Source organism: Chenopodium album, chromosome 19, assembly GCF_948465745.1.
Source record: "Chenopodium album chromosome 19, dcCheAlbu1.1, whole genome shotgun sequence".
Classification (NCBI taxonomy): Eukaryota; Viridiplantae; Streptophyta; class Magnoliopsida; order Caryophyllales; family Amaranthaceae; genus Chenopodium; species Chenopodium album.
In genome coordinates, this window is record NC_137852.1 from 25,144,398 (window position 1) to 25,216,486 (window position 72,089).

A 72,089-nucleotide genomic window follows, 5' to 3' on the forward strand; every position below is an offset into this window, starting at 1 on the left:
TGTTGAAAGTGTTTGACTTTCATTTGACACAATTAGCTTTGTTGAATGCATTTGACATTCTTTTTAATCAAGAAGCTTTATTTGAATGTGTTTGACTTTCATTTGACTCAATTAGCTTTGTTGAATGTGTTTGACTTTCATTTGACTTAATTAGCATTGTGGAATGCAATTGACTTTCATTTGATTCAGAAAGCTTTGATTGAATGTATTTGACTTTCATTTGATTCTAAACGCTTTGTTGAAAGTGTTTGACTTTCATTTGACTCAATTAGCTTTGTTGAATGCATTTGACTTTCATTTGAATCAAGAAGCTTTATTTGAATGTGTTTGACTTTCATTTGACTTAATTGGCTTTGTTGAATGCATTTCACTTTCATTTGATTCAAAAAGCTTTGTTTGAATGTATTTGACTTTCTTTTGACTCAATTAGCTTTGTTGAATGTGTTTGACTTTCATTTGACTTAATTAGCATTGTGGAATGCAATTGACTTTCATTTGATTCAGAAAGCTTTGATTGAATGTATTTGACTTTCATTTGATTCTACACGCTTTGTTGAAAATGTTTGACTTTCATTTGACTCAATTAGGTTTATTGAATTCATTTGATTTTCATTTGATTTAAAAAGCTTTGTTAGAATGTGTTTGAATTTCATTTGATTCTAAAAGCTTTGTTGAAAGTGTTTGACATTCATTTGACTCAATTAGCTTTGTTGAATGCATTTGACTTTCATTTGACTCAATTAGCTTTGTGTGAATGTGTTTGACTTTCATTTGACTCAATTAGCTTTGTTGAAGGTGTTTGACTTTCATTAGACTCAATTAGCTTTGTTGAATGCATTTTACTTTCATTTGATTTAAAAAGCTTTGTTTGAATGTGTTTGACTTTATTTTGACTCAATTAGCTTTGTTGAATGTGTTTGACTTTCATTTGATTCAAAAAGCTTTGTTTGAATGTGTTTGACTTTCATTTGACTCAAATAGCTTTGTTGAATGCATTTGACTTTCATTTGATTCAAAAAGCTTTGTTTGAATGTGTTTGACTTTCATTTGACTCAATTAGCTTTGTTGAATGCATTTGATTTTCATTTTAATCAAAAAGCTTTATTTGAATGTGTTTGACTTTCATTTGACTCAATTAGCTTTGTTGAATGCATTTGACTTTCATTTGATTCAAAAAGCTTTGTTTGAATGTGTTTGACTTTCATTTGATTCTAAAAGCTTTGTTGAAAGTGTTTGACGTTCATTTGACACAATTAGCTTTGTTGAATGCATTTGACTTTCATTTAAATCAAGAAGCTTTATTTGAATGTGTTTGACTTTCATTTGACTCAATTGGCTTTGTTGAATGCATTTGACTTTCATTTGATTCAAAAAGCTTTGTTTGAATGTGTTTGACTTTCATTTGACTCAATAAGCTTCGTTGAATGTGTTTGACTTTCATTTGACTCAATTAGCATTGTGGAATGCAATTGACTTTCATTTGATTCAAAAAGCTTTGTTTGAATGTATTTGACTTTTAATTGATTCTAAAAGCTTTGATGAAAGTGTTTGACTTTCATTTGACTCAATTAGCTTTGTTGAATTCATTTGATTTTCATTTGATTCAAAAAGCTTTGTTTGAATGTGTTTGACTTTCATTTGATTCAAAAAGCTTTGTTTGAATGTGTTTGACTTTCTTTTGACTCAATTAGCTTTGTTGAATGTGTTTGACTTTCATTTGACTCAATTCGCATTGTGGAATGCAATTGACTTTAATTTGATTCAAAAAGCTTTGATTGAATGTATTTGACTTTCATTTGATTCAAAACGCTTTGTTGAATGTGTTTGACTTTCATTTGACTCAATTAGCTTTGTTGAATGCATTTGACTTTCATTTGATTCAAAAAGCTTTGTTTGAATGTGTTTGACTTTCATTTGATTCTAAAAGATTTATTGAAAGTGTTTGACTTTCATTTGACACAATTAGCTTTGTTGAATGCATTTGACATTCTTTTTAATCAAGAAGCTTTATTTGAATGTGTTTGACTTTCATTTGACTCAATTGGCTTTGTTGAATGCATTTGACTTTCATTTGATTCAAAAAGCTTTGTTTGAATGTGTTTGACTTTCATTTGACTCAATTAGCTTCGTTGAATGTGTTTGACTTTCATTTGACTCCATTAACATTGTGGAATGCAATTGACTTTGATTTGATTCAAAAAGCTTTGTTTGAATGTGTTTGACTTTCATTTGATTCTAAAAGCTTTGTTTGAATGTGTTTGACTTTCATTTGATTCTAAAAGCTTTGTTGAAAGTGTTTGACTTTCATTTGACTCAATTAGCTTTGTTGAATGCATTTGACTTTCATTTGATTCAAAAAGCTTTGTTTGAATGTGTTTGACTTTCATTTGACTCAATTAGCTTTGTTGAATGCATTTGACTTTCATTTTAATCAAAAAGCTTTATTTGAATGTGTTTGACTTTCATTTGACTCTATTGGCTTTGTTGAATGCATTTAACTTTCATTTGATTCAAAAAGCTTTGTTTGAATGTGTTTGACTTTCATTTGACTCAATTAGCTTCGTTGAATGTGTTTGACTTTCATTTGACTCAATTAGCATTGTGGAATGCAATTGACTTTCATTTGATTCAAAAAGCTTTGTTTGAATGTATTTGACTTTCAATTGATTCTAAAAGCTTTGATGAAAGTGTTTGACTTTCATTTGACTCAATTAGCTTTGTTGAATTCATTTGATTTTCATTTGATTCAAAAAGCTTTGTTTGAATGTGTTTGACTTTCATTTGATTCAAAAAGCTTTGTTTGAATGTGTTTGACTTTCTTTTGACTCAATTAGCTTTGTTGAATGTGTTTGACTTTCATTTGACTCAATTCGCATTGTGGAATGCAATTGACTTTAATTTGATTCAAAAAGCTTTGATTGAATGTATTTGACTTCCATTTCATTCAAAACGCTTTGTTAAATGTGTTTGACTTTCATTTGACTCAATTAGCTTTGTTTGAATGTGTTTGACTTTCATTTGATTCTAAAAGCTTTGTTGAAAGTGTTTGACTTTCATTTGACACAATTAGCTTTGTTGAATGCATTTGACATTCTTTTTAATCAAGAAGCTTTATTTGAATGTGTTTGACTTTCATTTGACTCAATTGGCTTTGTTGAATGCATTTGACTTTCATTTGATTCAAAAAGCTTTGTTTGAATGTGTTTGACTTTCATTTGACTCAATTAGCTTCGTTGAATGTGTTTGACTTTCATTTGACTCCATTAGCATTGTGGAATGCAATTGACTTTGATTTGATTCAAAAAGCTTTGTTTGAATGTGTTTTACTTTCATTTGATTCTAAAAGCTTTGTTTGAATGTGTTTGACTTTCATTTGATTCTAAAAGCTTTGTTGAAAGTGTTTGACTTTCATTTGACTCAATTAGCTTTGTTGAATGCATTTGACTTTCATTTGAATCAAAAAGCTTTGTTTGAATGTGTTTGACTTTCATTTGACTCAATTAGCTTTGTTGAAAGTGTTTGACTTTCATTTGACTCAATTAGCTTTGTTGAATGCATTTTACTTTCATTTGATTCAAAAAGCTTTGTTTGATTGTGTTTGACTTTCTTTTGAGTCAATTAGCTTTGTTGAATGTGTTTGACTTTCATTTAACTCAATTAGCATTGTGGAATGCAATTGACTTTCATTTGATTCAAAAAGCTTTGATTGAATGTATTTGACTTTCATTTGATTCAAAACGCTTTGTTGAATGTGTTTGACTTTCATTTGACTCAATTAGCTTTGTTGAATGCATTTGACTTTCATTTGATTCTAAAAGCTTTGTTGAAAGTGTTTGACTTTCATTTGACACAATTAGCTTGGTTGAATGCATTTGACCTTCATTTTAATCAAGAAGCTTTATTTGAATGTATTTGACTTTCATTTGACTCAATTGGCTTTGTTGAATGCATTTGACTTTCATTTGATTCAAAAAGCTTTGTTTGAATGTGTTTGACTTTCATTTGATTCAATTAGCTTCGTTAAATGTGTTTGACTTTCATTTGACTCAATTAGCATTGTGGAATGCAATTGACTTCGATTTGATTCGAAAAGCTTTGATTGAATGTATTGACTTTCATTTTATTGTAAAAGCTTTGATGAAAGTGTTTGACTTTCATTTGACTCAATTAGCTTTGTTGAATTCATTTGATTTTCGTTTGATTCAAAAAGCTTTGTTTGAATGTATTTGACTTTCAATTGATTCTAAAAGCTTTGATGAAAGTGTTTTACTTTCATTTGACTCAATTAGCTTTGTTGAATTCATTTGATTTTCATTTGATTCAAAAAGCTTTGTTTGAATGTGTTTGACTTTCTTTTGACTCAATTAGCTTTGTTGAATGTGTTTGACTTTCATTTGACTCAATTCGCATTGTGGAATGCAATTGACTTTAAGTTGATTCAAAAAGCTTTGATTGAATGTATTTGACTTTCATTTGATTCAAAATGCTTTGTTGAATGTGTTTGACTTTCATTTGACTCAATTAGCTTTGTTGAATGCATTTGACTTTCATTTGATTCAAAAAGCTTTGTTTGAATGTGTTTGACTTTCATTTGATTCTAAAAGCTTTGTTGAAAGTGTTTGACTTTCATTTGACTCAATTAGCTTTGTTGAATGCATTTGACACAATTAGCTTTGTTGAATGCATTTGACATTCTTTTTAATCAAGAAGCTTTATTTGAATGTGTTTGACTTTCATTTGACTCAATTAGCTTTGTTGAATGTGTTTGACTTTCATTTGACTTAATTAGCATTGTGGAATGCAATTGACTTTCATTTGATTCAGAAAGCTATGATTGAATGTATTTGACTTTCATTTGATTCTAAACGCTTTGTTGAAAGTGTTTGACTTTCATTTGACTCAATTAGCTTTGTTGAATGCATTTGACTTTCATTTGAATCAAGAAGCTTTATTTGAATGTGTTTGACTTTCATTTGACTTAATTGGCTTTGTTGAATGTATTTGACTTTCATTTGATTCAAAAAGCTTTGTTTGAATGTATTTGACTTTCTTTTGACTCAATTAGCTTTGTTGAATGTGTTTGACTTTCATTTGACTTAATTAGCATTGTGGAATGCAATTGACTTTCATTTGATTCAGAAAGCTTTGATTGAATGTATTTGACTTTCATTTGATTCTACACGCTTTGTTGAAAATGTTTGACTTTCATTTGACTCAATTAGGTTTATTGAATTCATTTGATTTTCATTTGATTTAAAAAGCTTTGTTAGAATGTGTTTGAATTTCATTTGATTCTAAAAGCTTTGTTGAAAGTGTTTGACATTCATTTGACTCAATTAGCTTTGTTGAATGCATTTGACTTTCATTTGACTCAATTAGCTTTGTTTGAATGTGTTTGACTTTCATTTGACTCAATTAGCTTTGTTGAAAGTGTTTGACTTTCATTAGACTCAATTAGCTTTGTTGAATGCATTTTACTTTCATTTGATTCAAAAAGCTTTGTTTGAATGTGTTTGACTTTATTTTGACTCAATTAGCTTTGTTGAATGTGTTTGACTTTCATTTGACTCAATTAGCATTATGGAATGCAATTGACTTTCATTTGATTCTAAACTCTTTGTTGAAAGTGTTTGACTTTCATTTGACTCAATTAGCTTTGTTGAATGCATTTGACTTTCATTTGATTCAAAAAGCTTTGTTTGAATGTGTTTGACTTTCATTTGACTCAATTAGCTTTGTTGAATGCATTTGATTTTCATTTTAATCAAAAAGCTTTATTTGAATGTGTTTGACTTTCATTTGACTCAATTAGCTTTGTTGAATGCATTTGACTTTCATTTGGTTCAAAAAGCTTTGTTTGAATGTGTTTGACTTTCATTTGATTCTAAAAGCTTTGTTGAAAGTGTTTGACGTTCATTTGACACAATTAGCTTTGTTGAATGCATTTGACTTTCATTTAAATCAAGAAGCTTTATTTGAATGTGTTTGACTTTCATTTGACTCAATTGGCTTTGTTGAATGCATTTGACTTTCATTTGATTCAAAAAGCTTTGTTTGAATGTGTTTGACTTTCATTTGACTCAATAAGCTTCGTTGAATGTGTTTGACTTTCATTTGACTCAATTAGCATTGTGGAATGCAATTGACTTTCATTTGATTCAAAAAGCTTTGTTTGAATGTATTTGACTTTTAATTGATTCTAAAAGCTTTGATGAAAGTGTTTGACTTTCATTTGACTCAATTAGCTTTGTTGAATTCATTTGATTTTCATTTGATTCAAAAAGCTTTGTTTGAATGTGTTTGACTTTCATTTGATTCAAAAAGCTTTGTTTGAATGTGTTTGACTTTCTTTTGACTCAATTAGCTTTGTTGAATGTGTTTGACTTTCATTTGACTCAATTCGCATTGTGGAATGCAATTGACTTTAATTTGATTCAAAAAGCTTTGATTGAATGTATTTGACTTTCATTTGATTCAAAACGCTTTGTTGAATGTGTTTGACTTTCATTTGACTCAATTAGCTTTGTTGAATGCATTTGACTTTCATTTGATTCAAAAAGCTTTGTTTGAATGTGTTTGACTTTCATTTGATTCTAAAAGCTTTGTTGAAAGTGTTTGACTTTCATTTGACACAATTAGCTTTGTTGAATGCATTTGACATTCTTTTTAATCAAGAAGCTTTATTTGAATGTGTTTGACTTTCATTTGACTCAATTGGCTTTGTTGAATGCATTTGACTTTCATTTGATTCAAAAAGCTTTGTTTGAATGTGTTTGACTTTCATTTGACTCAATTAGCTTCGTTGAATGTGTTTGACTTTCATTTGAGTCCATTAACATTCTGGAATGCAATTGACTTTGATTTGATTCAAAAAGCTTTGTTTGAATGTGTTTTACTTTCATTTGATTCTAAAAGCTTTGTTTGAATGTGTTTGACTTTCTTTTGATTCTAAAAGCTTTGTTGAAAGTGTTTGACTTTCATTTGACTCAATTAGCTTTGTTGAATGCATTTGACTTTCATTTGAATCAAAAAGCTTTGTTTGAATGTGTTTGACTTTCATTTGACTCAATTAGCTTTGTTGAAAGTGTTTGACTTTCATTTGACTCAATTAGCTTTGTTGAATGCATTTTACTTTCATTTGATTCAAAAAGCTTTGATTGAATGTATTTGACTTTCATTTGATTCAAAACGCTTTGTTGAATGTGTTTGACTTTCATTTGACTCAATTAGCTTTGTTGAATGCATTTGACTTTCATTTGATTCTAAAAGCTTTGTTGAAAGTGTTTGACTTTCATTTGACACAATTAGCTTGGTTGAATGCATTTGACCTTCATTTTAATCAAGAAGCTTTATTTGAATGTATTTGACTTTCATTTGACTCAATTGGCTTTGTTGAATGCATTTGACTTTCATTTGATTCAAAAAGCTTTGTTTGAATGTGTTTGACTTTCATTTGATTCAATTAGCTTCGTTAAATGTGTTTGACTTTCATTTGACTCAATTAGCATTGTGGAATGCAATTGACTTCGATTTGATTCAAAAAGCTTTGATTGAATGTATTAACTTTCATTTTATTCTAAAAGCTTTGATGAAAGTGTTTGACTTTCATTTGACTCAATTAGCTTTGTTGAATGCATTTGACTTTCATTTGATTCAAAAAGCTTTGTTTGAATGTGTTTTACTTTCATTTGATTCTAAAAGCTTTGTTTGAATGTGTTTGACTTTCATTTGATTCTAAAAGCTTTGATAAAAGTGTTTGACTTTCATTTGACTCAATTAGCTTTGTTGAATTCATTTGATTTTCATTTGATTCAAAAAGCTTTGTTTGAATGTGTTTGACTTTCTTTTGACTCAATTAGCTTTGTTGAATGTGTTTGACTTTCATTTGACTCAATTCGCATTGTGGAATGCAATTGACTTTAATTTGATTCAAAAAGCTTTGATTGAATGTATTTGACTTTCATTTGATTCAAAACGCTTTGTTGAATGTGTTTGGCTATCATTTGACTCAATTAGCTTTGTTGAATGCATTTGACTTTCATTTGATTCAAAAAGCTTTGTTTGAATGTGTTTGACTTTCATTTGATTCTAAAAGCTTTGTTGAAAGTGTTTGACTTTCATTTGACACAATTAGCTTTGTTGAATGCATTTGACATTCTTTTTAATCAAGAAGCTTTATTTGAATGTGTTTGACTTTCATTTGACTCAATTGGCTTTGTTGAATGCATTTGACTTTCATTTGATTCAAAAAGCTTTGTTTGAATGTGTTTGACTTTCATTTGACTCAATTAGCTTCGTTGAATGTGTTTGACTTTCATTTGACTCAATTAGCATTGTGGAATGCAATTGACTTCGATTTGATTCAAAAAGCTTTGTTTGAATGTATTTGACTTTCAATTGATTCTAAAAGCTTTGATGAAAGTGCTTGACTTTAATTTGACTCAATAAGCTTTGTTGAATTCATTTGATTTTCATTTGTTTCAAAAAGCTTTGTTTGAATGTGTTTGACTTTCATTTGATTCTAAAAGCTTTGTTGAAAGTGTTTGACTTTCATTTGACTCAATTAGCTTTGTTGAATGCATTTGACTTTCATTTGAATCAAAAAGCTTTGTTTGAATGTGTTTGACTTTCATTTAACTCAATTAGCTTTGTTGAAAGTGTTTGACTTTCATTTGACTCAATTAGCTTTGTTGAATGCATTTTACTTTCATTTGATTCAAAAAGCTTTGTTTGATTGTTTTTGACTTTCTTTTGAGTCAATTAGCTTTGTTGAATGTGTTTGACTTTCATTTGACTCAATTAGCATTGTGGAATGCAATTGACTTTCATTTGATTCAAAAAGCTTTGATTGAATGTATTTGACTTTCATTTGATTCAAAACGCTTTGTTGAATGTGTTTGACTTTCATTTGACTCAATTAGCTTTGTTGAATGCATTTGACTTTCATTTGATTCTAAAAGCTTTGTTGAAAGTGTTTGACTTTCATTTGACACAATTAGCTTGGTTAAATGCATTTGACCTTCATTTTAATCAAGAAGCTTTATTTGAATGTATTTGACTTTCATTTGACTCAATTGGCTTTGTTGAATGCATTTGACTTTCATTTGATTCAAAAAGCTTTGTTTGAATGTGTTTGACTTTCATTTGATTCAATTAGCTTCGTTAAATGTGTTTGACTTTCATTTGACTCAATTAGCATTATGGAATGCAATTGACTTCGATTTGACTCAAAAAGCTTTGTTTGAATGTGTTTTACTTTCATTTGATTTTAAAAGCTTTGATGAAAGTGTTTGACTTTCATTTGACTCAATTAACTTTGTTGAATTCATTTCATTTTCGTTAGATTCTAAAAGCTTTGTTTGAATGTATTTGACTTTCATTTGATTCTAAAAGCTTTGTTGAAATTGTTTGACTTTCATTTGACTCAATTAGCTTTGTTGAATGCATTTGACTTTCATTTGAATCAAAAAGCTTTGTTTGAATGTCCGAATTTCATTTGACTCAATTAGCTTTGTTGAAAGTGTTTGACTTGCATTTGACTCAATTAGCTTTGTTGAAAGTGTTTGACTTTCATTTGACTCAATTAGCTTTGTTGAAAGTGTTTGACTTTCGTTTGACTCAATTGGCTTTGTTGAATGCATTTGACTTTCATTTGATTCAAAAAGCTTTGTTTGAATGTGTTTGACTTTCTTTTGACTCAATTAGCTTTGTTGAATGAGTTTGACTTTCATTTGACTTAATTAGCATTGTGGAATGCAATTGACTTTCATTTGATTCAGAAAGCTTTGATTGAATGTATTTGACTTTCATTTGATTCTAAACATTTGTTGAAAGTGTTTGACTTTCATTTGACTCAATTAGCTTTGTTGAATGCATTTGACTTTCATTTGAATCAAGAAGCTTTATTTGAATGTGTTTGACTTTCATTTGACTCAATTGGCTTTGTTAAATGCATTTGACTTTCATTTGATTCAAAAAGCTTTGTTTGAATGTATTCGACTTTCTTTTGACTCAATTAGCTTTGTTGAATGTGTTTGACTTTCATTTGACTTAATTAGCATTGTGGAATGCAATTGACTTTCATTTGATTCAGAAAGCTTTGATAGAATGTATTTGACTTTCATTTGATTCTACACGCTTTGTTGAAAATGTTTGACTTTCATTTGACTCAATTAGCTTTGTTGAATTCATTTGATTTTCATTTGATTCTAAAAGCTTTGTTAGAATGTGTTTGAATTTCATTTGATTCTAAAAGCTTTGTTGAAAGTGTTTGACATTCATTTGACTCAACTAGCTTTGTTGAATGCATTTGACTTTCATTTGACTCAATTAGCTTTGTTTGAATGTGTTTGACTTTCATTTGACTCAATTAGCTTTGTTGAAAGTGTTTGACTTTCATTAGACTCAATTAGCTTTGTTGAATGCATTTTACTTTCATTTGATTCAAAAAGCTTTGTTTGAATGTGTTTGACTTTATTTTGACTCAATTAGCTTTGTTGAATGTGTTTGACTTTCATTTGACTCAATTAGCATTATGGAATGCAATTGACTTTCATTTGATTCTAAACTCTTTGTTGAAAGTGTTTGACTTTCATTTGACTCAATCAGCTTTGTTGAATGCATTTGACTTTCATTTGATTCAAAAAGCTTTGTTTGAATGTGTTTGACTTTCATTTGACTCAATTAGCTTTGTTGAATGCATTTCACTTTCATTTGAATCAAGAAGCTTTATTTGAATGTGTTTGACTTTCATTTGACTCAATTGGCTTTGTTGAATGCATTTGACTTTCATTTGACTCAAAAAGCTTTGTTTGAATGTGTTTGGCTTTCATTTGACTCAATTAGCTTCGTTGAATGTGTTTGACTTTCATTTGACTCAATTAGCATTGTGGAATGCAATTGACTTCGATTTGATTCAAAAAGCTTTGTTTGAATGTATTTGACTTTCATTTTATTCTAAAAGCTTTGATGAAAGGGTTTGACTTTCATTTGACTCAATTAGCTTTGTTGAATTCATTTGATTTTCGTTTGATTCTAAAAGCTTTGTTGAAAGTTTTTGACTTTCATTTGATTCAATTGGATTTGTTGAATGCATTTGACTTTCATTTGATTCAAAAAGCTTTGTTTGAATGTGTTTGACTTTCATTTGACTCAATTAGCTTTGCTGAAAGTGTATGACTTTCATTTGACTCAATTAGCTTTGTTGAATTCATTTGATTTTCGTTTGATTCTAAAAGCTTTGTTGAAAGTTTTTGACTTTCATTTGATTCAATTGGATTTGTTGAATGCATTTGACTTTCTTTTGATTCAAAAAGCTTTGTTTGAATGTGTTTGACTTTCATTTGACTCAATTAGCTTTGTTGAAAGTGTTTGACTTTCATTTGACTCAATTGGCTTTGTTGAATGCATTTGACTTTCATTTAATTCAAAAAGCTTTGTTTGAATGTGTTTGACTTTCTTTTAACTCAATTAGCTTTGTTGAATGAGTTTGACTTTCATTTGACTCAATTAGCATTGTGGAATGCAATTAACTTTCATTTGATTCAAAAAGCTTTGATTGAATGTATTTGACTTTCATTTGATTCTAAATGCTTTGTTGAAAGTGTTTGACTTTCATTTGACTCAATTAGCTTTGTTGAATGCATTTGACTTTCATTTGATTCAAAAAGCTTTGTTTGAATGTGTTTGACTTTCATTTGACTCAATTAGCTTTGTTGAAAGTTTTTGACTTTCATTTGACTCAATTAGCTTTGTTGAATGCATTTGACTTTCATTTGAATCAAGAAGCTTCATTTGAATGTGTTTGACTTTCATTTGACTCAATTGGCTTTGTTGAATGCATTTGACTTTCATTTGATTCAAAAAGCTTAGTTTGAAGGTGTTTGACTTTCATTTGACTCAATTAGCTTCGTTGAATGTGTTTGACTTTCATTTGACTCAATTAGCATTGTGTAATGCAATTGACTTCCATTTGATTCAAAAAGCTTTGTTTGAATGTATTTGACTTTCATTTGATTCTAAAAGCTTTGATGAAAGTGTTTGACTTTCATTTGACTCAATTAGCTTTGTTGAATTCATTTGGTTTTCGTTTGATTCAAAAAGCTTTGTTTGAATGTGATTGTCTTTTATTTGATTCTAAAAGCTTTGTTGAAATTGTTTAACTTTCATTTGACTTAATTAGCTTTGCTAAATGCATTTGACTTTCATTTGAATCAAAAAGCTTTGTTTGAATGTGTTTGACTTTCATTTGACTCAATTAGCTTTGCTGAAAGTGTTTGACTTTCATTTGACTCAATTAGCTTTGTTGAATGCATTTGACTTTCATTTGATTCAAAAAGCTTTGTTTGAATGTGTTTGACTTTCTTTTGACTCTATTAGCTTTGTTGAATGTGTTTGACTTTCATTTTACTTAATTAGCATTGTGGAATGCAATTGACTTTCATTTGATTCAAAAAGCTTTGATTGAATGTATTTGACTTTCATTTAATTCTAAACGCTTTGTTGAAAGTGTTTGACTTTCATTTCACTCAATTAGCTTTGTTGAATGCATTTGACTTTCATTAGATTAAAAAAGCTTTGTGTGAATTTGTTTGACTTTCGTTTTACTCAATTAGCTTTGTTGAAAGTGTTTGACTTTCATTTGACTCAATTAGCTTTGTTGAATGCATTTGACTTTCATTTGATTCAAAAAGCTTTGTTTGAATGTGTTTGACTTTCTTTTGACTCAATTAGCTTTGTTGAATGTGTTTGAATTTCATTTGACTTAATTAGCATTGTGGAATGCAATTTACTTTCATTTGATTCAGAAAGCTTTGATTGAATGTATTTGACTTTCATTTGATTCTAAACACTTTGTTGAAAGTGTTTGACTTTCATTTGACTCAATTAGCTTTGTTGAATGCATTTGACTTTCATTGAATCAAGAAGCTATGTTTGAATGTGTTTGACCTTCATTTGACTCAATTGGCTTTGTTGAATGAATTTGACTTTCATTTGATTCAAAAAGCTTTGTTTGAATGTGTTTGACTTTCATTTGACTCAAATGGCTTCGTTGAATGTGTTTGACTTTCATTTGACTCGATTAGCATTGTGGAATGCAATTGACTTTAATTTGATTCAAAAAGCTTTGTTTGAATGTATTTGACTTTCATTTGATTCTAAAAGCTTTGATGAAAGTGTTTGACTTTCATTTGACTCAATTAGCATTGTTGAATGCATTTAACTTTCATTTGAATAAAGAAGCTTTATTGAATGTGTTTGACTTTCATTTGACACAATTGGCTTTGTTGAATGCATTTGACTTTCATTTGATTCAAAAAGCTTTGTTTGAATGTGTTTGACTTTCTTTTAACTCAATTAGCTTTGTTGAATGTGTTTGACTTTCATTTGACTCAATTAGCATTGTGGAATGCAATTGACTTTCATTTGATTCAAAAAGCTTTGATTGAATGTATTTGACTTTAATTTGATTCTAAATGCTTTGTTGAAAGTGTTTGACTTTCATTTGACTCAATTAGCTTTGTTGAATGCATTTGACTTTCATTTGATTCAAAAAGCTTTGTTTGAATGTGTTTGACTTTCGTTTGACTCAATTAGCTTTGTTGAAAGTGTTTGACTTTCATTTGACTCAATTAGCTTTGTTGAATGCATTTGACTTTCATTTGATTCAAAAAGCTTTGTTTGAATGTGTTTGACTTACTTTTAACTCAATTAGCTTTGTTGAATGTGTTTGACTTTCATTTGACTCAATTAGCTTTGTTGAATGCATTTGACATTCATTTGATTCAAAAAGCCTTGATTGAATGTATTTGACTTTCATTTGATTCAAAACGCTTTGTTGAAAGTGTTTGACTTTCATTTGACTCAATTAGCATTGTTGAATGCATTTGACTTTCATTTGAATAAAGAAGCTTTATTGAATGTGTTTGACTTTCATTTGACACAAGTGGCTTTGTTGAATGCATTTGACTTTCATTTGATTCAAAAAGCTTTGTTTGAATGTGTTTGACTTTCTTTTAACTCAATTAGCTTTGTTGAATGTGTTTGACTTTCATTTGACTCAATTAGCATTGTGGAATGCAATTGACTTTCATTTGATTCAAAAAGCTTTGATTGAATGTATTTGACTTTAATTTGATTCTAAATGCTTTGTTGAAAGTGTTTGACTTTCATTTGACTCAATTAGCTTTGTTGAATGCATTTGACTTTCATTTGATTCAAAAAGCTTTGTTTGAATGTGTTTGACTTTCATTTGACTCAATTAGCTTTGTTGAAAGTGTTTGACTTTCATTTGACTCAATTAGCTTTGTTGAATGCATTTGACTATCATTTGAATCAAGAAGCTTCATTTGAATGTGTTTGACTTTCATTTGACTCAATTGGCTTTGTTGAATGCATTTGACTTTCATATGAATCAAGAAGCTTAGTTTGAAGGTGTTTGACTTTCATTTGACTCAATTGGCTTTGTTGAATGCATTTGACTTTCATTTGATTCAAAAAGCTTTGTTTGAATGTATTTGACTTTCATTTGATTCTACACGCTTTGTTGAAAATGTTTGACTTTCATTTGACTCAATTAGCTTTGTTGAATTCATTTGATTTTCATTTGATTCAAAAAGCTTTGTTAGAATGTGTTTGAATTTCATTTGATTCTAAAAGCTTTGTTGAAAGTGTTTGACATTCATTTGACTCAACTAGCTTTGTTGAATGCATTTGACTTTCATTTGACTCAATTAGCTTTGTTTGAATGTGTTTGACTTTCATTTGACTCAATTAGCTTTGTTGAAAGTGTTTGACTTTCATTAGACTCAATTAGCTTTGTTGAATGCATTTTACTTTCATTTGATTCAAAAAGCTTTGTTTGAATGTGTTTGACTTTATTTTGACTCAATTAGCTTTGTTGAATGTGTTTGACTTTCATTTGACTCAATTAGCATTATGGAATGCAATTGACTTTCATTTGATTCTAAACTCTTTGTTGAAAGTGTTTGACTTTCATTTGTACAATTAGCTTTGTTGAATGCATTTGACTTTCATTTGATTCAAAAAGCTTTGTTTGAATGTGTTTGACTTTCATTTGACTCAATTAGCTTTGTTGAATGCATTTCACTTTCATTTGAATCAAGAAGCTTTATTTGAATGTGTTTGACTTTCATTTGACTCAATTGGCTTTGTTGAATGCATTTGACTTTCATTTGACTCAAAAAGCTTTGTTTGAATGTGTTTGGCTTTCATTTGACTCAATTAGCTTCGTTGAATGTGTTTGACTTTCATTTGACTCAATTAGCATTGTGGAATGCAATTGACTTCGATTTGATTCAAAAAGCTTTGTTTGAATGTATTTGACTTTCATTTTATTCTAAACGCTTTGATGAAAGGGTTTGACTTTCATTAGACTCAATTAGCTTTGTTGAATTCATTTGATTTTCGTTTGATTCTAAAAGCTTTGTTGAAAGTTTTTGACTTTCATTTGATTCAATTGGATTTGTTGAATGCATTTGACTTTCATTTGATTCAAAAAGCTTTGTTTGAATGTGTTTGACTTTCATTTGACTCAATTAGCTTTGTTGAAAGTGTATGACTTTCATTTGACACAATTAGCTTTGTTGAATTCATTTGATTTTCGTTTGATTCTAAAAGCTTTGTTGAAAGTTTTTGACTTTCATTTGATTCAATTGGATTTGTTGAATGCATTTGACTTTCATTTGATTCAAAAAGCTTTGTTTGAATGTGTTTGACTTTCATTTGACTCAATTAGCTTTGTTGAAAGTGTTTGACTTTCATTTGACTCAATTGGCTTTGTTGAATGCATTTGACTTTCATTTAATTCAAAAAGCTTTGTTTGAATGTGTTTGACTTTCTTTTAACTCAATTAGCTTTGTTGAATGAGTTTGACTTTCATTTGACTCAATTAGCATTGTGGAATGCAATTAACTTTCATTTGATTCAAAAAGCTTTGATTGAATGTATTTGACTTTCATTTGATTCTAAATGCTTTGTTGAAAGTGTTTGACTTTCATTTGACTCAATTAGCTTTGTTGAATGCATTTGACTTTCATTTGATTCAAAAAGCTTTGTTTGAATGTGTTTGACTTTCATTTGACTCAATTAGCTTTGTTGAAAGTGTTTGACTTTCATTTGACTCAATTAGCTTTGTTGAATGTATTTGACTTTCATTTGAATCAAGAAGCTTCATTTGAATGTGTTTGACTTTCATTTGACTCAATTGGCTTTGTTGAATGCATTTGACTTTCATTTGATTCAAAAAGCTTAGTTTGAAGGTGTTTGACTTTCATTTGACTCAATTAGCTTCGTTGAATGTGTTTGACTTTCATTTGACTCAATTAGCTTTGTTGAATGCATTTGACTTTCATTTGATTCAAAAAGCTTTGTTTGAATGTTTTTGACTTACTTTTAACTCAATTAGCTTTGTTGAATGTGTTTGACTTTCATTTGACTCAATTAGCTTTGTTGAATGCATTTGACATTCATTTGATTCAAAAAGCCTTGATTGAATGTATTTGACTTTCATTTGATTCAAAACGCTTTGTTGAAAGTGTTTGACTTTCATTTGACTCAATTAGCATTGTTGAATGCATTTGACTTTCATTTGAATAAAGAAGCTTTATTGAATGTGTTTGACTTTCATTTGACACAATTGGCTTTGTTGAATGCATTTGACTTTCATTTGATTCAAAAAGCTTTGTTTGAATGTGTTTGACTTTCTTTTAACTCAATTAGCTTTGTTGAATGTGTTTGACTTTCATTTGACTCAATTAGCATTGTGGAATGCAATTGACTTTCATTTGATTCAAAAAGCTTTGATTGAATGTATTTGACTTTAATTTGATTCTAAATGCTTTGTTGAAAGTGTTTGACTTTCATTTGACTCAATTAGCTTTGTTGAATGCATTTGACTTTCATTTGATTCAAAAAGCTTTGTTTGAATGTGTTTGACTTTCATTTGACTCAATTAGCTTTGTTGAAAGTGTTTGACTTTCATTTGACTCAATTAGCTTTGTTGAATGCATTTGACTATCATTTGAATCAAGAAGCTTCATTTGAATGTGTTTGACTTTCATTTGACTCAATTGGCTTTGTTGAATGCATTTGACTTTCATATGAATCAAGAAGCTTAGTTTGAAGGTGTTTGACTTTCATTTGACTCAATTGGCTTTGTTGAATGCATTTGACTTTCATTTGATTCAAAAAGCTTTGTTTGAATGTATTTGACTTTCATTTGATTCTACACGCTTTGTTGAAAATGTTTGACTTTCATTTGACTCAATTAGCTTTGTTGAATTCATTTGATTTTCATTTGATTCAAAAAGCTTTGTTAGAATGTGTTTGAATTTCATTTGATTCTAAAAGCTTTGTTGAAAGTGTTTGACATTCATTTGACTCAACTAGCTTTGTTGAATGCATTTGACTTTCATTTGACTCAATTAGCTTTGTTTGAATGTGTTTGACTTTCATTTGACTCAATTAGCTTTGTTGAAAGTGTTTGACTTTCATTAGACTCAATTAGCTTTGTTGAATGCATTTTACTTTCATTTGATTCAAAAAGCTTTGTTTGAATGTGTTTGACTTTATTTTGACTCAATTAGCTTTGTTGAATGTGTTTGACTTTCATTTGACTCAATTAGCATTATGGAATGCAATTGACTTTCATTTGATTCTAAACTCTTTGTTGAAAGTGTTTGACTTTCATTTGTACAATTAGCTTTGTTGAATGCATTTGACTTTCATTTGATTCAAAAAGCTTTGTTTGAATGTGTTTGACTTTCATTTGACTCAATTAGCTTTGTTGAATGCATTTCACTTTCATTTGAATCAAGAAGCTTTATTTGAATGTGTTTGACTTTCATTTGACTCAATTGGCTTTGTTGAATGCATTTGACTTTCATTTGACTCAAAAAGCTTTGTTTGAATGTGTTTGGCTTTCATTTGACTCAATTAGCTTCGTTGAATGTGTTTGACTTTCATTTGACTCAATTAGCATTGTGGAATGCAATTGACTTCGATTTGATTCAAAAAGCTTTGTTTGAATGTATTTGACTTTCATTTTATTCTAAAAGCTTTGATGAAAGGGTTTGACTTTCATTAGACTCAATTAGCTTTGTTGAATTCATTTGATTTTCGTTTGATTCTAAAAGCTTTGTTGAAAGTTTTTGACTTTCATTTGATTCAATTGGATTTGTTGAATGCATTTGACTTTCATTTGATTCAAAAAGCTTTGTTTGAATGTGTTTGACTTTCATTTGACTCAATTAGCTTTGTTGAAAGTGTATGACTTTCATTTGACACAATTAGCTTTGTTGAATTCATTTGATTTTCGTTTGATTCTAAAAGCTTTGTTGAAAGTTTTTGACTTTCATTTGATTCAATTGGATTTGTTGAATGCATTTGACTTTCATTTGATTCAAAAAGCTTTATTTGAATGTGTTTGACTTTCATTTGACTCAATTAGCTTTGTTGAAAGTGTTTGACTTTCATTTGACTCAATTGGCTTTGTTGAATGCATTTGACTTTCATTTAATTCAAAAAGCTTTGTTTGAATGTGTTTGACTTTCTTTTAACTCAATTAGCTTTGTTGAATGAGTTTGACTTTCATTTGACTCAATTAGCATTGTGGAATGCAATTAACTTTCATTTGATTCAAAAAGCTTTGATTGAATGTATTTGACTTTCATTTGATTCTAAATGCTTTGTTGAAAGTGTTTGACTTTCATTTGACTCAATTAGCTTTGTTGAATGCATTTGACTTTCATTTGATTCAAAAAGCTTTGTTTGAATGTGTTTGACTTTCATTTGACTCAATTAGCTTTGTTGAAAGTGTTTGACTTTCATTTAACTCAATTAGCTTTGTTGAATGTATTTGACTTTCATTTGAATCAAGAAGCTTCATTTGAATGTGTTTGACTTTCATTTGACTCAATTGGCTTTGTTGAATGCATTTGACTTTCATTTGATTCAAAAAGCTTAGTTTGAAGGTGTTTGACTTTCATTTGACTCAATTAGCTTCGTTGAATGTGTTTGACTTTCATTTGACTCAATTAGCATTGTGTAATGCAATTGACTTCCATTTGATTCAAAAAGCTTTGTTTGAATGTATTTGACTTTCATTTGATTCTAAAAGCTTTGATGAAAGTGTTTGACTTTCATTTGACTCAATTAGCTTTGTTGAATTCATTTGGTTTTCGTTTGATTCAAAAAGCTTTGTTTGAATGTGATTGTCTTTTATTTGATTCTAAAAGCTTTGTTGAAATTGTTTAACTTTCATTTGACTTAATTAGCTTTGCTAAATGCATTTGACTTTCATTTGAATCAAAAAGCTTTGTTTGAATGTGTTTGACTTTCATTTGACTCAATTAGCTTTGCTGAAAGTGTTTGACTTTCATTTGACTCAATTAGCTTTGTTGAATGCATTTGACTTTCATTTGATTCAAAAAGCTTTGTTTGAATGTGTTTGACTTTCTTTTGACTCTATTAGCTTTGTTGAATGTGTTTGACTTTCATTTTACTTAATTAGCATTGTGGAATGCAATTGACTTTCATTTGATTCAAAAAGCTTTGATTGAATGTATTTGACTTTCATTTAATTCTAAACGCTTTGTTGAAAGTGTTTGACTTTCATTTCACTCAATTAGCTTTGTTGAATGCATTTGACTTTCATTAGATTAAAAAAGCTTTGTGTGAATTTGTTTGACTTTCGTTTTACTCAATTAGCTTTGTTGAAAGTGTTTGACTTTCATTTGACTCAATTAGCTTTGTTGAATGCATTTGACTTTCATTTGATTCAAAAAGCTTTTTTTGAATGTGTTTGACTTTCTTTTGACTCAATTAGCTTTGTTGAATGTGTTTGAATTTCATTTGACTTAATTAGCATTGTGGAATGCAATTTACTTTCATTTGATTCAGAAAGCTTTGATTGAATGTATTTGACTTTCATTTGATTCTACACACTTTGTTGAAAGTGTTTGACTTTCATTTGACTCAATTAGCTTTGTTGAATGCATTTGACTTTCATTGAATCAAGAAGCTATGTTTGAATGTGTTTGACTTTCATTTGACTCAATTGGCTTTGTTGAATGCATTTGACTTTCATTTGATCCAAAAAGCTTTGTTTGAATGTGTTTGACTTTCATTTGACTCAATTAGCTTCGTTGAATGTGTTTGACTTTCATTTGACTCGATTAGCATTGTGGAATGCAATTGACTTTAATTTGATTCAAAAAGCTTTGTTTGAATGTATTTGACTTTCATTTGATTCTAAAAGCTTTGATGAAAGTGTTTGACTTTCATTTGACTCAATTAGCATTGTTGAATGCATTTAACTTTCATTTGAATAAAGAAGCTTTATTGAATGTGTTTGACTTTCATTTGACACAATTGGCTTTGTTGAATGCATTTGACTTTCATTTGATTCAAAAAGCTTTGTTTGAATGTGTTTGACTTTCTTTTAACTCAATTAGCTTTGTTGAATGTGTTTGACTTTCATTTGCCTCAATTAGCATTGTGGAATGCAATTGACTTTCATTTGATTCAAAAAGCTTTGATTGAATGTATTTGACTTTAATTTGATTCTAAATGCTTTGTTGAAAGTGTTTGACTTTCATTTGACTCAATTAGCTTTGTTGAATGCATTTGACTTTCATTTGATTCAAAAAGCTTTGTTTGAATGTGTTTGACTTTCATTTGACTCAATTAGCTTTGTTGAAAGTGTTTGACTTTCATTTGACTCAATTAGCATTGTTGAATGCATTTGACTTTCATTTGAATAAAGAAGCTTTATTGAATGTGTTTGACTTTCATTTGACACAATTGGCTTTGTTGAATGCATTTGACTTTCATTTGATTCAAAAAGCTTTGTTTGAATGTGTTTGACTTTCTTTTAACTCAATTAGCTTTGTTGAATGTGTTTGACTTTCATTTGACTCAATTAGCATTGTGGAATGCAATTGACTTTCATTTGATTCAAAAAGCTTTGATTGAATGTATTTGACTTTAATTTGATTCTAAATGCTTTGTTGAAAGTGTTTGACTTTCATTTGACTCAATTAGCTTTGTTGAATGCATTTGACTTTCATTTGATTCAAAAAGCTTTGTTTGAATGTGTTTGACTTTCATTTGACTCAATTAGCTTTGTTGAAAGTGTTTGACTTTCATTTGACTCAATTAGCTTTGTTGAATGCATTTGACTTTCATTTGAATCAAGAAGCTTCATTTGAATGTGTTTGACTTTCATTTGACTCAATTGGCTTTGTTGAATGCATTTGACTTTCATATGAATCAAGAAGCTTAGTTTGAAGGTGTTTGACTTTCATTTGACTCAATTGGCTTTGTTGAATGCATTTGACTTTCATTTGATTCAAAAAGCTTTGTTTGAATGTATTTGACTTTCATTTGATTCTACACGCTTTGTTGAAAATGTTTGACTTTCATTTGACTCAATTAGCTTTGTTGAATTCATTTGATTTTCATTTGATTCAAAAAGCTTTGTTAGAATGTGTTTGAATTTCATTTAATTCTAAAAGCTTTGTTGAAAGTGTTTGACATTCATTTGACTCAACTAGCTTTGTTGAATGCATTTGACTTTCATTTGACTCAATTAGCTTTGTTTGAATGTGTTTGACTTTCATTTGACTCAATTAGCTTTGTTGAAAGTGTTTGACTTTCATTAGACTCAATTAGCTTTGTTGAATGCATTTTACTTTCATTTGATTCAAAAAGCTTTGTTTGAATGTGTTTGACTTTATTTTGACTCAATTAGCTTTGTTGAATGTGTTTGACTTTCATTTGACTCAATTAGCATTATGGAATGCAATTGACTTTCATTTGATTCTAAACTCTTTGTTGAAAGTGTTTGACTTTCATTTGATTCAATTAGCTTTGTTGAATGCATTTGACTTTCATTTGATTCAAAAAGCTTTGTTTGAATGTGTTTGACTTTCATTTGACTCAATTAGCTTTGTTGAATGCATTTCACTTTCATTTGAATCAAGAAGCTTTATTTGAATGTGTTTGACTTTCATTTGACTCAATTGGCTTTGTTGAATGCATTTGACTTTCATTTGACTCAAAAAGCTTTGTTTGAATGTGTTTGGCTTTCATTTGACTCAATTAGCTTCGTTGAATGTGTTTGACTTTCATTTGACTCAATTAGCATTGTGGAATGCAATTGACTTCGATTTGATTCAAAAAGCTTTGTTTGAATGTATTTGACTTTCATTTTATTCTAAAAGCTTTGATGAAAGGGTTTGACTTTCATTAGACTCAATTAGCTTTGTTGAATTCATTTGATTTTCGTTTGATTCTAAAAGCTTTGTTGAAAGTTTTTGACTTTCATTTGATTCAATTGGATTTGTTGAATGCATTTGACTTTCATTTGATTCAAAAAGCTTTGTTTGAATGTGTTTGACTTTCATTTGACTCAATTAGCTTTGTTGAAAGTGTATGACTTTCATTTGACACAATTAGCTTTGTTGAATTCATTTGATTTTCGTTTGATTCTAAAAGCTTTGTTGAAAGTTTTTGACTTTCATTTGATTCAATTGGATTTGTTGAATGCATTTTACTTTCATTTGATTCAAAAAGCTTTGTTTGAATGTGTTTGACTTTCATTTGACTCAATTAGCTTTGTTGAAAGTGTTTGACTTTCATTAGACTCAATTAGCTTTGTTGAATGCATTTTACTTTCATTTGATTCAAAAAGCTTTGTTTGAATGTGTTTGACTTTATTTTGACTCAATTAGCTTTGTTGAATGTGTTTGACTTTCATTTGACTCAATTAGCATTATGGAATGCAATTGACTTTCATTTGATTCTAAACTCTTTGTTGAAAGTGTTTGACTTTCATTTGATTCAATTAGCTTTGTTGAATGCATTTGACTTTCATTTGATTCAAAAAGCTTTGTTTGAATGTGTTTGACTTTCATTTGACTCAATTAGCTTTGTTGAATGCATTTCACTTTCATTTGAATCAAGAAGCTTTATTTGAATGTGTTTGACTTTCATTTGACTCAATTGGCTTTGTTGAATGCATTTGACTTTCATTTGACTCAAAAATCTTTGTTTGAATGTGTTTGGCTTTCATTTGACTCAATTAGCTTCGTTGAATGTGTTTGACTTTCATTTGACTCAATTAGCATTGTGGAATGCAATTGACTTCGATTTGATTCAAAAAGCTTTGTTTGAATGTATTTGACTTTCATTTTATTCTAAAAGCTTTGATGAAAGGGTTTGACTTTCATTAGACTCAATTAGCTTTGTTGAATTCATTTGATTTTCGTTTGATTCTAAAAGCTTTGTTGAAAGTTTTTGACTTTCATTTGATTCAATTGGATTTGTTGAATGCATTTGACTTTCATTTGATTCAAAAAGCTTTGTTTGAATGTGTTTGACTTTCATTTGACTCAATTAGCTTTGTTGAAAGTGTATGACTTTCATTTGACACAATTAGCTTTGTTGAATTCATTTGATTTTCGTTTGATTCTAAAAGCTTTGTTGAAAGTTTTTGACTTTCATTTGATTCAATTGGATTTGTTGAATGCATTTGACTTTCATTTGATTCAAAAAGCTTTGTTTGAATGTGTTTGACTTTCATTTGACTCAATTAGCTTTGTTGAAAGTGTTTGACTTTCATTTGACTCCATTGGCTTTGTTGAATGCATTTGACTTTCATTTAATTCAAAAAGCTTTGTTTGAATGTGTTTGACTTTCTTTTAACTCAATTAGCTTTGTTGAATGAGTTTGACTTTCATTTGACTCAATTAGCATTGTGGAATGCAATTGACTTTCATTTGATTCAAAAAGCTTTGATTGAATGTATTTGACTTTCATTTGATGCTAAATGCTTTGTTGAAAGTGTTTGACTTTCATTTGACTCAATTAGCTTTGTTGAATGCATTTGACTTTCATTTGATTCAAAAAGCTTTGTTTGAATGTGTTTGACTTTCATTTGACTCAATTAGCTTTGTTGAAAGTGTTTGACTTTCATTTGACTCAATTAGCTTTGTTGAATGCATTTGACTTTCATTTGAATCAAGAAGCTTCATTTGAATGTGTTTGACTTTCATTTGACTCAATTAGCTTTGTTAAATGCATTTGACTTTTATTTGATTCTAAAAGCTTTGTTGAAAGTGTTTGACTTTTATTTGACTCAATTAGCATTGTGGAATGCAATTGACTTTCATTTGATTCAAAAAGCTTTGATTGAATGTATTTGACTTTCATTTAATTCTAAACGCTTTGTTGAAAGTGTTTGACTTTCATTTCACTCAATTAGCTTTGTTGAATGCATTTGACTTTCATTAGATTCAAAAAGCTTTGTGTGAATGTGTTTGATTTTCGTTTTACTTAATTAGCTTTGTTGAAAGTGTTTGACTTTCATTTGACTCAATTAGCTTTGTTGAATGCATTTGACTTTCATTTGATTCAAAAAGCTTTGTTTGAATGTGTTTGACTTTCTTTTGACTCAATTAGCTTTGTTGAATGTGTTTGACTTTCATTTGACTTAATTAGCATTGTGGAATGCAATTTACTTTCATTTGATTCAGAAAGCTTTGATTGAATGTATTTGACTTTCATTTGATTCTAAACACTTTGTTGAAAGTGTTTGACTTTCATTTGACTCAATTAGCTTTGTTGACTGCATTTGACTTTCATTGAATCAAGAAGCTATGTTTGAATGTGTTTGACTTTCATTTGACTCAATTGGCTTTGTTGAATGCATTTGACTTTCATTTGATTCAAAAAGCTTTGTTTGAATGTGTTTGACTTTCATTTGACTCAATTAACTTCGTTGAATGTGTTTGACTTTCATTTGACTCGATTAGCATTGTGGAATGCAATTGACTTTAATTTGGTTCAAAAAGCTTTGTTTGAATGTATTTGACTTTCATTTGATTCTAAAAGCTTTGATGAAAGTGTTTGACTTTCATTTGACTCAATTTGCATTGTTGAATGCATTTGACTTTCATTTGAATAAAGAAGCTTTATTGAATGTGTTTGACTTTCATTTGACACAATTGGCTTTGTTGAATGCATTTGACTTTCATTTGATTCAAAAAGCTTTGTTTGAATGTGTTTGACTTTCTTTTAACTCAATTAGCTTTGTTGAATGTGTTTGACTTTCATTTGTTTCAATTAGCTTTGTTGAATGCATTTGACATTCATTTGATTCAAAAAGCTTTGTTTGAATGTGTTTTACTTTTTTTTTATTCTAAAAGCTTTGTTGAAAGTGTTTGACTTTCATTTGACTCAATTATCTTTGTTTAATGCATTTGACTTTCATTGAATCAAGAAGCTATGTTTGAATGTGTTTGACTTTCATTTGACTCAATTGGCTTTGTTGAATGCATTTGACTTTCATTTGATATAAAAAGCTTTGTTTGAATGTATTTGACTTTCATTTGATTCTAAATGCTTTGTTGAAAGTGTTTGACTTTCATTTGACTCAATTAGCTTTGTTGAATGCATTTGACTTTCATTTGATTCAAAAAGCTTTGTTTGAATGTGTTTGACTTTCATTTGACTCAATTAGCATTGTTGAAAGTGTTTGACTTTCATTTGACTCAATTAGCTTTGTTGAATGCATTTGGCTTTCATTTGACTCAATTAGCTTCGTTGAATGTGTTTGACTTTCATTTGACTCAATTAGCATTGTGGAATGCAATTGACTTTCATTTGATTCAAAAAGCTTTGTTTGAATGTGTTTGACTTTCTTTTGACTCAATTATCTTTGTTGAATGTGTTTGACTTTCATTTGACTTAATTAGCATTGTGGAATGCAATTTACTTTCATTTGATTCAGAAAGCTTTGATTGAATGTATTTGACTTTCATTTGATTCTAAACACTTTGTTGAAAGTGTTTGACTTTCATTTGACTCAATTAGCTTTGTTGAATGCATTTGACTTTCATTGAATCAAGAAGCTATGTTTGAATGTGTTTGACTTTCATTTGACTCAATTGGCTTTGTTGAATGCATTTGACTTTCATTTGATTCAAAAAGCTTTGTTTGAATGTGTTTGACTTTCATTTGACTCAATTAGCTTCGTTGAATGTGTTTGAATTTCATTTGACTCGATTAGCATTGTGGAATGCAATTGACTTTAATTTGATTCAAAAAGCTTTGTTTTAATGTATTTGACTTTCATTTGATTCTAAAAGCTTTGATGAAAGTGTTTGACTTTCATTTGACTCAATTAGCATTGTTGAATGCATTTGACTTTGATTTGAATAAAGAAGCTTTATTGAATGTGTTTGACTTTCATTTGACACAATTGGCTTTGTTGAATGCATTTGACTTTCATTTGATTCAAAAAGCTTTGATTCAATGTATTTGACTTTCATTTGATTCTAAACACTTTGTTGAAAGTGTTTGACTTTCATTTGACTTAATTAGCTTTGTTGAATGCATTTGACTTTCATTGAATCAAGAAACTATGTTTGAATGTGTTTGACTTTCATTTGACTCAATTGGCTTTGTTGAATGCATTTGACTTTCATTTGATTCAAAAAGCTTTGTTTGAATGTGTTTGACTTTCATTTGACTCAATTAGCTTCGTTGAATGTGTTTGACTTTCATTTGACTCGATTAGCATTGTGGAATGCAATTGACTTTAATTTGGTTCAAAAAGCTTTGTTTGAATGTATTTGACTTTCATTTGATTCTAAAAGCTTTGATGAAAGTGTTTGACTTTCATTTGACTCAATTTGCATTGTTGAATGCATTTGACTTTCATTTGAATAAAGAAGCTTTATTGAATGTGTTTGACTTTCATTTGACACAATTGGCTTTGTTGAATGCATTTGACTTTCATTTGATTCAAAAAGCTTTGTTTGAATGTGTTTGACTTTCTTTTAACTCAATTAGCTTTGTTGAATGTGTTTGACTTTTATTTGTTTCAATTAGCTTTGTTGAATGCATTTGACATTCATTTGATTCAAAAAGCTTTGTTTGAATGTGTTTTACTTTTTTTTTATTCTAAAAGCTTTGTTGAAAGTGTTTGACTTTCATTTGACTCAATTAGCTTTGTTTAATGCATTAAACTTTCATTGAATCAAGAAGCTATGTTTGAATGTGTTTGACTTTCATTTGACTCAATTGGCTTTGTTGAATGCATTTGACTTTCATTTGATATAAAAAGCTTTGTTTGAATGTATTTGACTTTCATTTGATTCTAAATGCTTTGTTGAAAGTGTTTGACTTTCATTTGACTCAATTAGCTTTGTTGAATGCATTTGACTTTCATTTGATTCAAAAAGCTTTGTTTGAATGTGTTTGACTTTCATTTGACTCAATTAGCTTTGTTGAAAGTGTTTGACTTTCATTTGACTCAATTAGCTTTGTTGAATGCATTTGACTTTCATTTGAATCAAGAAGCTTCATTTGAATGTGTTTGACTTTCATTTGACTCAATTGGCTTTGTTAAATGCATTTGACTTTTATTTGATTCTAAAAGCTTTGTTGAAAGTGTTTGACTTTTATTTGACTCAATTAGCATTGTGGAATGCAATTGACTTTCATTTGATTCAAAAAGCTTTGATTGAATGTATTTGACTTTCATTTAATTCTAAACGCTTTGTTGAAAGTGTTTGACTTTCATTTCACTCAATTAGCTTTGTTGAATGCATTTGACTTTCATTAGATTCAAAAAGCTTTGTGTGAATGTGTTTGACTTTCGTTTTACTCAATTAGCATTGTTGAAAGTGTTTGACTTTTATTTGACTCAATTAGCTTTGTTGAATGCATTTGACTTTCATTTGATTCAAAAAGCTTTGTTTGAATGTGTTTGACTTTCTTTTGACTCAATTATCTTTGTTGAATGTGTTTGACTTTCATTTGACTTAATTAGCATTGTGGAATGCAATTTACTTTCATTTGATTCAGAAAGCTTTGATTGAATGTATTTGACTTTCATTTGATTCTAAACACTTTGTTGAAAGTGTTTGACTTTCATTTGACTCAATTAGCTTTGTTGAATGCATTTGACTTTCATTGAATCAAGAAGCTATGTTTGAATGTGTTTGACTTTCATTTGACTCAATTGGCTTTGTTGAATGCATTTGACTTTCATTTGATTCAAAAAGCTTTGTTTGAATGTGTTTGACTTTCATTTGACTCAATTAGCTTCGTTGAATGTGTTTGAATTTCATTTGACTCGATTAGCATTGTGGAATGCAATTGACTTTAATTTGATTCAAAAAGCTTTGTTTGAATGTATTTGACTTTCATTTGATTCTAAAAGCTTTGATGAAAGTGTTTGACTTTCATTTGACTCAATTAGCATAGTTGAATGCATTTGACTTTGATTTGAATAAAGAAGCTTTATTGAATGTGTTTGACTTTCATTTGACACAATTGGCTTTGTTGAATGCATTTGACTTTCATTTGATTCAAAAAGCTTTGATTGAATGTATTTGACTTTCATTTGATTCTAAACACTTTGTTGAAAGTGTTTGACTTTCATTTGACTTAATTAGCTTTGTTGAATGCATTTGACTTTCATTGAATCAAGAAGCTATGTTTGAATGTGTTTGACTTTCATTTGACTCAATTGGCTTTGTTGAATGCATTTGACTTTCATTTGATTCAAAAAGCTTTGTTTGAATGTGTTTGACTTTCATTTGACTCAATTAGCTTCGTTGAATGTGTTTGAATTTCATTTGACTCGATTAGCATTGTGGAATGTAATTGACTTTAATTTGATTCAAAAAGCTTTGTTTGAATGTATTTGACTTTCATTTGATTCTAAAAGCTTTGATGAAAGTGTTTGACTTTCATTTGACTCAATTAGCATTGTTGAATGCATTTGACTTTGATTTGAATAAAGAAGCTTTATTGAATGTGTTTGACTTTCATTTGACACAATTGGCTTTGTTGAATGCATTTGACTTTCATTTGATTCAAAAAGCTTTGTTTGAATGTGTTTGACTTTCTTCTAACTCAATTAGCTTTGTTGAATGTGTTTGACTTTCATTTGTTTCAATTAGCTTTGTTGAATGCATTTGACATTCATTTGATTCAAAAAGCTTTGTTTGAATGTGTTTTACTTTTTTTTGATTCTAAAAGCTTTGTTGAAAGTGTTTGACTTTCATTTGACTCAATTAGCTTTGTTTAATGCATTTGACTTTCATTGAATCAAGAAGCTATGTTTGAATGTGTTTGACTTTCATTTGACTCAATTGGCTTTGTTGAATGCATTTGACTTTCATTTAATATAAAAAGCTTTGTTTGAATGTGTTTGACTTTCATTTGACTCAATTAGCTTTGTTGAATGTGTTTGACTTTCATTTGACTCAATTAGTATTGTGGAATGAAATTGACTTTAATTTGATTCAAAAAGCTTTGTTTGAATGTATTTGACTTTCATTTGATTCTAAAAGCTTGGATGAAAGTGTTTGACTTTCATTTGACTCAATTAGCTTTGTTGAATTCATTTGATTTTCATTTGATTCAAAAATCTTTGTTTGAATGTGTTTGACTTTCATTTGATTCTAAAAGCTTTGTTGAAAGTGTTTGACTTTCATTTGACTCAATTAGCTTTGTTGAATGCATTTGACTTTCATTTGAATCAAAAAGCTTTGTTTGAATGTGTTTGACTTTCATTTGACTCAATTAGCTATGTTGAAAGTGTTTGACATTCATTTGACTCAATTAGCTCTATTGAATGCATTTTACTTTCATTTGATTCAAAAAGCTTTGTTTGAATGTGTTTGACTTTCTTTTGACTCAATTAGCTTTGTTGAATGTGTTTGACTTTCATTTGACTCAATTAGCATTGTGGAATGCAATTGACTTTGATTTGATTCAAAAAGCTTTGATTGAATGTATTTGACTTTCATTTTATTCTAAAAGCTTTGATGAAAGTGTTTGACTTTCATTTAACTCAATTAGCTTTGTTGAATTCATTGGATTTTCGTTTGATTCAAAAAGCTTTGTTTGAATGTATTAGACTTTCATTTGATTCTAAAAGCTTCGTTGAAAGTGTTTGACTTTCATTTGACTCAATTAGCATTGTGGAATGCAATTGACTTTCATTTGATTCAAAAAGCTTTGTTTGAATGTGTTTGACTTTCATTTGACTCAATCAGCTTTTTTGAATGCATTTGACTTTCATTTGATTCAAAAAGCTTTGTTTGAATGTGTTTGAATTTCTTTTGACTCAATTAGCTTTGTTGAATGTGTTTGACTTTCATTTGACTCAATTAGCTTTGTTGAATGCATTTGACTTTCATTTGAATCAAGAAGCTTCATTTGAATGTGTTTGACTTTCATTTGACTCAATTGGCTTTGTTAAATGCATTTGACTTTTATTTGATTCTAAAAGCTTTGTTGAAAGTGTTTGACTTTTATTTGACTCAATTAGCATTGTGGAATGCAATTGACTTTCATTTGATTCAAAAAGCTTTGATTGAATGTATTTGACTTTCATTTAATTCTAAACCCTTTGTTGAAAGTGTTTGACTTTCATTTCACTCAATTAGCTTTGTTGAATGCATTTGACTTTCATTAGATTCAAAAAGCTTTGTGTGAATGTGTTTGACTTTCGTTTTACTTAATTAGCTTTGTTGAAAGTGTTTGACTTTCATTTGACTCAATTAGCTTTGTTGAATGCATTTGACTTTCATTTGATTCAAAAAGCTTTTTTTGAATGTGTTTGACTTTCTTTTGACTCAATTAGCTTTGTTGAATGTGTTTGACTTTCATTTGACTTAATTAGCATTGTGGAATGCAATTTACTTTCATTTGATTCAGAAAGCTTTGATTGAATGTATTTGACTTTAATTTGATTCTAAATGCTTTGTTGAAAGTGTTTGACTTTCATTTGACTCAATTAGCTTTGTTGAATGCATTTGACTTTCATTTGATTCAAAAAGCTTTGTTTGAATGTGTTTGACTTTCATTTGACTCAATTAGCTTTGTTGAAAGTGTTTGACTTTCATTTGACTCAATTAGCTTTGTTGAATGCATTTGACTTTCATTTGAATCAAGAAGCTTCATTAGAATGTGTTTGACTTTCATTTGACTCAATTGGCTTTGTTAAATGCATTTGACTTTTATTTGATTCTAAAAGCTTTGTTGAAAGTGTTTGACTTTTATTTGACTCAATTAGCATTGTGGAATGCAATTGACTTTCATTTGATTCAAAAAGCTTTGATTGAATGTATTTGACTTTCATTTAATTCTAAACGCTTTGTTGAAAGTGTTTGACTTTCATTTCACTCAATTAGCTTTGTTGAATGCATTTGACTTTCATAAGATTCAAAAAGCTTTGTGTGAATGTGTTTGACTTTCGTTTTACTCAATTAGCTTTGTTGAAAGTGTTTGACTTTCATTTGACTATATTAGCTTTGTTGAATGCATTTGACTTTCATTTGATTCAAAAAGCTTTGTTTGAATGTGTTTGACTTTCTTTTGACTCAATTATCTTTGTTGAATGTGTTTGACTTTCATTTGACTTAATTAGCATTGTGGAATGCAATTTACTTTCATTTGATTCAGAAAGCTTTGATCGAATGTATTTGACTTTCATTTGATTCAAAACACTTTGTTGAAAGTGTTTGACTTTCATTTGACTCAATTAGCTTTGTTGAATGCATTTTACTTTCATTGAATCAAGAAGCTATGTTTGAATGTGTTTGACTTTCATTTGACTCAATTGGCTTTGTTGAATGCATTTGACTTTCATTTGATTCAAAAAGCTTTGTTTGAATGTGTTTGACTTTCATTTGACTCAATTAGCTTCGTTGAATGTGTTTGAATTTCATTTGACTCGATTAGCATTGTATAAATGCAATTGACTTTAATTTGATTCAAAAAGCTTTGTTTGAATGTATTTGACTTTCATTTGATTCTAAAAGCTTTGATGAAAGTGTTTGACTTTCATTTGACTCAATTAGCATTGTTGAATGCATTTGACTTTGATTTGAATAAAGAAGCTTTATTGAATGTGTTTGACTTTCATTTGACACAATTGGCTTTGTTGAATGCATTTGACTTTCATTTGATTCAAAAAGCTTTGATTGAATGTATTTGACTTTCATTTGATTCTAAACACTTTGTTGAAAGTGTTTGACTTTCATTTGACTCAATTAGCTTTGTTGAATGCATTTGACTTTCATTGAATCAAGAAGCTATGTTTGAATGTGTTTGACTTTCATTTGACTCAATTGGCTTTGTTGAATGCATTTGACTTTCATTTGATTCAAAAAGCTTTGTTTGAATGTGTTTGACTTTCATTTGACTCAATTGGCTTTGTTGAATGCATTTGACTTTCATTTGATTCAAAAAGCTTTGTTTGAATGTGTTTGACTTTCATTTGACTCAATTAGCTTCGTTGAATGTGTTTGAATTTCATTTGACTCGATTAGCATTGTGGAATGCAATTGACTTTAATTTGATTCAAAAAGCTTTGTTTGAATGTATTTGACTTTCATTTGGTTCTAAAAGCTTTGATGAAAGTGTTTGACTTTCATTTGACTCAATTAGCATTGTTGAATGCATTTGACTTTGATTTGAATAAAGAAGCTTTATTGATTGTGTTTGACTTTCATTTGACACAATTGGCTTTGTTGAATGCATTTGACTTTCATTTGATTCAAAAAGCTTTGATTGAATGTATTTGACTTTCATTTGATTCTAAACACTTTGTTGAAAGTGTTTGACTTTCATTTGACTCAATTAGCTTTGTTGAATGCATTTGATTTTCATTGAATCAAGAAGCTATGTTTGAATGTGTTTGACTTTCATTTGACTCAATTGGCTTTGTTGAATGCATTTGACTTTCATTTGATTCAAAAAGCTTTGTTTGAATGTGTTTGACTTTCATTTGACTCAATTAGCTTCGTTGAATGTGTTTGAATTTCATTTGACTCCATTAGCATTGTGGAATGCAATTGACTTTAATTTGATTCAAAAAGCTTTGTTTGAATGTATTTGACTTTCATTTGATTCTAAAAGCTTTGATGAAAGTGTTTGACTTTCATTTGACTCAATTAGCATTGTTGAATGCATTTGACTTTGATTTGAATAAAGAAGCTTTATTGCATGTGTTTGACTTTCATTTGACACAATTGGCTTTGTTGAATGCATTTGACTTTCATTTGATTCAAAAAGCTTTGTTTGAATGTGTTTAACTTTCTTCTAACTCAATTAGCTTTGTTGAATGTGTTTGACTTTCATTTGTTTCAATTAGCTTTGTTGAATGCATTTGACATTCATTTGATTCAAAAAGCTTTGTTTGAATGTGTTTTACTTTTTTTTGATTCTAAAAGCTTTGTTGAAAGTGTTTGACTTTCATTTGACTCAATTAGCTTTGTTTAATGCATTTGACTTTCATTGAATCAAGAAGCTATGTTTGAATGTGTTTGACTTTCATTTGACTCAATTGGCTTTGTTGAATGCATTTGACTTTCATTTAATATAAAAAGCTTTGTTTGAATGTGTTTGACTTTCATTTGACTCAATTAGCTTTGTTGAATGTGTTTGACTTTCATTTGACTCAATTAGTATTGTGGAATGCAATTGACTTTAATTTGATTCAAAAAGCTTTGTTTGAATGTATTTGACTTTCATTTGATTCTAAAAGCTTGGATGAAAGTGTTTGACTTTCATTTGACTCAATTAGCTTTGTTGAATTCATTTGATTTTCATTTGATTCAAAAATCTTTGTTTGAATGTGTTTGACTTTCATTTGATTCTAAAAGCTTTGTTAAATGCATTTGACTTTCATTTGACTTAATTAGCATTGTGGAATGCAATTTACTTTCATTTGATTCAGAAAGCTTTGATTGAATGTATTTGACTTTCATTTGATTCAAAACACTTTGTTGAAAGTGTTTGACTTTCATTTGACTCAATTAGCTTTGTTGAATGCATTTTACTTTCATTGAATCAAGAAGCTATGTTTGAATGTGTTTGACTTTCATTTGACTCAATTGGCTTTGTTGAATGCATTTGACTTTCATTTGATTCTAAAAGCTTTGTTTGAATGTGTTTGACTTTCATTTGACTCAATTAGCTTCGTTGAATGTGTTTGAATTTCATTTGACTCGATTAGCATTGTGGAATGCAATTGACTTTATTCAAAAAGCTATGTTTGAATGTATTTGACTTTCATTTGATTCTAAAAGCTTTGATGAAAGTGTTTCACTTTCATTTGACTCAATTAGCATTGTTGAATGCATTTGACTTTGATTTGAATAAAGAAGCTTTATTGAATGTGTTTGACTTTCATTTGACACAATTGGCTTTGTTGAATGCATTTGACTTTCATTTGATTCAAAAAGCTTTGATTGAATGTATTTGACTTTCATTTGATTCTAAACACTTTGTTGAAAGTGTTTGACTTTCATTTGACTCAATTAGCTTTGTTGAATGCATTTGACTTTCATTGAATCAAGAAGCTATGTTTGAATGTGTTTGACTTTCATTTGACTCAATTGGCTTTGTTGAATGCATTTGACTTTCATTTGATTCAAAAAGCTTTGTTTGAATGTGTTTGACTTTCATTTGACTCAATTAGCTTCGTTGAATGTGTTTGAATTTCATTTGACTCGATTAGCATTGTGGAATGCAATTGACTTTAATTTGATTCAAAAAGCTTTGTTTGAATGTATTTGACTTTCATTTGATTCTAAAAGCTTTGATGAAAGTGTTTGACTTTCATTTGACTCAATTAGCATTGTTGAATGCATTTGACTTTCATTTGAATAAAGAAGCTTTATTGAATGTGTTTGACTTTCATTTGACACAATTGGCTTTGTTGAATGCATTTGACTTTCATTTGATTCAAAAAGCTTTGTTTGAATGTGTTTGACTTTCTTTTAACTCAATTAGCTTTGTTGAATGTGTTTGACTTTCATTCGTTTCAATTAGCTTTGTTGAATGCATTTGACATTCATTTGATTCAAAAAGCTTTGTTTGAATGTGTTTTACTTTTTTTTTATTCTAAAAGCTTTGTTGAAAGTGTTTGACTTTCATTTGACTCAATTAGCTTTGTTTAATGCATTTGAATTTCATTGAATCAAGAAGCTATGTTTGAATGTGTTTGACTTTCATTTGACTCAATTGGCTTTGTTGAATGCATTTGACTTTCATTTAATATAAAAAGCTTTGTTTGAATGTGTTTGACTTTCATTTGACTCAATTAGCTTCGTTGAATGTGTTTGACTTTCATTTGACTCAATTAGTATTGTGGAATGCAATTGACTTTAATTTGATTCAAAAAGCTTTGTTTGAATGTATTTGACTTTCATTTGATTCTAAAAGCTTGGATGAAAGTGTTTGACTTTCATTTGACTCAATTAGCTTTGTTGAATTCATTTGATTTTCATTTGATTCAAAAATCTTTGTTTGAATGTGTTAGACTTTCATTTGATTCTAAAAGCTTTGTTGAAAGTGTTTGACTTTCATTTGACTCAATTAGCTTTGTTGAATGCATTTGACTTTCATTTGAATCAAAAAGCTTTGTTTGAATGTGTTTGACTTTCATTTGACTCAATTAGCTATGTTGAAAGTGTTTGACATTCATTTGACTCAATTAGCTCTGTTGAATGCATTTTACTTTCATTTGATTCAAAAAGCTTTGTTTGAATGTGTTTGACTTTCTTTTGACTCAATTAGCTTTGTTGAATGTGTTTGATTTTCATTTGACTCAATTAGCATTGTGGAATGCAATTGACTTCGATTTGATTCAAAAAGCTTTGATTGAATGTATTTGACTTTCATTTTATTCTAAAAGCTTTGATGAAAGTGTTTGACTTTCATTTGACTCAATTAGCTTTGTTGAATTCATTTGATTTTCGTTTGATTCAAAAAGCTTTGTTTGAATGTATTAGACTTTCATTTGATTCTAAAAGCTTTGTTGAAAGTGTTTGACTTTCATTTGACTCAATTAGCATTGTGGAATGCAATTGACTTTCATTTGATTCAAAAAGCTTTGTTTGAATGTGTTTGACTTTCATTTGACTCAATTAGCTTTGTTGAATGCATTTGACTTTCATTTGATTCAAAAAGCTTTGTTTGAATGTGTTTGAATTTCTTTTGACTCAATTAGCTTTGTTGAATGTGTTTGACTTTCATTTGACTTAATTAGCATTGTGGAATGCAATTGACTTTCATTTGATTTAGAAAGCTTTGATTGAATGTATTTGACTTTCATTTGATTCTAAACGCTTTGTTGAAAGTGTTTGACTTTCATTTGACTCAATTAGCTTTGTTGAATGCATTTGACTTTCATTTGAATCAAGAAGCTTTATTTGAATGTGTTTGACTTTCATTTGACTCAATTGGCTTTGTTGAATGCATTTGACTTTCATTTGATTCAAAAAGCTTTGTTTGAATGTGTTTAACTTTATTTTGACTCAATTAGCTTTGTTGAATGTGTTTGACTTTCATTTGACTCAACTAGCATTGTGGAATGCAATTGCCTTTCATTTGATTCAAAAAGATTTGATTGAATGTATTTGACTTTCATTTGATTCTAAACGCTTTGTTGAAAGTGTTTGACTTTCATTTGACTCAATTAGCTTTGTTTAATTCATTTGATTTTCATTTGATTCAAAAAGCTTTGTTAGAATGTGTTTGACTTTCATTTGATTCTAAAAGCTTTGTTGAAAGTGTTTGACTTTCATTTGACTCAATTAGCTTTGTTGAATGCATTTGACTTTCATTTGACTCAATTAGCTTTCTTTGAATGTGTTTGACTTTCATTTGACTCAATTAGCTATGTTAAAAGTGTTTGACATTCATTTGACTCAATTAGCTCTGTTGAATGCATTTTACTTTCATTTGATTCAAAAAGCTTTGTTTGAATGTGTTTGACTTTCTTTTGACTCAATTAGCTTTGTTGAATGTGTTTGGCTTTCATTTGACTCAATTAGCATTGTGGAATGCAATTGACTTCGATTTGATTCAAAAAGCTTTGATTGAATGTATTTGACTTTCATTTTATTCTAAAAGCTTTGATGAAAGTGTTTGACTTTCATTTGACTCAATTAGCTTTGTTGAATTCATTTGATTTTCGTTTGATTCAAAAAGCTTTGTTTGAATGTATTAGACTTTCATTTGATTCTAAAAGCTTTGTTGAAAGTGTTTGACTTTCATTTGACTCAATTAGCATTGTGGAATGCAATTGACTTTCATTTGATTCAAAAAGCTTTGTTTGAATGTGTTTGACTTTCATTTGACTCAATTAGCTTTGTTGAATGCATTTGACTTTCATTTGATTCAAAAAGCTTTGTTTGAATGTGTTTGAATTTCTTTTGACTCAATTAGCTTTGTTGAATGTGTTTGACTTTCATTTGACTTAATTAGCATTGTGGAATGCAATTGACTTTCATTTGATTTAGAAAGCTTTGATTGAATGTATTTGACTTTCATTTGATTCTAAACGCTTTGTTGAAAGTGTTTGACTTTCATTTGACTCAATTAGCTTTGTTGAATGCATTTGACTTTCATTTGAATCAAGAAGCTTTATTTGAATGTGTTTGACTTTCATTTGACTCAATTGGCTTTGTTGAATGCATTTGACTTTCATTTGATTCAAAAAGCTTTGTTTGAATGTGTTTAACTTTATTTTGACTCAATTAGCTTTGTTGAATGTGTTTGACTTTCATTTGACTCAACTAGCATTGTGGAATGCAATTGCCTTTCATTTGATTCAAAAAGATTTGATTGAATGTATTTGACTTTCATTTGATTCTAAACGCTTTGTTGAAAGTGTTTGACTTTCATTTGACTCAATTAGCTTTGTTTAATTCATTTGATTTTCATTTGATTCAAAAAGCTTTGTTAGAATGTGTTTGACTTTCATTTGATTCTAAAAGCTTTGTTGAAAGTGTTTGACTTTCATTTGACTCAATTAGCTTTGTTGAATGCATTTGACTTTCATTTGACTCAATTAGCTTTGTTTGAATGTGTTTGACTTTCATTTGACTCAATTAGCTATGTTAAAAGTGTTTGACATTCATTTGACTCAATTAGCTCTGTTGAATGCATTTTACTTTCATTTGATTCAAAAAGCTTTGTTTGAATGTGTTTGACTTTCTTTTGACTCAATTAGCTTTGTTGAATGTGTTTGGCTTTCATTTGACTCAATTAGCATTGTGGAATGCAATTGACTTCGATTTGATTCAAAAAGCTTTGATTGAATGTATTTGACTTTCATTTTATTCTAAAAGCTTTGATGAAAGTGTTTGACTTTCATTTGACTCAATTAGCTTTGTTGAATTCATTTGATTTTCATTTGATTCAAAAAGCTTTGTTTGAATGTATTAGACTTTCATTTGATTCTAAAAGCTTTGTTGAAAGTGTTTGACTTTCATTTGACTCAATTAGCATTGTGGAATGCAATTGACTTTCATTTTATTCAAAAAGCTTTGTTTGAATGTGTTTGACTTTCATTTGACTCAATTAGCTTTGTTGAATGCATTTGACTTTCATTTGATTCAAAAAGCTTTGTTTGAATGTGTTTGAATTTCTTTTGACTCAATTAGCTTTGTTGAATGTGTTTGACTTTCATTTGACTTAATTAGCATTGTGGAATGCAATTGACTTTCATTTGATTTAGAAAGCTTTGATTGAATGTATTTGACTTTCATTTGATTCTAAACGCTTTGTTGAAAGTGTTTGACTTTCATTTGACTCAATTAGCTTTGTTGAATGCATTTGACTTTCATTTGAATCAAGAAGCTTTATTTGAATGTGTTTGACTTTCATTTGACTCAATTGGCTTTGTTGAATGCATTTGACTTTCATTTGATTCAAAAAGCTTTGTTTGAATGTGTTTAACTTTATTTTGACTCAATTAGCTTTGTTGAATGTGTTTGACTTTCATTTGACTCAATTAGCATTGTGGAATGCAATTGCCTTTCATTTGATTCAAAAAGATTTGATTGAATGTATTTGACTTTCATTTGATTCTAAACGCTTTGTTGAAAGTGTTTGACTTTCATTTGACTCAATTAGCTTTGTTTAATTCATTTGATTTTCATTTGATTCAAAAAGCTTTGTTAGAATGTGTTTGACTTTCATTTGATTCTAAAAGCTTTGTTGAAAGTGTTTGACTTTCATTTGACTCAATTAGCTTTGTTGAATGCATTTGACTTTCATTTGACTCAATTAGCTTTGTTTGAATGTGTTTGACTTTCATTTGACTCAATTAGCTTTGTTGAAAGTGTTTGACTTTCATTTGACTCAATTAGCTTTGTTGAATGCATTTTACTTTCATTTGATTCAAAAAGCTTTGTTTGAATGTGTTTGACTTTATTTTGACTCAATTAGCTTTGTTGAATGTGTTTGACTTTCATTTGACTCAATTAGCATTGTGGAATGCAATTGACTTTCATTTGATTCTAAACTCTTTGTTGAAAGTGTTTGACTTTTGTTTAGGGTAATTTTACCCCGCCAAGTGGCCCAATCAGAGGGCGACACGTGTCAACCCCAGGATGGTCCAAAGTGGACCTATCCCTGCCCGACACGTGTCATCCCAGATATTTGGGGAAAATGTCGGCCTTCAGGCCCAAATCCCGAGAAAGCCGTAATCAGGGGCACAATTCCCAAGGACCCTATAAATAGGGAGATTCCCCTCTTTTGGAGGGAGGTCCTTTTTGATACAAGGTTCATTCATTCATTACAAACTGTCCCTTTGATAGAGACAACCGAGCTTGGAATCCAAGCAGATCCCCACCTTAATTTCCGCACCTTTTACTCTCCTTCAAGTTACTAACTTGAGCGTTGGAGGCGGAGCACCACCCAACTGGTGTCTCCGTTGATTTTGCAGGTACAGAGCAAGCAGGACCAGTCTTCGAGTTGTAACTCTCCCGAGGGACAAAAAACCCCAAAACATTTGGCGCCGTCTGTGGGGAGAGTACCTCAAGATGGTTCAAAACTCTGTACCGATTCTCAATTCTACCTCTCTACGTCCGGGTACCCAGGCGGGTAACTTGGATGACTTGCAACCGGTTATTCAGCCGGTCGGGTTCGAAATCCCCCAGCCTCCACCTCAGCCTCAGCCAGAGGTATTCACTGAGGAGGAGGATGAGGAAGAAGACAATGATGTTGAGACTTACATCTCTAGGGATGGTTCTCTCATCTCTAAATCTATTCGTTCCAGGGATCAACTGGAGCGAAATGAAGACCAGGCGGGCCCAAGCAGGCGCCCACCTGGAAGGCCAGAAGGGGAAACCCAGAAGGCCAAAGGTCAAGCCCCAGTCACCCGAGATGAGCTCATGAGATTCATGACCTCTTTCAAAGGTGAAATCAAGGCTATGATCAACAAAAACAAGGCAGGCTCTAGCAAGAGTCAGCCGGCTAAAAAGACTCCCAATTCTGGGAAGAAGAAGAAGTCGGTCAAGGACAGGCAGCCAACTCCTCATCCAAAGGAGAAGGCAGCCGCAACACTTGACTGGTCTAAGATTCTGATGCCCCGGCGACCCCAGCCGGAGGCCCAGAATGCGTCTACCTTCGATGCACGACAAGTCATCAATCGAAGGAGGCAGCAGCAGTCTGAGTCAGCTTCTACCTCTAGCTTTCCAGACAGCTTCAAGCAAGCTTCTGCAAGGAACTCAATGTCCTTGCATGAGAGTCGGACAGGCGGTAAAACCGTCAACACCGAACCTCAGCTGATGATAGGGTCCATGCCATACGCACCTCAGGCGCAGTATGGGCAATATGGCCTCCAGTTCATGCAGCCACCTCCTTTTGGAGGTCAGGCGGCATATATTCCTGCCCAGCCTTTGGACTGGCAGCTTCGGCTGATGAGGCTAGGCGAACAGCCGTCTGCCTTTGCAGCCAATATAACCGAGGCGGCTCAGCCAGCCAAGGTTAAGAATGTGTTGGTGGGCACCTATGATGGAACCACCAACCCAGAAGACCACCTGATGGCATATACCAACCTCATGTGCTTACAGGGGTGGGACGATGCCACCTGGTGTCGTTGTTTCCCGGCTACACTAAAGGGCATTGCCCAGCAGTGGTTTGGCAACTTGCCAGCCGGTTCCATTGATAGCTTCAAGAGGCTAGCCTTCTTGTTTGCTACTAACTTCTCAATGAACATCCCTGCCAAGAAAACGAGCCTTGATTTGAGCACCGTTAGGCAGGGTGAGAGAGAAGGGCTGCGCGCCTACGTCAGGCGGTTCAACCTGGTTAGAATACAGATCCAGGGGCTGTCTGACGAGGTAGCATTCACAGACTTTTTCAAGGGTCTGAGAGACGGGTCGGCTTTTAAGTTCGACCTTGTCAGAAAAGGGGCATTTACGCTACAGGCGGCCCTGAGGGAGGCGGAAAGCTATATACAGGCTACCGACCTCTGCACGCCTGGTAGCCAGTCAGACTCCAAGAAGTCTGACAAACAGAGAGACAGCCGGCCAGCTCAGCCGGGTAATAAAAAAGAAAAGAGCGGAAAGAGAAAAGAAGTCTGGGCGATCAGCGATTCTGAGCAGCCGTCCCAGAAGAAGAAGAAAGAGTTTAAATCGTACGTCCCCAAGTACGAGTTTAACAAAGACTGCAATTCCATCCTCATGGAGGTAAAGGACCGGCTGTCCATTGAGAAGCCGAATCCAATGAAGAGTTCCGTCCAGTCACGGAACAAAAATAAATATTGCCAGTTCCATGAGGAGGTTGGCCATGACACCAACGACTGCTTCAGTTTGCAGCGGACGTTGGACCGTCTGGCTGACAAAGGGCTTCTAAAGTCCTACATCTCTAAGTCCCCAGCCGGGGCAAAGAAGAAGAACAAGGGTCAGTCCTCCAAGGCTACCCAGCCGGCTAGTAGTTCGGATACAGATAAGGATCCGGTCTACACTATAGCAGGCGGATTTTCATGTGGTGGCCCTACCATCCGGGGCACCAAGAGCCATCTTCGAAAGATGGACAAGGATGATGATGAGCAGGCGTCTGCCTCCTCCACCTTCCCAGACGTCCTCATAACTGAGAAGGACAGGGGCAGCGTCCGCCGTCCGCATGACGACCCGGTCGTCATTGAATGTAAGGTTGCCAACCAGCTGGTTGGACGGATCCTTATTGACACCGGCAGCTCGTCGGACATCATCAGCCTCCGGTGCTTGCAGAAGCTGAAGTACAACTCCAGCAGCATGCATCCGGTCACCCACCCCTTGGTTGGTTTTGGGGGTGGGATGGTCTACCCAGCCGGCAGAATTGATTTGCCCGTCCGGCTGGGAGAAAAAGGCCAGGGACGGCATGTTGTCGTCAGGTTCTTGGTCGTGGAGGAGTTGACCGCCTACAATATCATCCTTGGTAGGCCAACCCTCAACGAAACCAAGGCGGTGATCATCCCGTCTCTCATGCTTGTTAAGTATGAGCGGGATGATGGCTCTGTTGGTTCCCTGAACGGGGATCAGAAGACGGCTCGGGAGTGTTACCTCTCAGCCGTTAAAGATACTGTGGCCTCAGACGGCCAAGGGAAGGAACCAATAGACCTTGACGCTGTCAAGGATGCCAACCCTGCCCCACCAGCCGTTGGTAAGAAGAGAAAAGCGCCTCTGCTGGTGGAGGTGAAAAAAGAGAAAAAATAGCAATCACTGGCCGGTGAACGGTCAGACGAGCTCCGTCCCCAACCGGCTGGAGAACACATTGATCTCGTTCTGGACGACAGCCGTCCAGAGCGGACGGTGAAGGTTGGGACGGCTGCTAATGCTGCTTTGGGTGCAGACTTGCACCTTCTGCTGAAAGAATTCAAAGACATCTTTTCCTTTGAAGTGGAAGAGATGCCAGGCGTCAGCCCGGATCTCGCTGTCCACAAGCTCGCCGTGGATCCCAAAAAGAAGCCCATCCGGCAAAAGAAAAGAAACCATGGCGAAGAAAGAAGCCAGGCGGCAGCTGCAGAAGTCAAAAAGCTGCTAGACGCCAGGTTCATTCGGCCCTGCAATTTCCCCGACTGGGTGGCCAACGTGGTCCTTGTTAAGAAACCGAATGGGACCTGGCGCATGTGTGTTGATTACACAGACCTCAACAAGGCTTGTCCAAAGGACAATTACCCGCTTCCAAAGATCGACAGTCTGGTCGACTCTACAGCCGGTCACGCCTTGATGAGCTTCATGGATGCCTACTCCGGCTTCCATCAGATACCCCTCTGGAAAAAAGATCAAGAGAAGACGGCCTTCGTCACTGATTTGGGGTTATTCTGTTATACTGTGATGCCGTTTGGCTTGAAGAATGCGCCTGCCACCTTCCAACGGATGATTAATACGGTCTTCATCAATCAACTTGGGAGGAATGTGGAGGCGTACATTGATGACATGATAGTCAAATCCAAGCAACAGGCGGATCACCTTGCTGATCTCCGAGAAACATTCACCACCCTCAGGCGGCATAAGGTCATGTTAAACCCTAAGAAATGCGTCTTTGGTGTTGAGTCTGGGAAGTTTCTCGGATTCCTGATTGATCAAAGGGGAATAGAGGCTAACCCCGAAAAGATACAGGCGGTGATTGACATGAAGTCACCCCGTTCTGTCAAGGAAGTCCAGAGGCTGACTGGTTGCCTGGCCGCCTTGGGGAGGTTCCTCAGCCGGTCAGGTGACAAATGCCTTTACTTCTTCCAAGCAATTAGGAAGAAGACCAGGTTTGAATGGGGAGACGATGCTGAGACGGCATTCCAGAAGCTAAAAGAGCATCTGCACTCTCTGCCTAGGTTGGTCAGTCCTCTACCTAGGGAGACGTTGTATATGTATTTGGCCGTCTCAGATCATGCTCTCAGTGCCGTTCTCCTTGCTGAGCGAGACGGCGTCCAGCTCCCGGTTTACTTCATTAGCCATGTTCTTAAAAATGCTGAACTCCGGTACCCCATGGTTGAGAAATTTGGCCTTGCTCTGTACATGGCATTCAAAAAATTGAAGCCTTACTTTCTGGCTCATCCGGTGGTGATTTACACCGACCAGCCACTCAAGCGGCCAATGTCTACCATGGACTCATCCGGCAGAATGTTGAAATGGGCTATTGAAATGCAAAGTCTTGAAATCACTTACGAACCAAGAAAGGCAGTGAAAGGTCAGGCGTTTGCCGACTTCATTGTGGAAATGACCCGTCCGGTGGCTCCGGATAATCTTGATCTGGTTTGGAAAGTGTATGTAGACGGGAGTTCTACAAAGAACGGCTGTGGTGCAGGCGTAATTTATGAGTCTCCTGAAGGGGACAGATATGAGTATGCACTACGGTTCAATTTTCAGGCCTCAAACAATGAGGCGGAATACGAAGCCCTGCTAGCCGGAATCCGTATGTGTAAGGCGGCAGGGGCAACAAAAATTGACGCCTACTCAGATTCGCAGTTGGTCGTTAGCCAATATCAGGGAACATATGAGGCAACTCACCCGGCTATGATCAAATATCTTCAGGCGGTCAAAGAAGAGGCTGGGTCACTTGAGGAGTTCCGGCTGAATCAAGTGCCCAGGTCTGACAATAACCAAGCGGATGCGCTGTCAAAGCTTGCATCCTCCGCCTGCCATGATACGCCTCGGTCAGTCTTCTGGGAAGTACTTGAAAAAAGAAGCATCTTTGAAGATCCCATTGGAGTCCTAGACCGAAGCTCCACCTGGATGGATGGCATCCGGGCGTACCTCTCAGACGGCACGCTCCCTGATTCGCCACAGGAGGCAGCCGTTCTGAAAAAGCGAGCCGCAAGCTTTGAGTTGAGAAATGGAGAACTCTTCAAGGCGGGGTTTCTTAAGCCTCTATTGAAGTGTGTAACCCCAGAGAAGGGGAAGGAAGTTCTCGAAGACTTGCACTCGGGGTTCTGCGCCTCCCACATAGGCGGCAGATCCCTAGCCGTCAGAGCCAGACGGCAATACTTTTGGCCTACCCTAGAGGCAGACGCCAAGGAATTGGTGAGAAAATGTGACAAGTGCCAGAAATTTGGCAAACTTATTCACCGTCCGGCTACTGATCTGACGGCCATCCACAGCCCAATCCCGTTTGCAAAATGGGGCATGGACATTTTAGGTCCTTACACGCCTGCATCAGGCGGTAAGCGTTATATCTTGGTGGCTGTGGATTACTTTACCAAGTGGGTAGAGGCTGAGGCGGTAAAGAATATCAAGACATCAGACGTCATTTCCTTCATCTGGAAGAATGTCATCACCCGGTATGGGGTACCTATGTCCATGGTGTTTGATAATGGCCCTCAGTTTGAGACGCCTCAGCTAAAAACTTGGTTGGGAGATCAAGGGATCTCAACCTGTTTCGCATCAGTCGGTCGTCCCCAAGTAAACGGCCAAGTTGAAGCTTTCAACAAGCTGATCTCAGACGGCATAAAGAAGAAAATTGAAAGAGCCGGTGGCTTATGGGCTGAGGAATTAATCCATGTCCTATGGGCCATCCGGACAACAGCAAAGGGGTCAACCGGTGAAACCCCATTTCTCATGGTTTACGGTGCTGAAGCCGTCTTGCCCATTGAACACTATGAGCAGACTCTCAGAGTCATGTTATATGATGAAGAGGCAAACTGGGAGGCAATGCGCCTGGCATTGGATTCACTTCCAGAACGCAGGGGCAATGCCGCCTTGCGTCATGAGATTTACCGTCTGAGAATGACAAGAGCCTACAACAAAAGAGTACACAGGCGTCCCTTGAAAGTGGACGACCTAGTGTTACGGAAAATGGAGGCAACCGGTAGGGCCAATGAGCTTGGAAAGCTAACTCCTAATTGGGAAGGCCCCTACCGGATTTATGAAGAAGTAAGAGACGGCACCTACCGCCTGGAAACTCCAGACGGCAGGCGCCTGCCTAGAACTTGGAATGTAGATAATTTGAAAAAATACTACTTCTGAGATTTTGTAAATTTTGTAAACAAGAAGTACATTAATGAGAAGTTGCTTTTTGTTATCATATTTGGTTTCCCGTCTGAACCCAGACGGGTCACTTGTTTGTTTTTCTGAGTTTGACACTTGGAAATTGAATTAACGTCTGATTGACGAAGAGGCCAATGGCCAGATAAGTAAGCTAAGCACAAAAGCGCTTAGTGGCTATACAGCCGGTCTATAACAAGACCAGAGGCCAATGGCCGGATGGCTACTTCGACATAAATTCGCCTGTCCCAACATGGACAAAGGCGTCCGGCGACACCCCTCCGGGTGCAATCGTCGCAGAGAGAAGCCAACCTGCTTACTCTACGTACTAATGCAGACGGCCACAATTGGACGGCTGAATCAGCCGTCCATAGCCGTCTGACCAGAGCAATCTAAGGAACGACCAAGTTTCGACAACCGGATGTCCAATGGACATCAGCCGGTGATCGACTGAAGTTCCTACTTAGATTACTTTCGAAAATTATACAAGTCCTCCCAATGGGGCAAAAGGACATTGAACGTATAATTGGATTGCAAGCACCCCAGGCGGCATTTGCCTTCCTGCTCCATGAAGGACATGCGGCATTTGCCTTCCTGCTCCATGAAGGGTCAGGCGGCCATTTGCCTTCCTGCTCCATGAAGGGCAGGCGGCATTTGTCTTCCTGCTCCATGAAGGGTCAGGCGGCCTTTTTGTCTCCTGGCCCCAGGCGGCTTTTGCCTTCCTGCTCTATCAATGCAGACGGCCACAATTGGACGGCTGAATCAGCCATCCATAGCCGTCTGACCTGAACTGTCTAAGGAAAGAGCAAGTTCCGGAACTCGGATGTCTAAGGACATCAGGCGGGGACCGGCTGCATTTCTTACTTAGCGTTTTTATTTTTAAATTGTACACATCCTCATTTGGGGCAAAAGAGTTGTGCAATGGCTATTTAAATTCTGCTCAGACGGGCAACACCGTCTAGCTAGAAGCTGAAACGCCTGTTAATGAACGGCTGTGTACTTGGTTTGGGGCAATCACTACTGTGATTGATTGACTTACAAACGTATCATGCTCTTTGCAGCATCAGACGTTCCCAAGTCAATCAATCAGCTTCACTTGAAACCAACCACACAGCCGTCCAGGGGCAAGACCAGCCGCATACTTTTGATAAGTTAGGCGGAGAAAATTGCAGCCGCATACTTTTGATAAGTTAGGCGGAGAAATTTGAAATGCAAAAATTTGAAAGCTCAAACACAAGCGCAAAGTAATAAAACCGACTCAGTCGGTGCATTCATAAAAGATTTCCGTCCAACCAAACGGCTGGATGGATCAATTGTTATCAAATATTGTTTGCAAGACCCGGCTCCTCAGCCGGTAAAAATACAAATATACTCGGCACGCAGGCCGGAAAAACAAAGTGTTTGGCATACTGCCGCAGAAAAACTAAGGCTTGGCGCACAGCCGCTGAAGCTACTGCCCTGCAGGCGGCCCTTCCTGGTTCCTCTCGCCCTCCTCAAGGATTTCAACGTCTGGAGCTTCTGGAGTTTCAGGCTCCGGTTGTTCCGTCTCAGCCCAGGCGAGGAAGGACTCAGGCTCTGGCTCGCCTCTCTCTCGCAAGTAGACGACTTCGTCAGCATACTTGTGAGCCAGGGCCCAGACGCCGTAATCCTTTCCAAGATTCAAGGCATCCCAGGCGATCTTCATCATGGCCTCATTATCGGCGGCCATCTCAGCAACCAGACGGTCTTGCTCCGCCTGGAGGGTTGCTCGGAAGTTCTCTCGAGCTTTAGCCGCCGCCTCCTCCATCTGGGATATCTTCTTCTTCAGATCAGCATTCTCTGAAGAAGCTCCTTGAAGAGCCTGGAGGTTCTCTTGGGCCTTCTGGAGGTCCTACTTCAGCTTAGGGAGATCCACCTCCGCCTGCTTCTGGGCCGCCTCTGCAGCCTCGGCCCTCTGGTTGGCCGTCTGCAGTGCCGCCTCCAGCTCTTGAATTTTTGCCGCCTGCGTCATTTGGGTTGCTTTAGTTTCAAGTTCGTTAAGTATGGAGGAATGCACATACACATCATTGGCAACTGAGGCGGACTGCTTGGCCCGTCTTACCTCATCCCGTTTGCGGGTGTAAGGGCGCTTGAGACCGTCTACCCGCAGCAAGGCCTACAAAAAATAAAGGTTAAGGATGCAGGCGGGAAAGAGTGTAGAAATAGCCATTGAAAAAATTGGTTAAGTGTACTACCTCAGCCAGAAGGGTGACGATGCGTTCAAGATTGAACGTCTCAATCCCTGGGATAGCATCCTTATCCCGTTTGCCTACAGCGTCCAGCATGGCCCTGGCATGCTTCTGGACGTCTGGCCAGCGAGGCGATTGATCTGCATCACAATCAGCATCAGATTGGGTTACTAAAGCAGCGCCTATCTGGTTCCGACCGTCTGAGGATGACGTTTGCTGGGAGTGTGATTTCACTCGCAGCGGCCATCCCAGCTCAGGCAGGGATTCAAAGGGATTCTTACCTGCAGAGCCGGCCAGGCGGGAGCCGCTGGCAGCCGTTGAAAGCCTCCCGGTTGCAGGAAGAGGATGGGCCAAGTCTAGGCCAAGAGAGCCTGACACCTGCTCATTCCTCCCTCCTATTCTCATTTGCCTCCCAGGCGGGGCAGTAGGAGTAGCAGAGGAGGCGGCCTTCTTAGAGGACTTGCTGGGGTTAGAGACGGGGGTCTCCTCCCTAGCCCGTTTGAGATTCCTCTCAAACGTCTTGTCCACCTTGCCTCCCTGAAAAAATGACAACTTAATGTCAGCAGACGAAGTGAGGAAACTTTGAAAGTTAACTCAAAAAGCAGGTCAGGCGTTTACCTTGGCCCTGAGCTCACGCGCCTGGGCTTCCGCCAAATCTCGGCGGATCTGGGCAGAGGACCGTCTGGGTGTCTTCTCTTCAGGCAACATGTTTAATGCTTCACCTGCAAGGTCAGACGGAAAACAGTTAGAACATTAACAAGAAATTCATTTCCGACACAAAAGTACCCCAGACGGAAATGATTCAGGCGCATACTTCTATCAAACATGTGCCCTAGCCCGCAGGCGGCTAGGAAGCACTCGTCCCTGAACCAGGCGCTCTTAGGGATCCAGTTCTTTGGAACCTTTATTACTTCCCCGGTTGACAGGGTTGCGTCTGAAAGGCCGAAGAGATCAGCCTCAATTATTTTGTCGAAGTCCTCATCCGGAATTCGAGGAAGACAGCACTTCCGACCCATAAGGTCAGGCTTTTTATTGTACAGACGGAGCTCGTAGTTCTCCCGTCAGGTGGGAGCCGTGCAGAGGTAGAACCTGTGTTTCCAACCGTCGAATTTGGAAACCTTATCCAAGGTCATCATGTATTGGGGGAGTGTGGTCAGAGTATACCACGCTCTGAACCCGCCTTGGTTGCGGCTGAGATAGTGCATCTTGGCAAATGCTTCCCAGCCGGGGTGAACCCCTTGGAATTCACAGGCGGCAACGTACCCCAAAATGTTTGCCCAAGAATTGGGGGAAAGTTGCCAGACTCCGAGGCCGTAGCCTCTCAAAATTGCCTTCACCGCCTGGTGAAGGGGGAAGCGAAGACCTGCCCTGAACGCCGCCTCGTAACAGCCGAAGTAGCCGTTTGCGTTGCGTTCAGTGTCCTCCCAAGAAATGGTGCCGTCTGGGGGAGGCACCCTTATACTCCACCCGTCTCCCATTGGGTGGGCTTTCAGGAAATTTGGAAGATTTTTCTCCATCAGGTCAATGTCTTTTGAGGAGACGTGGATTTTGAAGGGATCATCTTTCTCCTTCCACGTCTTCCTCTCTTCTTCCTCACTATCCTTAAACGGGGGAAGATCGTCACTGCTTTCAGAGGAAGAGACGTCAACAACCCTTCTCGTCTCCTCCCCTGACAAAGAAATAGAAGCTGAGGCGGCCTCCTCACCGCCTTGGTCATTGTCCTCTTCCCCGCTTTGGTCACACTCCTCCAAAAAGGAATCAGGAGGAGTTGGGGGGCCACGCGGAGGGGATCTCTCCGGAGCCGTCTGGTGTCCAGAGCCAGACGTCTCCCCCTCAGACGTTTGATCGCCTGAGTCATCGCTTCTGTAATTTGGATCTCGTGCCGTCTGCTTAATCCGAGCCATTGTGTCCTGCACAGACGCGCAGATGGTCGGAATCCAAGCATGAGGGTGGTCCCAACACCCAGAGACGGCACTACCAGTCCTAGACTCAGCCGTCCCTGGTGAACGGCTGGATTCTACCCTAGGTTGTGCCGTGTGTGTTGGTGATGAATCCATTTATTGCAAGGAATATATACAAACGGAAAAATGAAAAAAGAGCTGAAAGAGTCAGAGACGGTACCTTTAGATTTGATATCTGAAGGTAGAAGGTTCCGCCTGTGTTGGTGCGGCTGAGTTTCTTCGAATTTGCGCCTGACTCAGACGGATGATTTCTGTTCTCTCTTTCAAGATTCTAAGTTTACTCTGAAATTTTAGTGAAGTGTGGCAAGATTCTGAGGGTAAACGGCTATATATAGAGGGTAAAAGGAGGGGCAACTCCGTAATTTACCTAGAAGTTAAACAGTAAATTTTGGCGGTAAAATTACCACCATTCAGCGAGTGACACGTGTCACAGATGCCACGCGGCGTGCCACGTCACATCTGTGAGGGGCAAATGTTTAGGGTAATTTTACCCCGCCAAGTGGCCCAATCAGAGGGCGACACGTGTCAACCCCAGGATGGTCCAAAGTGGACCTATCCCTGCTCGACACGTGTCATCCCAGATATTTGGGGAAAATGTCGGCCTTCAGGCCCAAATCCCGAGAAAGCCGTAAAACGGCGCAGCCCACCAATGATTAGGGTTCGATACCCTAATCAGGGGCACAATTCCCAAGGACCCTATAAATAGGGAGATTCCCCTCTTTTGGAGGGAGGTCCTTTTTGATACAAGGTTCATTCATTCATTACAAACTATCCCTTTGATAGAGACAACCGAGCTTGGAATCCAAGCAGATCCCCACCTTAATTTCCGCACCTTTTACTCTCCTTCAAGTTACTAACTTGAGCGTTGGAGGCGGAGCACCACCCAACTGGTGTCTCCGTTGATTTTGCAGGTACAGAGCAAGCAGGACCAGTCTTCGAGTTGTAACTCTCCCGAGGTACAAAAAACCCCAAAACAACTTTCATTTGACTCAATTAGCTTTGTTGAATGCATTTGACTTTCATTTGAATCAAAAAGCTTTGTTTGAATGTGTTTGACTTTCATTTGACTCAATTAGCTATGTTGAAAGTGTTTGACATTCATTTGACTCAATTAGCTCTGTTGAATGCATTTTACTTTCATTTGATTCAAAAAGCTTTGTTTGAATGTGTTTGACTTTCTTTTGACTCAATTAGCTTTGTTGAATGTGTTTGACTTTCATTTGACTCAATTAGCATTGTGGAATGCAATTGACTTCGATTTGATTCAAAAAGCTTTGATTGAATGTATTTGACTTTCATTTTATTCTAAAAGCTTTGATGAAAGTGTTTGACTTTCATTTGACTCAATTAGCTTTGTTGAATTCATTTGATTTTCGTTTGATTCAAAAAGCTTTGTTTGAATGTATTAGACTTTCATTTGATTCTAAAAGCTTTGTTGAAAGTGTTTGACTTTCATTTGACTCAATTAGCATTGTGGAATGCAATTGACTTTCATTTGATTCAAAAAGCTTTGTTTGAATGTGTTTGACTTTCATTTGACTCAATTAGCTTTGTTGAATGCATTTGACTTTCATTTGATTCAAAAAGCTTTGTTTGAATGTGTTTGAATTTCTTTTGACTCAATTAGCTTTGTTGAATGTGTTTGACTTTCATTTGACTTAATTAGCATTGTGGAATGCAATTGACTTTCATTTGATTTAGAAAGCTTTGATTGAATGTATTTGACTTTCATTTGATTCTAAACGCTTTGTTGAAAGTGCTTGACTTTCATTTGACTCAATTAGCTTTGTTGAATGCATTTGACTTTCATTTGAATCAAGAAGCTTTATTTGAATGTGTTTGACTTTCATTTGACTCAATTGGCTTTGTTGAATGCATTTGACTTTCATTTGATTCAAAAAGCTTTGTTTGAATGTGTTTGACTTTCTTTTGACTCAATTAGCTTTGTTGAATGTGTTTGACTTTCATTTGACTTAATTAGCATTGTGGAATGCAATTGACTTTCATTTGATTCAGAAAGCTTTGATTGAATGTTTTTTACTTTCATTTGATTCTAAACGCTTTGTTGAAAGTGTTTGACTTTCATTTGACTCAATTAGCTTTGTTGAATTCATTTGATTTTCATTTGATTCAAAAAGCTTTGTTAGAATGTGTTTGACTTTCATTTGATTCTGAAAGCTTTGTTGAAAGTGTTTGACTTTCATTTGACTCAATTAGCTTTGTTGAATGCATTTGACTTTCATTTGACTCAATTAGCTTTGTTTGAATGTGTTTGACTTTCATTTGACTCAATTAGCTTTGTTGAAAGTATTTGACTTTCATTTGACTAAATTAGCTTTGTTGAATGCATTTTACTTTCATTTGATTCAAAAAGCTTTGTTTGAATGTGTTTGACTTTATTTTGACTCAATTAGCTTTGTTGAATGTGTTTGACTTTCATTTGACTCAATTAGCATTGTGGAATGCAATTGACTTTTATTTGATTCTAAACTCTTTGTTGAAAGTGTTTGACTTTCATTTGACTCAATTAGCTTTGTTTGAATGTGTTTGACTTTCATTTGACTCAATTAGCTTTGTTGAAAGTGTTTGACTTTCATTTGACTCAATTAGCTTTGTTGAATGCATTTTACTTTCATTTGATTCAAAAAGCTTTGTTTGAATGTGTTTGACTTTATTTTGACTCAATTAGCTTTGTTGAATGTGTTTGACTTTCATTTGACTCAATAAGCATTGTGGAATGCAATTGACTTTCATTTGATTCTAAACTCTTTGTTGAAAGTGTTTAACTTTCATTTGACTCAATTAGCTTTGTTGAATGCATTTGACTTTCATTTGATTCAAAAAGCTTTGTTTGAAAGTGTTTGACTTTCATTTGACTAAATTAGCTTTGTTGAATGCCTTTGACTTTCATTTGAATCAAAAAACTTTGTTTGAATGTCCGACTTTCATTTGACTCAATTAGCTTTGTTGAAAGTGTTTGACTTGCATTTGACTCAATTAGCTTTGTTGAATGCATTTGACTTTCATTTGATTCAAAAAGCTTTGTTTGAATGTGTTTCAATTTCTTTTGACTCAATTAGCTTTGTTGAATGTGTTTGACTTTCATTTGACTTAATTAGCATTGTGGAATGCAATTGACTTTCATTTGATTCAGAAAGCTTTGATTGAATATATTTGACTTTCATTTGATTCTAAACGCTTTGTTGAAAGTGTTTGACTTTCATTTGACTCAATTAGCTTTGTTGAATGCATTTGACTTTCATTTGAATCAAGAAGCTTTATTTGAATGTGTTTGACTTTCATTTGACTCAATTGGCTTTGTTGAATGCATTTGACTTTCATTTGATTCAAAAAGCTTTGTTTGAATGTGTTTGACTTTCTTTTGACTCAATTAGCTTTGTTGAATGTGTTTGACTTTCATTTGAGTTAATTAGCATTGTGGAATGCAATTGACTTTCATTTGATTCAGAAAGCTTTGATTGAATGTTTTTTACTTTCATTTGATTCTAAACGTTTTGTTGAAAGTGTTTGACTTTCATTTGACTCAATTAGCTTTGTTGAATTCATTTAATTTTCATTTGATTAAAAAAAATTTGTTAGAATGTGTTTGACTTTCATTTGATTCTAAAAGCTTTGTTGAAAGTGTTTGACTTTCATTTGACTCAATTAGCTTTGTTGAATGCATTTGACTTTCATTTGAATCAAGAAGCTTTATTTGAATGTGTTTGACTTTCATTTGACTCAATTGGCTTTGTTGAATGCATTTGACTTTCATTTGATTCAAAAAGCTTTGTTTGAATGTGTTTGACTTTCTTTTGACTCAATTAGCTTTGTTGAATGTGTTTGACTTTCATTTGAGTTAATTAGCATTGTGGAATGCAATTGACTTTCATTTGATTCAGAAAGCTTTGATTGAATGTTTTTGACTTTCATTTGATTCTAAACGTTTTGTTGAAAGTGTTTGACTTTCATTTGACTCAATTAGCTTTGTTGAATTCATTTAATTTTCATTTGATTAAAAAAAATTTGTTAGAATGTGTTTGACTTTCATTTGATTCTAAAAGCTTTGTTGAAAGTGTTTGACTTTCATTTGACTCAATTAGCTTTGTTGAATGCATTTGACTTTCATTTGACTCAATTAGCTTTGTTTGAATGTGTTTGACTTTCATTTGACTCAATTAGCTTTGTTGAAAGTGTTTGACTTTCATTTGACTCAATTAGCTTTGTTGAATGCATTTAACTTTCATTTGAATCAAGAAGCTTTATTTGAATGTGTTTGACTTTCATTTGACTCAATTGGCTTTGTTGAGTTCATTTGACTTTCATTTGATTCAATAAGCTTTGTTTGAATGTATTTGACTTTCATTTGACTCAATTAGCTTCGTTGAATGTGTTTGACTTTCATTTGACTCAATTAGCATTGTGGAATGCAATTGACTTTCATTTGATTCAAAAAGCTTTGTTTGAATGTATTTGACTTTCAATTGATTCTAAAAGCTTTGATGAAAGTGTTTGACTTTCATTTGACTCAATTAGCTTTGTTGAATTCATTTGATTTTCATTTGATTCAAAAAGCTTTGTTTGAATGTGTTTGACTTTCATTTGATTCTAAAAGCTTTGTTGAAAGTGTTTGACTTTCATTTGACTCAATTAGCTTTGTTGAATGCATTTGACTTTCATTTGAATCAAAAAGCTTTGTTTGAATTTGTTTGACTTTCATTTGACTCAATTAGCTTTGTTGAAAGTGTTTGACTTTCATTTGACTCAATTAGCTTTGTTGAATGCATTTTACTTTCATTTGATTTAAAAAGCTTTGTTTGAATGTGTTTGACTTTCTTTTGAATCAATTAGCTTTGTTGAATGTGTTTGACTTTCATTTGACTCAATTAGCATTGTGGAATGCAATTGACTTTTATTTGATTCAAAAAGCTTTGATTGAATGTATTTGACTTTCATTTGATTCAAAACGCTTTGTTGAATGTGTTTGACTTTCATTTGACTCAATTAGCTTTGTTGAATTCATTTGATTTTCGTTTGATTCAAAAAGCTTTGTTTGAATGTATTAGACTTTCATTTGATTCTAAAAGCTTTGTTGAAAGTGTTTGACTTTCATTTGACTCAATTAGCATTGTGGAATGCAATTGACTTTCATTTGATTCAAAAAGCTTTGATTGAATGTATTTGACTTTCATTTGATTCAAAACGCTTTGTTGAAAGTGTTTGACTTTCATTTGACTCAATTAGCTTTGTTGAATGCATTTGACTTTCATTTGATTCAAAAAGCTTTGTTTGAATGTGTTTGACTTTCATTTGATTCTAAAAGCTTTGTTGAAAGTGTTTGAGGTTCATTTGACACGATTAGCTTTGTTGAATGCATTTGACTTTCATTTTAATCAAGAAGCTTTATTTGAATGTGTTTGACTTTCATTTGACTCAATTGGCTTTGTTGAATGCATTTGACTTTCATTTGATTCAAAAAGCTTTGTTTGAATGTGTTTGACTTTCATTTGACTCAATTAGCTTCGTTGAATGTGTTTGACTTTCATTTGACTCAATTAGCATTGTGAAATGCAATTGACTTCGATTTGATTCAAAAAGCTTTGTTTGAATGTGTTTTACTTTCATTTGATTCTAAAAGCTTTGATGAAAGTGTTTGACTTTCATTTGACTCAATTAGCTTTGTTGAATTCATTTGATTTTCGTTAGATTCTAAAAGCTTTGTTTGAATGTATTTGACTTTCATTTGATTCTAAAAGCTTTGTTGAAATTGTTTGACTTTCATTTGACTCAATTAGCTTTGTTGAATGCATTTGACTTTCATTTGAATCAAAAAGCTTTGTTTGAATGTCGGACTTTCACTTGACTGAATTAGCTTTGTTGAAAGTGTTTGACTTGCATTTGACTCAAATAGCTTTGTTGAATGCATTTGACTTTCATTTGATTCAAAAAGCTTTGTTTGAATGTGTTTGACTTTCTTTTGACTCAATTAGATTTGTTGAATGTGTTTGACTTTCATTTGACTTAATTAGCATTGTGGAATGCAATTGACTTTCATTTGATTCAGAAAACTTTGATTGAATGTATTTGACTCTCAATTGATTCTAAACGCTTTGTTGAAAGTGTTTGACTTTCATTTGACTCAATTAGCTTTGTTGAATGCATTTGACTTTCATTTGAATCAAGAAGCTTTATTTGAATGTGTTTGACTTTCATTTGACTCAATTGGCTTTGTTGAATGCATTTGACTTTCATTTGATTCAAAAAGCTTTGTTTGAATGTGTTTGACTTTCTTTTGACTCAATTAGCTTTGTTGAATGTGTTTGACTTTCATTTGACTTAATTAGCATTGTGGAATACAATTGACTTTCATTTGATTCAGAAAGCTTTGATTGAATGTTTTTGACTTTCATTTGATTCTAAACGCTTTTTTGAAAGTGTTTGACTTTCATTTGACTCAATTAGCTTTGTTGAATTCATTTGATTTTCATTTGATTCAAAAAGCTTTGTTAGAATTTGTTTGACTTTCATTTGATTCTAAAAGCTTTGTTGAAAGTGTTTGACTTTCATTTGACTCAATTAGCTTTGTTGAATGCATTTGACTTTCATTTGACTCAATTAGATTTGTTTGAATGTGTTTGACTTTCATTTGACTCAATTAGCTTTGTTGAAAGTGTTTGACTTTCATTTGACTAAATTAGCTTTGTTGAATGCATTTTACTTTCATTTGATTCAAAAAGCTTTGTTTGAATGTGTTTGATTTTATTTTGACTCAATTAGCTTTGTTGAATGTTTTTGACTTTCATTTGACTCAATTAGCATTGTGGAATGCAATTGACTTTCATTTGATTCTAAACACTTTGTTAAAAGTGTTTGACTTTCATTTGACTCAATTAGCTTTGTTGAATGCATTTGATTTTCATTTGATTCAAAAAGCTTTGTTTGAATGTGTTTGACTTTCATTTGATTCTAAAAGCTTTGTTGAAAGTGTTTGACTTTCATTTGACACAATTAGCTTGGTTGAATGTATTTGACTTTCATTTTAATCAAGAAGCTTTATTTGAATGTGTTTGACTTTTTTTTTTTTTTTTGGTAAATAGAGAATTTTATTACCAAAAGGAAAAGTTACAACTTACAAGAGCTAAGTTATAACCAACAACTAACACCACAAACCTGAAAACAGGCCAAACCCCCACCAAACAGTTTAAGCCCTATCTTTAGCCACCTTCTAGGAAGGGTTCTAGAGAGAGGGACAAAAACAATCTGAACTCAAGCTTCCAGCCACCTTCTAGGAAGGGTTCTGAGAGCTAAAGCCAGACACAAAAGAACACAAATGAGCTATAAGCAAACTTGCACCTACTAAAGCAAAACCAGCCTGCCAACTGCAGGACAAACCAGAAACCTCCACCTAGACTCAGCTGCATAAACAACAGGGCTAGACAAGAGAGGCATTACAATAAGACCCAGCAAAAAAACAAATATAAATTACAGAATCAACCACTTCCTATCAGGGACAGGGCATCTACAAGCAACAACAAACATAATATCCCTAAGCACAACTTCACCAGATTTACAGCTTCCTGTAAAGATCAAAGAATTCCTCTGCAGCCAAATATGGTAGACAGCTTCAGCAAAACACATCCCCAGCAATCTGTTCTTAGCTCTATCCTTTCTGCAGATTTTAGCAATCCACATGGCTTCAGCATCAAAACTTAGGATAGGCCTGTTGTAACCAAAGATAGCCAAAATTCTTCCCCAAATGTCCCTAGCAAATCTGCATTCAAAAAATAAATGCTGGACAGACTCAAAATGCATATTACAAAGGAAACAGGTAGGGTCACACTGCATATTCCATTGACTCAATCTATCCTTTGTAAGCAATCTATTCCTAACAGCAAGCCAAAGAATGAACAAGCTTTTAGGGGTAGCAGCATTGTTACACATCAATCTTCTCCATGGAACTTTAGGAGCTTGAGTCATGAGTTTCAGATAGATTTTTTTTATCTTGATTTTATCACCATGTTTGACAGCATCCCAGCCACCAATATTATCAATTATAGATCTACACTTCAAAATTCTTCTAAGCACCCAAGAGCATCTCCTAGGGGCAGGCTTATCCCACCAAGAATTGTCCTTGAAATAGTAAATGTGGACCCATTTCACCCATAAGTTGTCAGCTTTATGAGCAAGATCCCAAAGAAGCTTAGAAATAGCAGCAGAATTCCATTCAGGAAGAGAAATAAGATTCCAGCCACCACTGACTTTTGGAAGGCAAACCTGAGACCAAGAAACAAGGGATTTCTTGGTTGGGTTGGCTTTCCCAGTCCATAAGAAAGCTCTAAACCTTGATTCAATTTCCCTCAGAATCTTTTTAGGAAGAATAAAGATTTGAGCCCAGTATGTTTGTATTCCAAAGAGAACACTCTTCACCAACTGAAGTCTGCCAGCATAAGAAAGATGCCTAGCAGACCACCCATTAATCCTGGAAGTCACTTTATCAACAAGAGGTTTGCATTGGGCTATGGTCAATTTTTTTGAAGAAAGAGGAACCCCCAGATACCTAAAAGGGATGGTACCAGGAGCAACTCCAACAAGATTCCTCAGTTCAATTTGATCATAAACATCAAGACCACCAAAGTACACTTCACTTTTATCCAGGTTTGCAGAAAGACCAGAAGCTTCAGAAAATTTAGAGAAAGCTTGGAAAAGCAAGGAGACAGACTGAGCATCAGCCCTAGAGAAAAGTAACAAATCATCAGCAAACATGAGATGTACTAGGTACATTTTCTCACATCTAGGATGATAGTTGAAATTAGGATTTAACTGTAATTCAAAGAGACATCTAGAGAGATACTCCATTCCAATAGCAAACAAGAAGGGAGACATTGGGTCTCCCTGTCTGAGACCTTTTTTTGCAGGGAAGGGCTTAGAGGGGATACCATTAATCAAGATAGAAAAGGAGACAGAAGACAAGCAAGCCATAATCCAAGCAATAAACTGGTTAGGAAAACCAATCTCAGACATAACAGCCTTCAGAAAACTCCACTCAACAGAATCATAAGCCTTTTTCAAATCAATCTTCAGCATACACCTAGGGGACAAAAATTTATGCCCATAACCTTTAATAAGCTCAGTAGCTAATAAGATGTTATCACCAATATGTTTCCCAGGGATAAAACCAGCTTGGGAGCCATCAATCACCTCAGAGACCACTTTTGCTAGCCTTGCAGTAAGAATTTTGGAGATAATCTTATAAAGAACAGAACAGCAGGCAATTGGTCTGTAATCTTTGGCAAAGGAAGGATTTTGAACCTTAGGGACTAAGGTTACAGTAGTGCAGTTCCATTGCTTCAACATACTACCAGTATTGAAGAACTCCAGAACACCTGCATAAATATCATGTTTTACCACATCCCAGGATTTCTTGAAAAAATAAGAGTTGAAACCATCTATCCCAGGGGCTTTGGAGCTGTTAATATCCTTCAAGGCTGAATCAATTTCCTCAACAGAGATAGGAGTTATAAGAGACTGCTGAGAATCCCTAGAAAGTTGAACACCTCTTCTCACAGTATTAAGATCAATCCCAGGGAGAGAGACAGCACTAGTACCCAGTAGAGCTTTATAAAAACCAGTAATTTCCTCTTCAATGGCAATAGGAGTTTTCAATAAAGTGCCATCAGCAGCAAAAATAGTATCAATTCTATTCCTGCTCTGTCTTTGTTTCATGACAGCAAAAAAATATTTGTTATTACTATCACCAAGCTGAAGCCAGTCTATTCTGGATTTTTGTCTATATATGCTTTCCTGAACATTAACCCAGTACTTGACCCTCTGAATAGCTGCCATCTCTTGAGTGTGCAACTCAGTATTATCAACATCACTAATAATCTGCTGCTGAATATCATAGAGGGCATCTTGAGCAGCTTCAAGTTTCTCATCAACCTTACCAAATTTCTCTATATTCATAGTTTTAAGAGCAGTTTTAACTTGCTTGAGCTTAGACCACACTCTATACATTGCATTTCCAACAACAGGACATTGCCAAGCAGAAGTGACCACAGTCAAAAAGTCTTCATGATCAGCTAAATAGTTGAGAAATCTAAAAGGCCTCCCTTTGCCAGGCTGAGAATGAAAAATATCAAAGAGAACAGGATTGTGATCTGAAATAGAGGGAGGTAGATAAATAGCTTCCACATGCCCAAAATCCTTAATCCAATCTTGGTTTACCAGTCCCCTATCAATCCTAGAAAAAGTCTTAGGTCCATTATGAGCCTTGTTGCACCAAGAGAAGTAAGAACCCTTACTCTTAATTTCTGCTAAAGCTAAGTCATCAATAAGGTTCTGGAAGTCCTTAGTTTCATAATCAGTAACCATAGCCCCATTGATTCTATCATTACAGGACAAGATAGAGTTAAAATCCCCAGCACACAACCAGGCTCCAGAAATACCAGGTAACTGCCTGATGCCATTCCACAAAGACAACCTATCCTGAACTGTGTGCAAACCATAAACAAAAGTAATGAAAATCTGAGTCTGCAGATCCCTAGTAGTGAGCAAACAATGGACTAACTGTTCCTGAGCAGAAATTATAGTTAGATTGAGAAGATCAGCTTTCCAACCTATCCAAATTCTACCTTTTGGAGAATTAGCATAATTAGCAAACCAAGACCAAGCACACCCAAACTTCCTTTGAACCCTAGCAGAGTTCTTCTGCTTTACTTTAGTTTCAATAAGACACAGTACATCACACTTATGCTCAGAAAGTAGCTTTTTAACAGCAGCCACTTTCCCAGGGTCATTAAGACCCCTAATATTCCAAGAGAGAACTATCATGACCCCAGAGGGGGATTCCCATCACCCCCATTAGGCTCATTGGTTTCATCAACAACCTCAACCTCATCAGAATCTAAGGACAAAGCCTGATAAGTATTAGAGCTAGAGGCAAAAGTAATCTGCCTGTTTGCTTTTTTCTTAGATATCTTACCTGGAATTTGCCACCCATTTTGCTGTTGAGGTGGAGTAATGTCTTCCCCAGGATCAGTTGACTTCACCTTAGCAGGCTTCTTAGGAACCCAAACTTTTCCCACCTGGTTCTGAATGTGAGTGGCTTTTGTACCTTCTGTTTGTTTCTTCTTAAAGACCCGAGGCTTGGAACAATCATGTCCAACCCTATCACATTTCTTACAGAAAGGAGGGGTCCACTCATATTGAACCTTAATCTCAATCATCTCAGCAGCAGGGCTTTCAACCCATACAGATGCAGGCAGGGGTTTGGTAACATCAATTTCAACCAACAGCCTAGCAAAAGACACTCTAAGCTGTCTTGATGTACACTCATCTGCACATACAGGAACACCAAGCAAGCTACCAATTCTACTCAGAGTATCAGCTCCCCAGCAATTCAATGGCAAATTTTGGAGCTTAACCCATAGAGGGATGGTTCTAAGGATTTCAGCATGAAAATCAAATTTATCAGACCATGCCTTAACAATTGCAGGTTTACCAAAGAACATGTGAGGTCCAGCATACAGAATAGCATTCTTATCTTCACCAGACTTCAAATTAATAATAAAGTAGCCCTCATCATGCCAGAAAATATCTGGTTTAGCTAAGTTACTCCAGTTATCCGCAATATACTTATGAACAGCAGAAATAGTTGGAGAATAACCAACAACATAAAAGATAAGAGCGTTACCCCATTTCTTATTGCCCTCAAGAATATCAGCAGAGCTAAGCTTAGCAACAGCTTTCCCATCTCTCAATTCAGGAGCAATAAAAGACAGAGTAGACCCTTTTGCGCTCAGCTTTCCTTTAAACAAATTCTTCCATTCATCAGTAGAAGCTTCAGGGATTTGATTCGAAGCACTGGTAGCCTTAAAAGCCTCTGGATTATCAGCATTTGGAACAATCGAGCTCTGATTTTTCCCTGGAATCAATGGAATAGTAACCGCAGAAACCCTAGGTACTGTTCCATTAGATTGGGCTTGGGATTGAGCAATAGAACTCCCAAAAACTTTCTCTAGAGTCCTCAGATCACCTCTGGATACCATACCTGCAGATGGATGAACTAGATGTGGTGGGGGGGTGACCAGTTCATCATCCTCAGGAATCGGTTCAGAGGAAGAAAACCCAGATTTTCGCAGAGTGTCCAAAACCTTATCAACAAGAGCTGGGGTTGATGATTTTTTCTTGCGAGGCATGGTGAAGAAGAAGCTAGATGAAGAACCGACCTAGCAAGCTCAAATCGCCATGGAAATTAGAGAGAGAAAAAACCTTAACACAATTGACTTTCATTTGACTCAATTGACTTTGTTGAATGCATTTGACTTTCATTTGATTCAAAAAGCTTTGTTTGAATGTGTTTGACTTTTATTTGATTCAATTAGCTTCGTTGAATGTGTTTGACTTTCATTTGACTCAACTAGCATTGTGGAATGCAATTGACTTCGATTTGATTCAAAAAGCTTTGATTGAATGTATTTGACTTTCATTTTATTCTAAAAGCTTTGATGAAAGTGTTTGACTTTCATTTGACTCAATTAGCTTTGTTGAATTCATTTGATTTTCGTTTGTTTCAAAAAGCTTTGTTTGAATGTATTAGACTTTTATTTGATTCTAAAAGCTTTGTTGAAAGTGTTTGACTTTCATTTGACTCAATTAGCATTGTGGAATGCAATTGACTTTCATTTGATTCAAAAAGCTTTGTTTGAATGTGTTTGGCTTTCATTTGACTCGTTTAGCTTTGTTGAATGCATTTGACTTTCATTTGATTCAAAAAGCTTTGTTTGAATGTGTTTGACTTTCATTTGATTCTAAAAGCTTTGTTGAAAGTGTTTGACGTTCATTTGACACAATTAGCTTTGTTGAATGCATTTGACTTTCATTTTAATCAAAAAGCTTTATTTGAATGTGTTTAACTTTCATTTGACCCAATTAGCTTTGTTGAATGCATTTGACTTTCATTTGATTCAAAAAGCTTTGTTTGAATGTGTTTGACTTTCATTTGACTCAATTAGCTTCGTTGAATGTGTTTGACTTTCATTTGACTCAATTAGCAATGTGGAATGCAATTGACTTCGATTTGATTCAAAAAGCTTTGTTTGAATGTGTTTTACTTTCATTTGATTCTATAAGCTTTGATGAAAGTGTTTGACTTTCATTTGACTCAATTAGCTTTGTTGAATTCATTTGATTTTCGTTTGATTCAAAAAGCTTTGTTTGAATGTATTAGACTTTCATTTGATTCTAAAAGCTTTGTTGAAAGTGTTTGACTTTCATTTGACTCAATTAGCAATGTGGAATGCAATTGACTTTCATTTGATTCAAAAAGCTTTGTTTGAATGTGTTTGGCTTTCATTTGACTCATTTAGCTTTGTTGAATGCATTTGACTTTCATTTGATTCAAAAAGCTTTGTTTGAATATGTTTGACTTTCATTTGATTCTAAAAGCTTTGTTGAAAGTGTTTGATGTTCATTTGACACAATTATCTTTGTTGAATGCATTTGACTTTCATTTTAATCAAAAAGCTTTATTTGAATGTGTTTGACTTTCATTTGACCCAATTGGCTTTGTTGAATGCATTTGACTTTCATTTGATTCAAAAAGCTTTGTTTGAATGTGTTTGACTTTCATTTGACTCAATTAGCTTCGTTGAATGTGTTTGACTTTCATTTGACTCAATTAGCAATGTGGAATGCAATTGACTTCGATTTGATTCAAAAAGCTTTGTTTGAATGTGTTTTACTTTCATTTGATTCTATAAGCTTTGATGAAAGTTTTTGACTTTCATTTGACTCAATTAGCTTTGTTGAATTCATTTGATTTTCGTTAGATTCTAAAAGCTTTGTTCATGTATTTGACTTTCATTTGATTCTAAAAGCTTTGTTGAAATTGTTTGACTTTCATTTGACTCAATTAGCTTTGTTGAATGCATTTGACTTTCATTTGACTCAATTAGCATTGTGGAATGCAATTGACTTTCATTTGATTCAAAAAGCTTTGTTTGAATGTGTTTGGCTTTCATTTGACTCGTTTAGCTTTGTTGAATGCATTTGACTTTCATTTGATTCAAAAAGCTTTGTTTGAATGTGTTTGACTTTCATTTGATTCTAAAAGCTTTGTTGAAAGTGTTTGACGTTCATTTGACACAATTAACTTTGTTGAATGCATTTGACTTTCATTTTAATCAAAAAGCTTTATTTGAATGTGTTTGACTTTCATTTGACCCAATTAGCTTTGTTGAATGCATTTGACTTTCATTTGATTCAAAAAGCTTTGTTTGAATGTGTTTGACTTTCATTTGACTCAATTAGCTTCGTTGAATGTGTTTGACTTTCATTTGACTCAATTAGCAATGTGGAATGCAATTGACTTCGATTTGATTCAAAAAGCTTTGTTTGAATGTGTTTTACTTTCATTTGATTCTATAAGCTTTGATGAAAGTTTTGACTTTCATTTGACTAAATTAGCTTTGTTGTATTCATTTGATTTTCGTTAGATTCTAAAAGCTTTGTTCATGTATTTGACTTTCTTTTGATTCTAAAAGCTTTGTTGAAATTGTTTGACTTTCATTTGACTCAATTAGCTTTGTTGAATGCATTTGACTTTCATTTGAATCAAAAAGCTTTGTTTGAATGTCCGACTTTCATTTGACTGAATTAGCTTTGTTGAAAGTGTTTGACTTGCATTTGACTCAATTAGCTTTTTTGAATGCATTTGACTTTCATTTGATTCAAAAAGCTTTGTTTGAATGTGTTTGACTTTCTTTTGACTCAATTAGCTTTGTTTAATGTGTTTGACTTTCATTTGACTTAATTAGCATTGTGGAATGCAATTGACTTTCATTTGATTCAGAAAACTTTGATTGAATGTATTTGACTTTCATTTGATTCTAAACGCTTTGTTGAAAGTGTTTGACTTTCATTTGACTCAATTAGCTTTATTGAATGCATTTGACTTTCATTTGAATCAAGAAGCTTTATTTGAATGGGTTTGACTTTCATTTGACTCAATTGGCTTTGTTGAATGCATTTGACTTTCATTTGATTCAAAAAGCTTTGTTTGAATGTGTTTGACTTTCTTTTGACTCAATTAGCTTTGTTGAATGTGTTTGTCTTTCATTTGACTTAATTAGCATTGTGGAATACAATTGACTTTCATTTGATTCAGAAAGCTTTGATTGAATGTTTTTGACTTTCATTTGATTCTAAACGCTTTGTTGAAAGTGTTTGACTTTCATTTGACTCAATTAGCTTTGTTGAATTCATTTGATTTTCATTTGATTCAATTAGCTTCGTTGAATGTGTTTGACTTTCATTTGACTCAATTAGCATTGTGGAATGCAATTGACTTCGATTTGATTTAAAAAGCTTTGATTGAATGTATTTGACTTTCATTTTATTCTAAAAGCTTTGATGAAAGTGTTTGACTTTCATTTGACTCAATTAGCTTTGTTGAATTCATTTGATTTTCGTTTGATTCAAAAAGCTTTGTTTTAATGTGTTTGACTTTCATTTGATTCTAAAAGCTTTGTTAAAAGTGTTTGACGTTCATTTGACACAATTAGCTTTGTTGAATGCATTTGACTTTCATTTTAATCAAAAAGCTTTATTTGAATGTGTTTGACTTTCATTTGACCCAATTGGCTTTGTTGAATGCATTTGACTTTCATTTGATTCAAAAAGCTTTGTTTGAATGTGTTTGACTTTCATTTGACTCAATTAGCTTCGTTGAATGTGTTTGACTTTCATTTGACTCAATTAGCAATGTGGAATACAATTGACTTCGATTTGATTCAAAAAGCTTTGTTTGAATGTGTTTTACTTTCATTTGATTCTATAAGCTTTGATGAAAGTTTTTGACTTTCATTTGACTCAATTAGCTTTGTTGAATTCATTTGATTTTCGTTAGATTCTAAAAGCTTTGTTCATGTATTTGACTTTCATTTGATTCTAAAAGCTTTGTTGAAATTGTTTGACTTTCATTTGACTCCATTAGCTTTGTTGAATGCATTTGACTTTCATTTGAATCAAAAAGCTTTGTTTGAATGTACGACTTTCATTTGACTAAATTAGCTTTGTTGATAGTGTTTGACTTGCATTTGACTCAATTAGCTTTTTTGAATGCATTTGACTTTCATTTGATTCAAAAAGCTTTGTTTGAATGTGTTTGACTTTCTTTTAACTCAATTAGCTTTGTTGAATGTGTTTGACTTTCATTTGACTTAATTGGCATTGTGGAATGCAATTGACTTTCATTTGATTCAGAAAACTTTGATTGAATGTATTTGACTTTCATTTGATTCTAAACGCTTTGTTGAAAGTGTTTGACTTTCATTTGACTCAATTAGCTTTGTTGAATGCATTTGACTTTCATTTGAATCAAGAAGCTTTATTTGAATGGGTTTGACTTTCATTTGACTCAATTGGCTTTGTTGAATGCATTTGACTTTCATTTGATTCATAAAGCTTTGTTTGAATGTGTTTGACTTTCTTTTGACTCAATTAGCTTTGTTGAATGTGTTTGTCTTTCATTTGACTTAATTAGCATTGTGGAATACAATTGACTTTCATTTGATTCAGAAAGCTTTGATTGAATGTTTTTGACTTTCATTTGATTCTAAACGCTTTGTTGAAAGTGTTTGACTTTCATTTGACTCAATTAGCTTTGTTGAATTCATTTGATTTTCATTTGATTCAAAAAGCTTTGTTTGAATGTGTTTGACTTTTATTTGATTCAATTAGCTTCGTTGAACGTGTTTGACTTTCAGTTGACTCAATTGGCATTGTGGAATGCAATTGACTTCGATTTGATTCAAAAAGCTTTGATTGAATGTATTTGACTTTCATTTTATTCTAAAAGCTTTGATGAAAGTGTTTGACTTTCATTTGACTCAATTAGCTTTGTTGAATTCATTTGATTTTCGTTTGATTCAAAAAGCTTTGTTTGAATGTATTAGACTTTCATTTGATTCTAAAAGCTTTGTTGAAAGTGTTTGACTTTCATTTGACTCAATTAGCAATGTGGAATGCAATTGACTTTCATTTGATTCAAAAAGCTTTGTTTGAATGTGTTTGGCTTTCATTTGACTCATTTAGCTTTGTTGAATGCATTTGACTTTCATTTGATTCAAAAAGCTTTGTTTGAATATGTTTGACTTTCATTTGATTCTAAAAGCTTTGTTGAAAGTGTTTGATGTTCATTTGACACAATTATCTTTGTTGAATGCATTTGACTTTCATTTTAATCAAAAAGCTTTATTTGAATGTGTTTGACTTTCATTTGACCCAATTGGCTTTGTTGAATGCATTTGACTTTCATTTGATTCAAAAAGCTTTGTTTGAATGTGTTTGACTTTCATTTGACTCAATTAGCTTCGTTGAATGTGTTTGACTTTCATTTGACTCAATTAGCAATGTGGAATGCAATTGACTTCGATTTGATTCAAAAAGCTTTGTTTGAATGTGTTTTACTTTCATTTGATTCTATAAGCTTTGATGAAAGTTTTTGACTTTCATTTGACTCAATTAGCTTTGTTGAATTCATTTGATTTTCGTTAGATTCTAAAAGCTTTGTTCATGTATTTGACTTTCATTTGATTCTAAAAGCTTTGTTGAAATTGTTTGACTTTCATTTGACTCCATTAGCTTTGTTGAATGCATTTGACTTTCATTTGAATCAAAAAGCTTTGTTTGAATGTACGACTTTCATTTGACTAAATTAGCTTTGTTGATAGTGTTTGACTTGCATTTGACTCAATTAGCTTTTTTGAATGCATTTGACTTTCATTTGATTCAAAAAGCTTTGTTTGAATGTGTTTGACTTTCTTTTAACTCAATTAGCTTTGTTGAATGTGTTTGACTTTCATTTGACTTAATTGGCATTGTGGAATGCAATTGACTTTCATTTGATTCAGAAAACTTTGATTGAATGTATTTGACTTTCATTTGATTCTAAACGCTTTGTTGAAAGTGTTTGACTTTCATTTGACTCAATTAGCTTTGTTGAATGCATTTGACTTTCATTTGAATCAAGAAGCTTTATTTGAATGGGTTTGACTTTCATTTGACTCAATTGGCTTTGTTGAATGCATTTGACTTTCATTTGATTCATAAAGCTTTGTTTGAATGTGTTTGACTTTCTTTTGACTCAATTAGCTTTGTTGAATGTGTTTGTCTTTCATTTGACTTAATTAGCATTGTGGAATACAATTGACTTTCATTTGATTCAGAAAGCTTTGATTGAATGTTTTTGACTTTCATTTGATTCTAAACGCTTTGTTGAAAGTGTTTGACTTTCATTTGACTCAATTAGCTTTGTTGAATTCATTTGATTTTCATTTGATTCAAAAAGCTTTGTTTGAATGTGTTTGACTTTTATTTGATTCAATTAGCTTCGTTGAACGTGTTTGACTTTCAGTTGACTCAATTGGCATTGTGGAATGCAATTGACTTCGATTTGATTCAAAAAGCTTTGATTGAATGTATTTGACTTTCATTTTATTCTAAAAGCTTTGATGAAAGTGTTTGACTTTCATTTGACTCAATTAGCTTTGTTGAATTCATTTGATTTTCGTTTGATTCAAAAAGCTTTGTTTGAATGTATTAGACTTTCATTTGATTCTAAAAGCTTTGTTGAAAGTGTTTGACTTTCATTTGACTCAATTAGCAATGTGGAATGCAATTGACTTTCATTTGATTCAAAAAGCTTTGTTTGAATGTGTTTGGCTTTCATTTGACTCATTTAGCTTTGTTGAATGCATTTGACTTTCATTTGATTCAAAAAGCTTTGTTTGAATATGTTTGACTTTCATTTGATTCTAAAAGCTTTGTTGAAAGTGTTTGATGTTCATTTGACACAATTATCTTTGTTGAATGCATTTGACTTTCATTTTAATCAAAAAGCTTTATTTGAATGTGTTTGACTTTCATTTGACCCAATTGGCTTTGTTGAATGCATTTGACTTTCATTTGATTCAAAAAGCTTTGTTTGAATGTGTTTGACTTTCATTTGACTCAATTAGCTTCGTTGAATGTGTTTGACTTTCATTTGACTCAATTAGCAATGTGGAATGCAATTGACTTCGATTTGATTCAAAAAGCTTTGTTTGAATGTGTTTTACTTTCATTTGATTCTATAAGCTTTGATGAAAGTTTTTGACTTTCATTTGACTCAATTAGCTTTGTTGAATTCATTTGATTTTCGTTAGATTCTAAAAGCTTTGTTCATGTATTTGACTTTCATTTGATTCTAAAAGCTTTGTTGAAATTGTTTGACTTTCATTTGACTCAATTAGCTTTGTTGAATGCATTTGACTTTCATTTGAATCAAAAAGCTTTGTTTGAATGTCCGACTTTCATTTGACTGAATTAGCTTTGTTGAAAGTGTTTGACTTGCATTTGACTCAATTAGCTTTTTTGAATGCATTTGACTTTCATTTGATTCAAAAAGCTTTGTTTGAATGTGTTTGACTTTCTTTTGACTCAATTAGCTTTGTTGAATGTGTTTGACTTTCATTTGACTTAATTAACATTGTGGAATGCAATTGACTTTCATTTGATTCAGAAAACTTTGATTGAATGTATTTGACTTTCATTTGATTCTAAACGCTTTGTTCAAAGTGTTTGACTTTCATTTGACTCAATTAGCTTTGTTGAATGCATTTGACTTTCATTTGAATCAAGAAGCTTTATTTGAATGGGTTTGACTTTCATTTGACTCAATTGGCTTTGTTGAATGCATTTGACTTTCATTTGATTCAAAAAGCTTTGTTTGAATGTGTTTGACTTTCTTTTTACTCAATTAGCTTTGTTGAATGTGTTTGTCTTTCATTTGACTTAATTAGCATTGTGGAATACAATTGACTTTCATTTGATTCAGAAAGCTTTGATTGAATGTTTTTGACTTTCATTTGATTCTAAACGCTTTGTTGAAAGTGTTTGACTTTCATTTGACTCAATTAGCTTTGTTGAATTCATTTGATTTTCATTTGATTCAAAAAGCTTTATTTGAATGTGTTTGACTTTTATTTGATTCAATTAGCTTCGTTGAATGTGTTTGACTTTCATTTGACTCAATTAGCATTGTGGAATGCAATTGACTTTCATTTGATTCAAAAAGCTTTGTTTGAATGTATTTGACTTTCAATTGATTCTAAAAGCTTTGATGAAAGTGTTTGACTTTCATTTGACTCAATTAGCTTTGTTGAATTCATTTGATTTTCATTAGATTCAAAAAGCTTTGTTTGAATGTGTTTCACTTTCATTTGATTCTAAAAGCTTTATTGAAAGTGTTTGACTTTCATTTTACTCAATCAGCTTTGTTGAATGCATTTGACTTTCATTTGAATCAAAAAGCTTTGTTTGAATGTGTTTGACTTTCATTTGACTCAATTAGCTTTGTTGAAAGTGTTTGACTTTCATTTGACTCAATTAGCTTTGTTGAATGCATTTTACTTTCATTTGATTTAAAAAGCTTTGTTTGAATGTGTTTGACTTTCTTTTGAATCAATTAGCTTTGTTGAATGTGTTTGACTTTTATTTGACTCAATTAGCATTGTGGAATGCAATTGACTTTCATTTGATTCAAAAAGCTTTGATTGAATGTATTTGACTTTCATTTGATTCAAAACGCTTTGTTGAATGTGTTTGACTTTCATTTGACTCAATTAGCTTTGTTGAATGCATTTGACTTTCATTTGATTCAAAAAGCTTTGTTTGAATGTGTTTGACTTTCATTTGATTCTAAAAGCTTTGTTGAAAGTGTTTGACTTTCATTTGACACAATTAGCTTGGTTAAATGCATTTGACTTTCATTTTAATCAAGAAGCTTTATTTGAATGTGTTTGACTATCATTTGACTCAATTGACTTTGTTGAATGCATTTGACTTTCATTTGATTCAAAAAGCTTTGTTTGAATGTGTTTGACTTTCATTTGACTCAATTAGCTTCGTTGAATGTGTTTGACTTTCATTTGACTCAATTAGCATTGTGGAATGCAATTGACTTCGATTTGATTCAAAAAGCTTTGTTTGAATGTGTTTTACTTTCATTTGATTCTAAAAGCTTTGATGAAAGTGTTTGACTTTCATTTGACTCAATTAGCTTTGTTGAATTCATTTGATTTTCGTTAGATTCTAAAAGCTTTGTTTGAATGTATTTGACTTTCATTTGATTCTAAAAGCTTTGTTGAAATTGTTTGACTTTCATTTGACTCAATTAGCTTTGTTGAATGCATTTGACTTTCATTTGATTCCAAAAGCTTTGTTTGAATGTGTTTGGCTTTCATTTGACTCATTTAGCTTTGTTGAATGCATTTTACTTTCATTTGATTTAAAAAGCTTTGTTTGAATGTGTTTGACTTTCTTTTGAATCAATTAGCTTTGTTGAATGTGTTTGACTTTTATTTGACTCAATTAGCATTGTGGAATGCAATTGACTTTCATTTGATTCAAAAAGCTTTGATTGAATGTATTTGACTTTCATTTGATTCAAAACGCTTTGTTGAATGTGTTTGACTTTCATTTGACTCAGTTAGCTTAGTTGAATGCATTTGACTTTCATTTGATTCAAAAAGCTTTGTTTGAATGTGTTTGACTTTCATTTAATTCTAAAAGCTTTGTTGAAAGTGTTTGACTTTCATTTGACACAATTAGCTTTGTTGAATGCATTTGACTTTTATTTGATTCTAAAAGCTTTGTTTGAATGTATTTGACTTTCATTTGATTCTAAAAGCTTTGTTGAAATTGTTTGACTTTCATTTGACTCAATTAGCTTTGTTGAATGCATTTGACTTTCATTTGATTCAAAAAGCTTTGTTTGAATGTGTTTGGCTTTCATTTGACTCATTTAGCTTTGTTGAATGCATTTGACTTTCATTTGATTCAAAAAGCTTTGTTTGAATGTGTTTGACTTTCATTTGATTCTAAAAGCTTTGTTGAAAGTGTTTGACGTTCATTTAACACAATTAGCTTTGTTGAATGCATTTGACTTTCATTTTAATCAAAAAGCTTTATTTGAATGTATTTGACTTTTATTTGACCTAATTGGCTTTGTTGAATGCATTTGACTTTCATTTGATTCAAAAAGCTTTGTTGGAATGTATTTGACTCTCATTTGA